General features: G+C 34.1%; 2 protein-coding genes across 2 annotated transcripts; one reads left to right on the forward strand and one right to left on the reverse strand.

Annotated features, from left to right (window-relative positions):
* Positions 1-12,490: 12,490 nt before the first annotated feature.
* Positions 12,491-24,936, forward strand: LOC140434851 (uncharacterized). The gene is made up of 2 exons (XM_072523424.1): positions 12,491-12,627; positions 13,346-24,936. The coding sequence occupies exon 2, from the start codon at positions 13,346-13,348 to the stop codon at positions 14,495-14,497; it is 1,152 nt and encodes a 383-aa protein (XP_072379525.1). The 5' UTR covers positions 12,491-12,627; the 3' UTR covers positions 14,498-24,936.
* Positions 24,937-38,587: 13,651 nt separating this feature from the next.
* Positions 38,588-50,014, reverse strand: LOC140433896 (uncharacterized). Its single transcript, XM_072521870.1, has 5 exons — positions 47,969-50,014; positions 46,157-47,677; positions 39,532-39,699; positions 39,181-39,365; positions 38,588-38,747 (listed from the first exon to the last, which is right to left on the reverse strand). The coding sequence occupies exons 1-5, from the start codon at positions 50,012-50,014 to the stop codon at positions 38,588-38,590; spliced, it is 4,080 nt and encodes a 1,359-aa protein (XP_072377971.1).
* Positions 50,015-72,089: the final 22,075 nt, after the last annotated feature.

A 72,089-nucleotide genomic window follows, 5' to 3' on the forward strand; every position in this document is an offset into this window, starting at 1 on the left:
CATATTTTATGGTTTAATAAATTAATATTATATAACAAATATGTAGTCTTAATATTGTTATGAGAAAGAACAAGATTTAATAAGAAATTGTTTTTAAACTTCCACCTGTCAATATTGTTTTTAAAATTGCTTACGACAGTAGAAATAACCTTTTACATACATTCATTTGTTCAACCGTCAAAACTCTTCGTTACGCTCATATAAAATCCAAAGGTTTTATGATAAACGATCTCATATTTTCATCGAAAATTTGCCTTTTCTACAACTTTTCCAAGTGACCGTTCATCCATCTTGGCGTCCACTTTTTCTCTCTGTTGGAGAACACAAGAATGATTCGCTGTTTTCTGTCTATTGGTTTCTTTTGTCTCTACTTACGTATACTCATCTGTTTTTTACAACTGAAAAAATCTCATCAATTATAGTCTTTGACATATCGCTGAGAAATATATAGTATATATGGATTGGGCAATAGAATTTTGGAGTCATTTAAGCAACGTACAGGGTGGATATTTTTATCACAATATTTTATATATCATACTATTATGGTTGACAAAGAAGAATTTACAACTAATGAAGTAGAGAGTGAAATTCAAGAACAAAGATCAAGGTATGTAGGAAAAATTATATAAAATATAAAAAAGAAAAAATTGGCAGGCAAACGAAGATTTCATTTAGCGCGGTTTAAAGAAAATCAGAAATGGCATGGAATACAGTCAAATTTAAATTAAGTTGCAAACCACTCCAAGAATAAATTTGTTCGTTGTAATATTACACCTATACATGTGTTCGAAAAAATGACTTTCAGTAAATTCTAATAAAACGAACTAGTTTCATTCACAACTAGAAGGAAACTAACAATTCAACATACGACCACGAATGGAACAACGAGCTATCGTTCTCGAAGGATATTAAGTAATGAGTTGTTCTTAAAAGAAAACTTACGTGAAATGTGCACCTTGAAAATATCGGCATTAGATAACCATCGGGAGGACGCGCATTTAAAAATCACAAGAGTGGGCGAGCGGCGGCACTTCATGTCGTAATCAGATAAACGTATAAACAAGTTTATAAACGTTAATATAAAGTTCTAAATAATCGTAAATTAAAAAGAATTAAATCAAATCTTTTATTGCAAAAAATACACATATAAAATATTCTACAACATAATAAAACTTATTTCTAAAAAAAAGTAATATTTTTCCTAATCTTTATCTTCCCCCACTTAAGTAAGCACACCATTTTAGCAAGTGTTAGTCTTTGTGCCATGCTCCCCTTGAATACAAAGTAGTTGCATATATTGCAATGTTGCTGTATGTCTATGGGGTTGATCGAATAACAAATGAAATAGTTTTATACCAAATGAAAAAGAGCAGAAAAATAATAAAAACAATTAAAATTCGAAAGTTACAATATTTCGACCATGTAATGAAACATTCAGAGAGGTATAATCTTCGACACCTCATAATAGATGCCGGAAAAAGAGGCCTATGCCGGAGAAGAACATTCTGGCTTCGAAATCTCCGAGAATAGGATCAAGAGACATCAACTAATATGTTTTGGCTTGCCATAAACATAGTTATTATTTACGTCAATATGATCGACAACGTTCTACAATCGGACAGGATACTAAAAGAAGAAGAGCCTACACCTTCATACGAGAAAGTCAAAAAAATTTCTGACGAAGAGCAGCAACGACCAAGAAATTTCTTTCTAGGGAACGAGGATGTGTTTTTTTTAATCATCGTAAAGCTAAGCGAGTAAGTAACTTATCCAAGGGTACAAGTTTTGCACGAAAAGTCTAAATACTTTGCATCTTCTTAAACCGTCGCAAGACCGATGGGTACACCTAACAATTATTGGAGCTGTGCAGCACCCTGCACCTTTCTCGAGGTGCCTATGTTGAAACTAAACCCAGCGTAACTTGACTGGAGGTAGTCGATAAACAATCATCAAGCCAAGCCGTAAGATAAAGTGGTGAAGGCTATAAGGTACTAAGGTGACAGTGTCGCAAATGGTTTCTTAGAGCACCCCATCGTAATAAGGTACTTCTTCTTCTTGTGCCCCTCCTATCGGAGATTGGAAATCATCAAGGCTATCCTGACCTTCTTTACAGCTGACCTAAAGAGTTCATTAGTGGTACAGCCAAACCAATCTCTCAAATTACGCAACCATGACATTCTTCTACGGCCTGGATTCCGTTTTCCTTCTATTTTTCCTTGCATTATATTTTGAAGTAATGCGTATTTATGTCCTCTCATCAGGTGATCCAAATATTCGATATTAAGGTACTCGTGAAACCAATATGGACAAACAAAAAAAAAAGAAAATGTTCAGGGCCAAAGCATTTTCGAGACCGAAAGGCCAGGAAACTCTAAAGCCAAAGCTATGGTTGTTACAACCAAAGACCGGGAATTGCTGAAAGGTAACGAACCACAAAGTCTGTCAAAGTAACAGAGTTGGAAGACGTTGATCTCATGACTGACGAAGATATTGATGCTTCAAAGCTATCTGTCATCTCTAAAATTAAAATAAGTAACCAGGTGAAACAAGGCCAAGTTTAAATACAAGACAAAATGTTGTAATCAAGGCCAATTTTATCAAAGTCGCTGAAAGTGCAAAAGAGATATTGTCAAAGTAATCAGAGGTCATGACAAAACAAAAACAAACTCAAAAGGCCAAAAGTCCAAAAAGGTCAAGGTCAGACGGAAGCACACTACTCGAAATCCAACAAAAACGGAAAAGGCCAAGAACCGAAAGTATGACTTTTAGCGAAGCTGGAAATGACGATTTACGAAGAGACCTTAAAGTCGAATCTATTCCAAATGAAATTAAGAAAGTCGCCAGGACACGTGAAGAGTCTCCATAAGCATCCTAACTCTAAAGTACTTCAGCTTCTTATCAACCAACCCAAAACACGGTTTAGGCTCAAGAAGACTAAGCTGTTCCAGCTTGTGTAATGTGTGAAGTTGTGCGAGGCTTAGTTAGTGTTGTGCATTGTTGCCACAACAAGGACGTGAGCAGTTAGTAAAAAGCAAAGTCAATGCTGTGCTGTGTAGCCCAGGCATTCCATATCAAAAAAAGCTAGAATGCATCAAGTGACATCTGGTTTACAAACAATCTTGGAAAAATTTGGTTAAAGAAAAAATGCTGATTAATATTGTAGCTTAGGTGTATCTGAATTGTTTAAAATAAAAAAAAATTAAAAACGCTTGAAAGGCTTCTTAATAAGTACATATGAGACAAAGCAATCGACAATATGCAGACCAACCAGGTAACTCCACGGACTTAGCATTGGCTTATAGACTTATCTTAAAGTCAATAGAGGACCAAGAGAAAGCAGTAGCCGCTTTTTTAGATTTAGTTATTCAAGAGACAGTTAATAATGTTTCCACCAACTCTTTGATGAAGGCAATGAGTATGTGAAGTACACCTGCGGTAATATGCACATGTATAAGAGAAACCTTGAAAAATAGAATAGTAATATCCACTCTAGATAAAGTAACCATCAAATCAATAGGAGCCAGACGCTGTCCAGAAGGAGAAGTTCTGTCACCTCTACTTTGGGCAACCTTGATAGATGTTTTTTTTTAACAATATGTCTACAAAAGACTAATACTGTCTAGGATACGCTAACGATATTGCAATCGTCTTCAGGGACAAATTTGCCCAGGTGGTTTGTGGGAGAATGCAAGCAGCCCTAAGAGATATATGTGCTTTTAATTAAATAATAGCAGTATAGAATTCCAAAATTAAAAATATGCACATAGTACCAAGTTTTCAGATTCTTTTAATGATTATAAAATAAATTAAATTGTAAGAAAATACTCAGAGTATTTTTCTATAAAATATCCAGAGTTTAGAACGAAATTCTCAAAAAAAAGAAACGAAATATAAATATTCTATAGAATCTTAAATTTTGACAGTTTCGTGATACTTCTTATATATGTTTTTGTAGGTACCTACCGGTACGTTTAAATGAGGAAAGGTTCAAAGGAAAAACCTATAACACCAAACCATTCTGCATCTTAGAGTTATATAGATAGATGGTGCTGTCAACAGTTTTTTTTTTTTTTTCATTTTGATGAACGCAGTTTGTTCCTGTTCAATACGTAAACGAATTTCTTCAGTATATTGGTTTTTCTCGTTGACAACAGCTTTAAGATATATGTACCGAGAAACTAACTCAATTATCTATCCATTAGAGACTAATTGTCGGCAATTATTGTTAACATTTTTGAGATAACCATCATTTTGGTTTTCTTGATGTTGATATGTAAACCATGTGTCATACTAATCATAGATACTTTATAGAAGAGTATCTGGAGGTCTCCCAAATTGTTGGCTATTATATCCGAAACGTCAGCATATCTGATGTTGTTGACAAGAACTTCATTCGTCGCTATTCCAGCTGACTCATATTCCAATGCTTCACGAAAAATATATTCTAAGTATAAATTGAATAGCATTGACGAGATAATACATCCCCGTCGTACACCCTTCTGAATATTTATTTTCTTTGACAGGGAACCTTCGAGTTTTATTCTTGCCGTTTGACTCCAGTATAATCTTGATATTATTTGAACATCTTGATAATCAATATTTAGTTTTTAAAAGATTTCCAATAGTTTCTCGTGCTTAACATTATCAAAGGTGATAAGCTTAAAGCGACTCCATTCTAATTGTTTCTATTTTTACTGTTGATGTGTTATGATGTTTATTTCTTTGTTGTTTGCATACAACTTTTGACTATTCTTAATTTCGGTGTGCAAAGGTTCCGCGCCCTTAATTTTTATTGACCATTCACTATTCACTTAGAGACTATTCACTTTTATATGGTTTGGTTTATTTTCAGGCATCCAGTGTAAACGAGTCAACATTATTACCTAACTACAAAGTCGCATATCTAGTTGCTAAAGCAGGGAAACCACATACAATTGACTAAAATCTTATTTTGTCAGCAACACTTGATATGGTTAAAATTATGGTCAGTAAGCAGAAGGCAAATAAATTAAAAACCATTCCACTTTCTGACAATACTATTTCACGCAGAATAAATGGTATGGCCTAGGATATTAAGGAACAAGTTGTTGAAAAATTAAGGAACATATTGCTTTGCAGTTTAACAAATCTACAGATGTTTCCGACTGTGCACAGTTTGTAGGATTTGCGCGCTTTAAAGCAGATGGCAGTATTACGGAAGAAATCTTATTTTGCAAACCACTTTCTGCAAAAACTACTGGCCAATGTTTGTACGATATAGTTTTAGAAAACACTTGCGACTATAATAGTGATTGAAAAAAATGTATCGCTATTTGTGGCAATGGCTCTGGAAAAAATAGCGGACTTATTGCAAAAGTAACATCGATAATGACTAACATATCCTGGACACATTGTTTTCTTCATCGTCAGGCTCTAGCTGCTAAGTTAGTACCTTCTGATTTAACTGACGTGCTCAAGGAGGTAATAAAAATTTCGAATTCTATCAAAGGTAAAGCTACGGCTATTTAGAATCGTTTGTGAAGATATTGGCTTGCATCATCAAAATCTCCTTTATCACACAGAGCTCAGGTGATTATTTAAAGAAAAGGTATTGACAAGAGTTCTGGAACTTGGAGCTGAATTGTTAATGTTCTTACAAGATGAAAAATCTAAATATGCTTATCGTTTTTCTGACCCTATTTGGCTTTTGAAATTAGCATTTTTGGCAGATATTTTTAGTCACCTTAACAATTTGAACAAGAACCTTCAAGAAAAAGAAGAAAATATTTTAACTGCTAAAGATAAACTTAAGGCATCTCACGCAACACTTCGTTTGTGGTCAACCTCTATGCAAAACCAAATGTTTGAATCTTCTTCATGTGTTCAGAAGATTATTGAAGATAACGCAACCAACCAAACTTTTGCGGTATTGGTTTACATTCCTTGCATGATACAGCGCTTGCACAATTTACAATAACAACTTTTGACATACTTTCCAGACTTGCACCCAGAAGCTGGTAATAGGCGTAGATGGATTTTAAACCCCTTTTTAGACAAATCAATTGATCTGATATCACCACAAAAATAAAAGAATATCTTCTAGATTTAGCAGCTGATGGTATGCTTAAAATGGAATTTTATTTACAAAGTGTCGATGCTTTGAAAAATAAAACACAAATATACAGAGCTGGCAAGGGAAGATCTTAAATTATTAGTGCAATTCGCCACTTTATACTTGTGTGAACTGACGTTTTCTTCAATGATAGACATTAAAACTAAAAAAAAATTAAACTAGAATTACAAAATGATGTAATTACTTACGTTTTCAACAAATAGCACCACAATTTGATAAACTTTTGAAAAATAAACAAGCTCATTCTTTCCACTAAGATTTTTTTTTTTTTTTGTAAGAATCTCAACTTCTTTTTTCAGCCAGCGACCCCCCTAATAAGGCTTCGTGACACCTCTAGGAGTCCCGACCCACAGATTAAATAACACTGCTATATTATTACGTAAAATACACGAATGTGCTCAGTATATTTCGAACACGGTGCGAACACTATTGTCATGTGTGTAGTTTTATTATTTATTATTATTCTTACGGATAGGCACTTTGTATCCATAAGTCAATAAAATATATTTGAAAATTATTGGCGAGGGAAAACGTCCTTAAAAATTGGCGAAAATAATAATAAGTATTAATTATTAATTCAAGAACAATAAAACTACTTTTTTGGCATAATGTTTTAATAATCTTATATATATATATATATATATATATATATATATATATATATATATATATATATATATATATATATATAACGAGTTTATTACAGCTGCCGCCATTTCTCGCAACCTAGCTTCCAACGCTTGCGATCGTTCCAGTCCTATCTTCCATTGCACCTTTTACTTCTTGTCTTCACGATCTTCTTGGTCTTCCCTTTTTCCTGCGGTTGGTGGGGATCCACTGTAATTCACTTTAGCCATCGTTGATCATTCATCCTTTCTACATGGCCATACCATTTCAGCCTTTTGCATTCTATAGTTTCCAGGACGTCAATGTCTATGCCCATACGCTCTCTGATTTCAGTATTCCTTACTCTATCTCTTCTAGTGAGTTGGCAACATCTTCTCCAATAATTCATTTCCATTGCTTTTATTTTGGATGCGTCATTTTTATTTATTACCCAAAGCTCTGAACCATATGTAGCAATGCTTTCTATGATACTTTTGTATATCCTAATTTTTGTGTTTCGGGTGATGTGGTTATTCCAAAGTATACTATTCAGTTGACGTATTGCTGAATTTCCTTGACCAATTCTAGTAGCTATTTCTTTTGTATTCCGACCATTGTTTGTAATGTTTACACCGAGATATTTATAGCTATCAGTATTTTGAATTTGTTTGCTTCCTAGTTCTAAGTACTTTCCTTCACCTCCCACTACTACGTACTCTGTTTTTGATGGATTAATTGATAAGCCCCACCTAGTATATTCTTCATCTTTTTTCGTAACATGTAGTGGACATCATCTTGATCTTCTGCAAGTATTACTTGGTCATCAGCAAAATGCAAGCTGTACAGTGTATGGTCTCCAATTTTAACACCCATAGGTTCACATTTTCGTTTCCAAATATCCAAAACCCCCTCCAAATAAATCTTAAAGAGTGTAGGTGCAATGCAGCAGCCTTGGCGAAGTCCTTTGGTCACTTCTATCTTTTTTGTCACTTTTTGTCCAATCTTTATTACACTCGTCATATCATCGTACAACTCCCTTACAGCATTAATGTAAATCGGTGGAATATTCTTGTCTTCTAGCACCTGCCATAGCTTGGCTAATGGGACACTATCATACGCTTTTTGAAGATCAATAAATACCATGTGTGTCTCCATATTATGTTCCAAACGCTTTTCTATTGTTTGTTTTAGGCAGAACACATTGTCTATACAAGAACGACCAGCACGAAAGCCACTCTGATCTTCAGAGTCTTCCCAGCAATCTTCAATTCGGCTTTTAATTATCTTCCCGTAGACTCTACAGATTGAGTTAGTTACACCCTCGGTAGTTCTTACAATCGTTTCTGTCGCCTTTATTTTTGTATAGATTGCTGATATGTGCAGTTTTCCATTCTGGGGGTAGCTCTTCTCCTCTCAAGAATAAATTAAAAGTATAAGCCAATAGCTGAAATAGTTTGTCAGGGCCATATTTAATCAGTTCAATGGGTACTCCCCCCGGTCCTGGAGCCTTTCCATTTTTCATAGCGTTGGCGTGTTTTTTAATTTCTTCTGGTGTTATTTCAGTTTCTTCGCAGTAGGAAATATCATATTTTTGGTAGCCAATATCTTGGAATTCTGTTCGATCTTCTGTCAGCATTTGTTCATAATATTCGACCCATAATTCTGGGGCTATTAGAGTTAACCTACTGCATTCTTTTCTATCTGTTCTACTACCTCTAATTGTTTTCCAGGCTTCTTTACTTCTTGCTGTACCCATAAAATTTTCTACGTTTTAATAATCTTTTGGAATGTTTTCTTTTTTAAATTTGCCAAGTAATTCAAAGATATTTTCAAGAATTAGAAACATTGATGTTATAAATAATACTATTAGTCCTACCGTCCTACCCAAAAAAAAGGAAAGAAAACATGCCGACATTTTATACAATAAATTTTTACAAGAGAACAAAGTAAAAGGAAACTATTTTTTTCTAAAATAATTGGTAAATATCGATATTTTCTTCTCTAGGCTAATGAGTATTCTTAAGAATAATTTTTCTATTTAACTCTCGTAGCCTATAATATGTTCCAGTTTTAACAAAGTTAAGGACGACTTCAACTTCATAAGGAGAGCTGTGGTTTTTATTTGTGACATGGTTTCATCAGCTAATTTATGAAAACATTTTCCCTCTTTAGATAAAGCATTACCACCCATTTTGTGGAACTTATTCTTAAGTTTCAGGGCAACTTCCCACAAATCATCATTTGTGTATAATAAAAGAGAACCCCTAGAAAGAGCTTGTATCCAGGCAAGGCCCTATTCATGTCCATACTTGTAGTAGGGTTTTCCAATGAGAATTCATTTTTATATTTGTATGCTACAAACCTTGCTATATATTTTAGTGATTACTGACTTACTTTTTCTTTCACCTCAAAATCTTGCATTAGCTCCTCCATTTCTTTATCTATAAATTCGTCTTGCAAATAATATGGTTCTGCAAAAGAAATCATCATAATTTCTCTTTCCGCATATTCTTTTGTTTCGAGCCACTCGTCAATTTTTGCAAGGTTGTACAACAATTTCTGCCTCAAGCAATCTTCTTCTGTTTCTAGATTAGATGTTACGCGCTGAGAGACCTTGAGAATAACCAACAAACACTCCTTGTTAGAATCTGTTGTATTTTGGTTTTCTGTGAAAATTGCTGACGAATTTTTGCCGAGAATGTGCCATCGAAGTCGAGAGAAGAAAGTTGACCATTACTTGCACCTATGCCTCGAATACACGCAAAAAAGAACACCTTGGTTTAACGTGAAAGTTAATATATATTGGATATCGTATTTGTTCTTTAAATAATCGTACATTTTCGTTGTTGATCTACTTGTAAATAAAATTCCTTTCTAAAAGACTTATGAATACCATAATTTGATCCAGTAAGTTTCGTTGAATGTTAATATCTGTACCGAAAGCATTCCTTCTTGGAGAGTTCTGAGTGAATTTTAAATGCGAGTAGAACAAATCGAACCAGTCATTAAACAGTTGGACCATATCAGAGGCTTCTTCCCAAAAGCTTTTTTTCGGTATTTGGCCACTCACCCCACAACATTTTATGACGTTTACCACTGAGTTGGCTAGAACTTGCACTACTGGACATACCCGTTGTCTCATCAACACTGGGAGAAATTTACCAAAGGTATTGAATACGACCTCTATGGATCCCAGAAAAAGGTGTGGAGGATGATAAGGGGACAAAAAACAGAAATGAATGAATTTGTACGCATGGATAACATTACGGAGGAACAATGTACTAAGCATTTCACGAAATTATATGGAGAAGGAGAAGAAGAGAATAGAGAAAGAATCATTAACAAAACTCAGGATAGAGTACTAATAACAGAGGAAGAGCTACGAGAACGAATAAAAAAATTAAAAAACAGAAAAGCACTTGGTCCTGATAAGATAAACAATGAACTGCTAAAATATAAAGGAACAACACTAAGCAAATGACTTTTAAAATTATTCGTCGATATAATAAATACCGGAGTAGTACCAGCGGAATGGAAGGAAAGTCTCCTGCTACCGATACTTAAAAAGGGAGACTCGAGAAATCCGAAAAATTATAGAGGCATTAGTCTGATGAATAGTACATTAAAATTGTTAACGGCAGTCGTAAAGATAAAATCGAGAAAAAAGCGAACATGGCAGAGGAACAACAAGGCTTCCGGATGAACTGCAGGACAATAGACGCAATTTTTATTATCAGATAAATAATAGAGAAGTCTATTGAATATGTAAAACCAGCATACATGTGCTTTGTAGATTTAAAAAGTGCTTTTGACAGGGTGAAGCGAAATGATCTTAAATTTATTACAAGCTGAACAAATAGACCATCAGATAATAAGGACAATTAATGAAATTAACAAGAACAACAAGACCAGAGTTGTAATGCCAACAGGGAAAACAGAATGCATAGAACTAAAAGGAGGAATCCGCCAAGGAGACTCGCTCAGCCCATTGTTATTCAATATGGTGATGAATCAAATAATTCACGAAGTAAGAAAACGACACGGATACCATATGAGAGCGCATAAAATCACGATACTATACTATGCTGATAATGCAGTACTAATTGCTGATAACGAAGATGAGCTACAAAGGCAGCTCCACACCTTCAATATCACAGCAAACAAACTTAATATGAGAATATTAGTAGAAAAAACTAAATGTATAGTGATCAGTAAAGAGCCGCGTAGATGCAAACTAGAAATAGACGGCAAAATTGTAGAACAAGTAATGAAATTCAATTACCTAGGAGTAGAGATCACTAGTGACAGGGATATAAGAACAGATACCACAAGGCAAGCATCAAAAGCGGCAAGAGTAAGTGGTTGCCTCCGAGAAACCATATGGTGAAACAAATATCTGACCACGGAAAGCAAAATGAAAGAGACAACAGTAAGACCAATCCTAGCATATGCAACAAATCAACAATATCGAAATGAAAGTATTAAGATCAATATCGGGCATATCATTACGAGACAGACAAACGAACAGAAGTATATAGATTAGCAAACATCTGTAAAAACAACAAGCCGTATAGCAGAAGACCCGTTGGAAGGCCGCCAAAAAGGTGGAAAGATAATGTACAGTCAACATCGACTAAAATAGAGTAAGAGGCAGACAAACAGGAGTAATCCTAGTCGCGCGAAGAAGAAGAAGAAGAATTAATTCCAAACTTACATTTTTTTAAATTAATTTTATCTTCTCTCCGATAAGCGATTATCCATTGTTTTTTTTTTTCTTTGGAAAGCTAAAGTATTTTATTTTCTTACATTTTGTACTTTGATTCCAGTTTTTTGCACTTACCCACGGCACAATTCAGCATTGTAAATTTACTTCAGGCCCACATAATACCCAAAACAATACATATATTAAATTGGGTATACTTCAATAATAATTATCAACAGTAACAAAATATGCTCTCCGCTCCGTAAAAGTATCATGTAAGCAATGCATCCGCACAAGTCGAAATGGCAAGTGTTGTCGAACCTGGCGTTAAGCGCAAAACGGACGGAATTAGTCGCCAATAGTGTGATACCGTGTCTGTGTGTATCGTGAGGCTTACATGTTTATACCCTGTTTCGTATTCAGCATGCGATCTTGACGTCAAATTCTCAATTGAAAGCATTAAGGCTTTTACAAAATATCTATATGTTATCATCTTCTTCAGATTGCAATACAAAACGATTGTACTGATGTCACACAAAAAAAACGGAAAAATATTAAAATTTTACCTAAATCAAAATCCTATTCTTCAGCACTAAGAAAATATTTGAACCAATAGATTTCAGCTGTTTAAAAGATATAGCTCATTTATCTGTTTAATTTTTAGATGAAAACACACTAATATTGAAAAAGTCAATACGTTCCCATTCGATAGGCTGATAAATGAAGGTCAATATCTCACAAACACGAGCTGGCCTAGACCAGTATTTACGTTTGAATACGCCGAATTTGTATATTGAGACGAAAGGGAAAACACATATTTTGTTAGAATAATAATTATTCTTGAAAATTGCATTTATTTCACTTTCGTAGTACTTTGTTAACTTCATCAAAACATATAAATATCCTTTGGCAGTGAATGTGTTAAAGATATATATAAAAAAAGGTTGACCACTATCATAGTCCGGATTCGAAAATGACGCCGTTGGCGCGCGAGTCTACATGCCATTTCTATGTCCTGTGGTAACAGAACAAATTTAAATGGAAGATGACATAATAATGACAATGACATTTTGGTTGGCATTATTATTAAATTGACATGGCATCATAAACAAACAAAAAAAGGAAGCTAAGAAAATATATTTATTTCATTTTCATTGTCTCCATTGTGTTAATGTGAAAATTTGAAGATAATTTTCTGAATATTAAGGTATGCTGTTTATAAATATGTATAGTTAGAACCTTAACAGCGAATATCGACAGCACTATCTACAAGAATGCAAACATTTATCAATTAATATTTTATGCTTTAAAAACTAAATTATAAAACGACAAAGGAACATCAAATAAAATATTGATTTAGAATGTAGCTACTTGGTAAATAATTTAACTTGTTCAACAAATAGCTCTTGTGTACAGTATGATATCTAGGTGTAGGTCAAGTAGATAAGTGTTGTGCAGTCATTTTAATAAACTATTTTAGTTGTTACTTGTATTACACAAATTATTAAGTTTTTTTTTATGTCTTTATCAAATGGTCTCCAGAAACCCCTAGCTGATTTTAATTTTATCATAACACAGACATAAATTGAATAATTATCGATTGAAATAAATGTTTCCATGATTGTTTATGTAGAATTGATAAATAACTATCAAATATCACAAGTCAGTTGGGCATTTTGTAAAAAATGCCAATTTAATTTTTATTTGGGTGAAAAAATTACTTACACCTACCTGTTTTGTATAGTATAATCAAATAATATTCATATCTTGGGCCAAAACCTCATTTGTATTCCAGGAATAACTATAAACTAAAATTAAATTAATAAAAATAACTGTAGATATAAAATTAAATGCTAATTCATGAAATCAAAGCATATTTTATGTATATTAGGATTCTATAATTAGTAATATATTTTCTTTTACAGATGGGAGGCTGCAGATGCACCTATAAAAACTGTCAAAGTTCTACTAAAACCACTGAAAATGTACATTTTTTTCACTACCCAGTTAAACATCCTGAAAGATGTAGAATATGGATTGAAAATGCAAATAAACCACATTTTTTTGACTTGGAAGAGGACCAACTGAAAAATAAAGTAATATGTGAGAATCATTTTGAAGACAAATGGTTCCCAAATCATCAAAAGAAGCGTTTGCTACAAGGTGCTGTACCTACTCTAGATGTTGGTTGTGAGGAGGAAGTAACACAATCTGGAATATACATTTCCACAGGTATGCATGATGTTGCTCTATTACCTGCTAGTTCAGATGGGTCACTTTTTATTTTGGACACTGACTCAATATATCATAAATCTCCTAATATAGAATCATACGTGTACAAAAATGGTGCAATAGTTCCTTCCAGTCCTGTAGTACAATTAAAGCAAGAAATTAAACATGTAGGTACTAGATCTGCAAATAATAAAACTATAATAAATAGTAAAACTTTATCCAATATAGGTAAGCAAACTGTACCCAGCTTTCTCAATCACACCATTCTTAACAATAGTGCTTTTGATGATCCTCTTGATACTAAAGTTGTGATTAAAGATGAAGTAATGCCAAGTTCTTCATATTGCAATACGTTGAATTCTGAGTTGAGACTACCACAATACAACAATATTGAAGAACCCATTCAAGACCCCTTAGGTGACACTAATCAATTTGAAGTATCCACCCATGGACAACCATTTGATGAACCGGAAAAACCTATAAGGTTGTTTGGTATAAAGAATCCTGCTATTAGCAAATCTTATCCAGAAAAGTCAAACTTAGCTAAAAATTATTTAAGAAAAATTAAACAACATAGTAGGGATATTGCTTGCATTAAAAAGATGTTGAGACACAAAACTAATGCACCTCCCAAGCCAGACATTGATGCAGTGTTAAACCTTCTAAAAGAAAAGCTTCCTCCTTCATTGTTTTTGCTAAATAGGTTGCACTTAACTGATGAAAATGAATTGTCACAAGAAGATATAGATTTCTTAACAACAATACAGAAGATGTCTCCAGATCTTTATCAACATTTACAAGAAAAATATAAATGGGATTTGCCAATTGTAGATATAATAGACTAGGTGTAGTTTGAAACAACTTTTATTTGTAAGTACTAAAGTTAAAATTCCTTAAACTTTTATACAAAAGTAAATTTAAAGAAAGTCATATAAGTTATTCTAATTTTTATTTAAATTCATTATTGTTCTTGTTTTGTTAAATATAAATACATTAGAACTTAATGGGCTATTAATCATTTCTTCTTATTTCTGTGCCTACTGCTTATTGTTAGCTGTTATTGGAATTGTGACTACTATCTTTCCCTTCATGATTGTTGTATTTTGTGTCTTCCAACTCTAGCTAGTTTTGCCAAACTTTGACTTATTATTATGTCCATTTTGGGTATACTCCATTCGCTTAGTTAGGGCATATTTTGACAGATTCATTGTCGGAAACCTACAACACAACAATTCCTACTTCTCAGTATTAATAGCTCAAGTATCCTACTATTGCTGACTTCTTTCTTTAAAAAAAGAAGAATTATTCTAAACAGTGGAAGTGTATACTAAACCCATCAAATGTTGGGTAGTATATTTAAAAAATATATTTTAGTTGTTATAATTTAACATAACTATTTGTTATATGGTGCAGATAAATAAATATTGATTGTCGGTAATTCGCAAAGTTCTATTTCATTTACCATTTAGTTTGTTTACTATTAATATTGGCTGTAAGGACGTGTGTTTGGATGTATAGTAGTTTCCAGTCACTTCTAGTCTGTCAAAAAGTAACTAAATTCGCAAAAAAATAATTACTAAATTCACTATAATTCATAGACAGTTCGGACTGAGAATAGCGAACCGAGTATATCACATGCAGATTCCTGTTCCTTATATTACAGTATACATTAGCATTAGACCTTAGACAAGGAAAGAGAGGGGTCATGTAAATGCATGGAATTGACTGAAGCTGGCACCAGAAAGGTTGCCAGGTCATATTTTGTTTTTTCAGTAGATTGAGAATAATGGATGTAATATATCAATAAATAGATTTTTTCAAAATTTATACCCAATTGAACACTGACATAATGATCATTTTTTGAACATGATTTTATTATTACATATTTTTAGTAGATGATATGGTGTTTCAGTAAATTGAAGTTGAAATCAGTAGATCTACTGAAAAATCAGTAGACCTGGTAACCGTGCGAGAGGTAGTAATGGGCAATGTAGTCACAAAATGTGGCGGTCACATCGACACTGGCTTCACTTTTTGAAAATTTATTAAATGAATGTTACCTGTCCTCTCTCTTTCCTTGTCTAAGCAGTAGACAGTCAAAGAATAAGTCATCTGTTCTGTTCATAACTGACACTGACAGACAGAACACAAAAATACATGGATAATGACTATGACAACAAGTGGCAATATTATTATATTTTGGACTTTTCAACAATCCCACTTACACAGGATATTCCATTCAAAACAGTGTTTTAGATTAACAATACCGAACTTATCTAAAAGTTCATAATATTTCACAATAATGTTACATAATATATTATTCTTAGTACAGTACCAGCTACCTATCAATTTTTTGATACCTTATAAAAGTTAGGAATTATTAACATTTTTTGTGTACACTCATATTCATTCAGCTTTTTTCAAAGCTTTAGTGATCACCATACACTCTGTGTTAAATACTTGTCACAAGCTTAAAACAAAATACAATATATAATTTCATATCAAGAGTTGTTTGCAAAATCAGCATCTATAAAACCATCGAATTCTGGATTCATTTTACAGAACTAGAGCCATAGCTTTTAGTCCCCACTAATCACAAAGTGTCTAAAAATATCGCATAATTTTTAAAACAGAAAAAGTTTAATTAAAAGTAATTTTTAATTTTAGCAGAATATTATAATACTCCTCTATGGTCTTCTTTAGGTGTCTACAAACCCATAACATGGGTGTTTTTGCCGAAAAAGAAAGTAAACAAAACCACAGAACAGACGTTGATAAGAGAGAATATTTATTTTGAACATTTGTGTTTAAGAATTTGATTTGTAAACTGTCTGCTTGAATTTTTTTGGGGTGCATTCTTACAAAAATGAGCAATTTAACATCAGAACAAGCAGCCTAAATCGTATATTTAATTGAAGAGGATGGTTGTAGCTATATGTTGCTGATGTTATGAAATCCATCAATCCAGCATTTCGAGAGCTTTAAGAAGATATAGAGAAACTGGAGGTTACACAAGAAGACCAGTTCCAGGATGTCCCAGGTGCACAGTCAACTGCGCATGAGTAGGAGGGGGTGGTTTTAGTTGGTAGAGAGCATAACAGGAAGTCATCTGTATGCAGGACCTCCTTCCTGTAAGGGGAAATGGTCTCGGATGTAGTCCTCTACCCTGAATCCAACACATGCCAGTCATCCCTAGGGATAGGTCAACCTAGTACGGTTTTTGAAATTTCCACCCTCAGAGAGAAAAAAGGGTGTCCCAGGCAGACAAACCCTGCATATGACCATGATTTACATCTGCAGACTTTGCTTACACGTCATGTTACAGCTCAGTAACTACAAGATGATCTTTCCACAGAATGTAATAGTTGAATAAGTGTCATTTCGGTTAAAATGAGATTAAGAGAATTTGGAATCAGACTCAGAATGCTTGCTACTGCTCCACTATTAACGAGGGTACACAATATGACATGTTTAAAGTTTGCATTAGAATATGTCAATTTGGATAATGAGGACTGAGCTAATATTCTTTTGCAGAGGCATCTGATTTGCAGGTCACACAGAATTAACAATGGTTCGTAGAGTATACCTGACAGCTTGTTCCAATTATTGGAGATAATTTCGTTTTTATGCAAGACAACACTCACACGTTGCTAGACTAACAATACAATATCTTAAAGAGGCGTGTATTCACGTTTTGGATTTGCCAGTAGTTAGCCCAGACTTAACACAATTGAACATATTTGGGACTACCTAGAAAGATACATAAGAGCCTGTATCGTTGCTCCAGATAACCTTGATTAACTAGGAAATGCTTTAACTGAAGAATGGGAAAATTGTAATTTGGAGTATATGGTCTCTGATAAGAAGTCTTCCACAGAAAATGAGGAATATCACTAGAGGCAGAGGTGCCAATACCAGATATTAAAATGTTCAATTTTTCCTTGAAATTCTTATTTCATAGATTTGTATTTTTCATTTTTGTTGAATAATTGTTATTTTCATTTTTTTGGCCTGTTAGTCTTTGATTTCTCATTTTACTGGAATAAACCACTGTTAAATATTCATATGTTTCATTCCCTGGCAGTTCCAAAAAAATTTAGGAGATACTAATAAAAACTTCCTAGACTTAATACATTTATGCGATAATTTTTGTGACAAGTGTATTCTGGCATTTTGTTTGATTGAACCTAATGACCTTCATTAAAATAATTATTAAATAGGGTAAGATAACTAACACTGAAAGGTATATCTGTGCTTGTTACAAATGCCGAATATATTAAAATGTATGTCAATTATTGATCCTCAACCGTCCTAAGGCTGTCTCTCTGTTAGGTCCTATTCTTCACAGCTTAGTGACAGTTGGCCACACTGTTTTTCCTAGCATCTTTATCCATACCATCTCTCCATTTCATGTTTGGTCTACATTGTTGTCCAGTTCCCTCGGGTTTTACCAGTAGAGTATGTCTAGCAGAGTAGCTTTTATCTTGTCTAGCGAACTGTCATTCTCACTATGCTCATCTAATTTTTGTTGCACTGACCCTACCTTTGGCTTCAGCTATTTCATTATATTTATTGCATAGATTGCATGCTCGAAGTTATATTGGTGATGCCACAATATATTGCTTTATAGCAATATACTGTGACAATGCCAAGTTCTATTATCATTTATTGGCATAGTATTTTTCTGGGTATTTTTTTTTCAAATATTAAAAGTCTGGTTTCATCTGTATTAGCAGGTACCCATATCTGAGATCCATGTATTAGAATGTATACCATTATCCATTGTTTTTCTTGTTGGACAATGGATTCTAAGATGTATGATAAGTCCAAAATAACTTCTTTGGTTGATCTCGTCTGATATTATGTTTATGGTGTATACCATGCCTTCCAGGTAAGAAATCCAATCAAGTATCCAATGGTATAGTTGTGTCCGATGTTTTTGATTCTGTAGTATGTTGGTTAAACCTTACCAGTTGAACAGGAATTCTGCAGTTTTACATAGCTCCATATAACTTGTTTTGTATTACAGTGGCAGACACTGCTTTGAAATCTACGAATATATTATAAATATCTTCACCTTTACTGATATGTATTAATAATTGTGTCTAAATATTTAATAATGTGTTTACAATGTAACTTGTTAAATATGTGCAATATTTGATATACATATTGTTACTTATCTAAAGTGATTAAATACATTATTTTGTTTATTAATAGTTACCTTTATACTCAATCAATGAGTTTCTGTCTTATCCTAGGAAAAAATAAAGAAATCTTCAACATAAATTCTAACGACTGTTAAAAGTTTATTTTTTATTGTTATACAAAAACAATGTACTACTTAATTCATCTTATAAAATTTGTTCTTTAAGAAAAATACCAACTCTTTCAGACCATACCCAATATGTTTGCCTTAAGGCATAGTTAAGTTGCCAATTTTCTTTCAGGTTATTTAAACAACACATTAAGAAAAGCAGTTGTTACATTTAAATGGGTTGTAGCTCATCACTTGCTTCCATTTCCCTACTCCCATCATGGATGCAAGACTTTCCTTTGTCATTTCATCAAAAAGCTTTTCTTCATCCTTTCTAGGATCACTGTCAGGGTGACTGATTTCAAAACAAGAATATGTAATGAAGTCAATAATTATCTAAGCTTCGGTGTCTTTTCTGACCTTACTGGTTTATTTTTTTTATTCTTTTCTCTTCCTCTCTCTGGTTTCTTCAATATCTTCCCTATTACATTTGCATCATTGTATTATTCCTTTATTACTTCTATGGGGTTACAGATCTGCATATATATGACCTACACAAAATCTTTTGCTTTGGTGCAATCTTTTATCATTTATTAGAAAAAGGTAATTTTGATTGGTTACTTTCATAGATGTAAGCACAGCTTTATTTCTGTGATTTTGCCTTACTTTAATAATTAAGATCTACATGTTATGGCTCATATTTTAAACTTTGTATACATAATTTTTCCCTGATGATGTTAAAATGTTTATGACAGATTTTTTAAAGCTCATTTATTTATATTTGGGCTGATTTTAATGTAAGTACATGTAGATGTCAGTTTTTAAGGTTTGTACTTAATACTTACCGCACATTCCTATCATATAACCATATAATCATAATACAAACTCTATTTTTCTTACATGTTTCATTACCATGTTACCATTACAAGTTTTAAAAAGGTCCACTTTACACTATTTAAAAACACAAAATGGGACAATAATCATCATTTGTTGATTATATTTACCTAGAAGCCACATAATTATTTTTCCTTATAAGTTCCAAGATGTTAGGCATTGCTAAATGACTAATATGCAATTTGGTTACTTGTGGTTGCTACAGGCTATGTACAAGGACAGAAATAAGATGAAAACTAATTAAAATATATTACCCAATTTAGACTTAATTTTAAGCTTTTTGGCCATTTTTAAGCTTATAGCAGTCTACAATATGGTTTAAATGGAACAATGATTGAATGTTTTATTAATATTTTAATACAAATAATCTAAATAGCTTTATTCATGTTTTAAAGGAAAAGTACAAAAATAATATAAATTTATAGACAATGGTATGTAATATTTTAATTTATTTTTCACTTTCTCAATAATTGTACCACAATAACTTTCGTCTTAGAATAATTCAAATTATTAAAAGAAAGTAATTTTAAAGCAAAAAACATTTTTTTTATAATTTGTATAACACCTTCGCTGCAATTGCAGCATCACAACAAATTTGACCTTCTGGCCGTATGAAGCCAGTCATGCACCTCGGACAGGCGGATACGTTACTGCTGTGTGAAGCCGCATATGCTATTCAACGCCGTGAAACATTATGGAACATGTGTACAATGGCTGTACATGTGGCTTCACATGGATGTAAATCAATATAAAAATACTTTATTACGCATATTATTATTTATAGAAATAAAAACTTATGCAAAGAAACACACATTTTATTATTTATTTATTAAGAATTGTACTACAAAGATAAAAAAGAATATTAATATTAAAAAATACAATAAATTTAAGCGAAAAAAATACATTTATTTCGTATACTGATGAATTGCAAAGAAACAAGATAAACAATAACTTTTTTGACAAATATTGCATCTAAATTTTGTAAATTGCGAATTTTTTTGGGCTTCTGTTCGACCACCAGCTCCACTAAAAGTTTGATAGCATTCGACACATCTGCGTCTTCCATTTCGACCAACGTATTCTAACACATGCTGCGGCAATGGAAGTTCATTACGACGATAATGCTCCGTATTTTGTATTTGAAGTAATTCCAACGTGACAAGTTCCTTAAATCTAGTAATGGTCATCTTGTCATTCGTCACCTGCTGATGTAGTATAAAAGCATTGACTAATGATGTTCCAATAAGAAGTTCGACAGCTAATTTCCTATATCACTTCACGCCTCGTCTTAAAGAAGTAGCATAATCTTTCATCTGATCAGATAGGTCAATAAAAGCTTTATGATTATTGTAATCAACAACAGTGGACGGTTTTCCGTTTGCTTGCGCCCAGAGGTAACTTGTAGAAACTCTGAAGTTGTGCTCAATGTCAAAACATCACGTTTGTCCTTCCATTTTGGAATTACTATTCCAGTGTTACTTTCAGCAGCTACTGTCTCACCTTTTTTGAGTTGCTTTTGTATATCTTTTGAATTCAATTTTCGATTAGCTCTCAGTGTTCCCACCTGATGAGTTTCTTTTTCTAATAATGAATGAGCTAAAAAAATACTGGTGTAGTAAATGTCTGTGTAAATAGTGCCTCATTTGTTCAATAAATCTTTTGCTAGTGCAAGAACTATATTTTCAGAAGACGACTGACCTTCTACTTTGTCTTGTCCACAATAAACTGTTAAGTTGTATGTATAACCCTTTTCAACACAAAGTTTATACAGTTTGATGCCCAACTTCTGTCTCCTATTTTTAATAAATTGCTTGAAATTTAAACGCCCTCTAAAAGGGCAGTTTCGTCAATACACAAAGACTCTTTTGGAGTGTAATGTTTTTGAAAATTTTTCAGATGTTCATTATGAGAGGTCATATTTTTTGCACTCTTGTTGTGAAAATGCCACATCCTCAACAATATTTGAAACCGGTTTCTTGACATTATTGAACGTATAAAATTATGGTATAATGTGTTTTGAGACCAATAACACTCCGGTGTGGAACACTGAACTATACCTATCCAAAAGAGAATACCAATAAATTTTTTCATCTCACCTGCATCTGTAGTATGCCAATTTTGAATTCTTGCTTTTGGTGCGTTTTCCTTCTCTTTAGATTGGGAAGCATATCTATTAGTTTCCATAACCATTCAATTTATAATTTCATTCGAGAAGAATAAAGTGTAAAAATCATATGGGGTTTTGTTGTAATAATTCCCATATAACTGAATATCAATGGCGCACGTTGGCTCTGTAAAAACAAACGGTTTCAAATTTCGACCTGTCACAATTTCCCAAACCAGATCTCCATCAGGCCCCTTATTTTTATTTTGTTCGCTGCCATCATTGTCACCATCTGTAGTATTATTTTGTATCACATATTCAATTGTTTCCATCAATGTGTCCCCCACATTCCCGTGTTCGATTTCTAATTCATTTCTGTCCAAATTTAGAAGTTTTGAAGTGGCAACTTTTAGACGTTTTTTTGTAGAAATTTCTTCGTCTGATGATGCACCACTGCTATCGGGAATATATTTATCAGAAGAACAATTATCTTCAAATATTTCCTGCTCATCTTCATCCGAGAGGACCTCCTATAATACAACAATATGAGAATATTTTTTCCATTTGTACAATATTGTGAATTTATTACCTGCCATAAAGCTTCTAATCGGTTTAGATCCTTTTCGTAGCTCATATTCACCCCATACAGTAAACAAACGATATTGCACTGATAAGCATATATTTACTTACTACTGACAAATTCATTGCAACTATCGAAGTATACAGTTATCCTTCCCATTTCGTTTACATGTCTCATTATTCGACCTTGTACCGTTAAAACAATAAGCAGCCGAATTGGCTTCACGCGGCCATTAGAACTACATCTTTGTTTTATGGCTGTGAGTAGCACATGTGGCTTCTCTTCAAAATATGCAATAAAACGTACGGTTTACTGAATAATATGACCAAAACTTAAAAGTATTTATAATTTATATCAAATTGTGCACACAAAACATAATGGCCAGAGGGATCATTTTTTTACATATCATTGTGGCAGCCAAGGTGTTAAAAAGTGTTAAATAAATAAATAAATAGGTCGCCATGAAAAATTTTTCATTGAGAAAAATCTTACATTTTTTTTGAGATATATGTATATGTATCATCCACCACCACCACCATCCGACGGGTTGATATATAATTCCATAAAGCTGCCATTTAAACACAGAATACCGTGCTAACTCGATAACATGCCCAAATTGCGGTCAAAACCACCGCTCAAACATTTGTCCTAACATAAACAAGCCAAAATGCCCAAATTGTCAGTGAAAACGCCCTGCATACTCCTCTAAGTGCGAAGCCCGCAGTACGAAATTAAAGGAATCCCAACAGGTTCAGCCGTTGTTCCCCAGAAAGGAGATACCTCCACTTACACTATCACAAAAAATGATTACACTCATTTCGTACAATAACTTCTTACTTGCAGCTCTATTTCCGCTGCAAAGCTAACAAATATTACAGATATCCAACGATATCTTCAGTAGTATGTTCGGTCACGTGATCAGCCCAATTGTATAGGACAATTACCTCGCAACATATTTTCACACCCCTACAATATTAAATCACGTTAATGGATTGTGTCGTGGGAACTGTTAATTGCCAGGGTGTCTGCCGAAAATGGCATCCTTTACAAATCCTAGGTCTGTCTCAAAAGTATTTGACTGTCGTTTTAACTTCGCATTGCTTTAATATTCTTCATCCAGCTCGTGGCATCATTTAAGAGAATTCCCATTCGGCTTAATAACACGCTCCCATCGATACTTAATTTAACTGGAGCAGTTCTGAAAATCATTTGTGTAATGGCATTCAGTGCATCGTCTAATTTGTTTAAATCATATGTCTGGTCGAAAGCTCTGAAAACAGGAAAAAGTCACAAGTTGCTATGTCAATACTTTACGCAGACCGGTTGAGTTGTGTCACTCCGTTAAACAATCGTTTTAAAACTTTAACGTAAAATGCTTTGTTGATTTTTTTATCTCTTGGAGCGTTCTCGTTTTGCTCCATATCTTCATAATACAAAAAAACTATCAGGATGAACTTTTGGATGCAAGCTTCCATTTGAAGACTTTTGTTTGGAGACAATAATCGCAAACCGACGATTTACCAGTAATAATCTTTTAAGCATATTTTTATTATTGGCGTCCATTTCCAAGTCGTTCTGAGCGAGTTCTAAACTAATCTCTTTCTGCTATCCCGTGAGACATTTTGGAATAAATTTGGCACGCACGCAAGTTATTCTCAAATTTTCGTTTAGAATTCTAGAAACAAATCTGTGTGAATTCCAAGATTGCTTTTTGATTGACGCATAATCAAACTACTATCTAAAATCATACATCTCACACTTTAAGAATTTCTGAGGGAGTTGCGCTGGTAGGTACACGAGAAGGCAGCCACTGTCAGTTGCCATCATTTTTAAATATCAGCCGCAATTACATTATAGTAACTTGTGAAGAATTATGGATTTCGCTCTTACGTCTTAGAGGGCGCTGGAACCATTTGGCGAGAAATTATGAACGAAGAGCGAACATTTTCGAAACAAACTTCATGCATTAAAAATTTGATTAATAATGAATTTATTTTTGGGATTATTAAATATCAAAATAGTAGATTTACGAGTACTTTACTTTTTTTTTTTGTAAAATTCATCTAAGGTTCTTTTGAAAATTTGATGCTTCATATGCAGATACTAGTAATTTAAGTCATACGTGATATATGTTTAATGTTTATGTTTAATTTATGTTTAATTTGACTTTAAGTAATGGTTAAATTTATCCACAGAACAAAAAATGTAAGTTCCCCTTACAAAAATCTGTATGAAATTCTAGGACGTTTATATTTTGATTTATATATATTTACTTGTTTATATTTCTTTATTTATATTTACTTGTAATAATTTATCTATGATTTTAATTTTGTGACATCTACAAGACATTGATTAGGGAATATTAACTTATTTTTTAGGTAATAAGTTTTACTTTTTTCTAGGCTATTATTTTAACTAAATAAATATTGAATATTGAATTGAATAAATGAACTTATTTCTCTATTGGAATTTTTATTTTCACCTATTTACTCAGTTTTCCAATAAATCTTACAAAAAATCCACAGAGAGGCTCTGGCTCCAAAGAAATGAGTCCTGTTCTCAACATTGTGCTAACAATGAATGTATTTGTAGTGAATGATATAAAAATGATACCCCTAAAATCAAGAAGATTAAATCTTTAATGCACTTTGCAAAGATATAGGTGCAGAACATTCGACGTTGCTATTTTACTGCGATGTTAAATGGATATCGCGTGAAAAAAATTTACAACGTGCATATGAGTTAAAAGAGGAATTTGCAACTTTTGTAGAAAAGGAAATCCGCCGGTAGCCGAAAAGGATAAAAATAAGAATGAGTATATTAGCCGAAGTCTAGAACTTTTTATTGAGTTACGGCCCTTTTCATTAACCTTTAAAAAATTACGTGCAACTAAATAAATGGCTTAAATGAATTAACAAGTACAAAAAATGTCTATAACCTCTATAAATATAATATTACAATAAATGTTCAAAATGACCCCCATTTTCTTCAATACACATTCGGTATCGTTTTAATAAGGAAAACCGAATGCGCTGAAAAATCATATTTTTCTGACGAAATTGATTTGCAGCTTCAATTATTCTAATCCTCCATTGTTGTTCGTCCTCTATTGATATAGAATACACTTTCTCTTTCATAAACTTCCAAAAGCAAAAGTCCATGGGGTTAAGACCTGGACTTCTGGGTGGCAAAGAAATAGGTGCGTCACGACCCCTTCTAATCCACCGACCAGGATACTGCTTGCAAAGGTATTCCCGGACTTCATTACTGTAATGCGGTGGAGCGCCATCTTGTAGAAACCACATATTTTGCCTTATTGCAATATTCACTTCTTCCAAATACTCTTGTAAATCGTTTGCCAAGAACTACAAATAATTATCACCATTTAAATTGTGGGGAAGAAATACTGGGCCGATTAGATTGTTATCCACAATTCCTGCCCAAATATTAACTTTGAAAGTCCTTTGGTGATGAGTCGTTTTTTAGGCGTGAGGATTTTCGTCGACCCAAACGTGCTCATTATGATGGTTTGTTATTCCATTTCTACTGAAGGTAACCAATCGCAAAATCCAATCCTTTTAGGATAATCTTCAACCAATAACTCTTGAACCGTTATTAAGTGATAGGGTTTAGGCATCTGATCCTTCAAACGCCTCCAAACCCTTACGTGAGGAACATTTAGTTGGGCAGCTATTACCCTTGTACTTATTCCAGGGACTTCTTCAATGATTTCTAAAATGTCTTCATCAGTTGCATCCATTATTGGACGACCACTATTGCCAGCAACTTGCGGCTGGAATGTACCCTTTTCCCGTAAATGACGATCAATCATCAGAAATAATCGTCTAGCGGGTGTATTTCGATTGGAGTATTTAGTAGTACTGCATAACGCCTTGGGGCTGCTGCACTATATCCTTGACGTTCACCTACGATATTCCCGATAGTTTATTGAAATCATAATTTAATCTGATCCAACTTACCCAAGGTTAAATGCATATCTGCCATTTTCCGAAATGTGTAGGCTACTGTAATATCAAAATTTTTAATATTAATCTTATTCACACAATAAATGATAGCTTCAAATTATTGACTATCTACGAGTTAGAATTTAACTATTATTGATGGAACTGTTTGTAATTATTGTATCCGTAGAAACTAATTATAATTTTATAGCCAACTAGGAAAAAACTAGTTTTTCGAAAAAATAATAGGAGACAAAAAAGTTTTAAAAATAATGTGATGCCACAAAATTCATTTGATTTGAACGTACTCAAAAGTTTGGCGGGATTTAGGGCTGCAAATTTTTCTGTGCGCTTAGATTTTGTTTCTTTTGTATGAAAAATGTTTTCAGAACAAGAAAGTAACGTATCCATTTTTATTACAAAATGTCAAGGGGTTTAGGAGATAATGCAAAAAAACAATTTTTATTTTGTAACTTCAAAGGACTGTAACTTTTTTTTGTGTACACTTTTGTACTAAGGTAAGTTGGATTCGATAAAATTATTTTTGTCACCGGAATGCGTGATTTAATTTATGACATACCTTTTTGAAACACCCTGTATATTAACATCAATTATATACCTATTAACAACATGTTAATACACTACTGCCCAAAATTAACGCACCATATTAAACGTACCACAAGTTGGAAGCTTTTTTCTTCTGAACGGATGATTTGGATTTTGATTATTTTGCTTTTTTCATATTATAGGTATATTTTTAACAAATCACTGTATTAATTTTTTCTTAAAAATATCCGTTTTACCCGTATACGAGGTGTAAAAATAAAGCTGTTTTTTTTTCATTCCATTTTTTAACACCCTGTGGAATTTATTAGAAAGAAAAGCTACATCCTATTAATATTTTGAAGTTTCATCCTTTCTCAAGATTTTCGTAAAAACTTATCTATCTCGATATCTCTATTATCAAAGATTATACAGAACTTTAAATATAACAAGTTTTTATCAATATTTATTCTTCTTCTTCTTTTTATATGCACATGACTCTGTCTGTTTTTCAATGTGCCTCCAGTAAGTCATCGTTCCATCGTTTTCGTGGTCTTCCTACTGATCGTCTTCCTATTGGGGAACCGTCTCTTGCCGTCTTTACTACTCTATTTGTTTTCATTCGGGTTATATGATCGTTCCATTCTACTCTTCTATTTCTTACCCAGTTCTTGATGTTCTCCACCTTGTATATACCTTATCAATATTTAAAGCAATGAAAACACTATTTCCATAAACTTTATTGACAATTAATACAACTAAGGTCTAAGAAAACATACCTAACCTAAATAATCTTTAACAGTTCCCTCTGCCAAAAACACTTAATAACTAATATTTCCACTTCTATATGTAATTACTTCTTCACAGCGACGAGGCATACTTAAAATCAAGCGGCGTATTTGGTCGTGATCAATCAATTGGATCCCAAACTTCTCTCATCATAATTGCTATGTCGTCAAGAGTGACATGTGGTCGTTGTCGCCTCCTTAGTTGGCAATCAATAATATCCCACAAATTATCTATGGGATTTAAATCAGGGCTGCAATGTGGCCAGTTCATGGTTGTATTCCAGCCTCGACCAAATAATCACGAACCACACGTGTAATATGTGGTCAAGCGGTATCATGCATTAAAAGAAAATTATTTTCTATGTAAGGAGCACATAAAACTACATGTTTAGACAAAATGTCTGTAATATACCTTACACTAGTTAAGGAACCTCTTCGTAAAGCAACAAGGTCAGTTCGCGCTGTAAGAGATATTCATCCACAAACCATTACATATCCTCCATTGCATAAAGTAATAGGTCGTATGTTGTATTGTACGTAGCGTTCTCTTGGCCGTCGAATAACTCTGACACGTCTATTTGAGCTATATAAAAAATACCTCTATTCATCAGTGAACACCACGTGCTCCCAGTCATCAACATTCCAGTCAAGGAAAATTCTGGCAAATTGTAATCTATTTCTACGATGATTTACATTTAAATCTGGTGCTCTGACTGGTATCCTTACGTACAGATCTTGTTCAGCGAGACTCCTTTATATAGGGTGTTTCTAGTAATTTGAATATAACTAACTAACTAACCAACTAACTTCTTCCATTAATGAGTATTACAATTCAATAAAATCACGTTATGCTTTGAACGTACTTTTCGTTTTTGATAATAAAGATATCGATGATTTTTTTACGAAAATGTTGAAAAAGTGAAGCTGTTTCGAAATATTAATAAGATGCAGCGTTTGGTTTTAATAACTTCCACAGGGTGTTGCAAAATCAGATGAAAAAACAACTTTATTTTTACATCTCACCTCGTATATGGGTAAAACGTTGACATATTCCAGAAAATATTAATACAGTAATTACTTAGAAATAAATCTACAATGCGAAAAAAAACCATCGAAATCCAATTAAGGATTCAATAGAAAAATAGCTTAAAAATTATGGTACAGTTGAGGTGGTGCGTTAATTTTGGAGAGTAGAAAATAACGTAATGCTTAGAACGTATTTTTCTGTTTTGATAATAGAGATATCAAGATGATTTTTCTCAAATATTTTTGCCTCTGTTCTTTTTGTACTCTTTTTAGAAATGATAAAGTTTTGTTATGTGAATGTAGTGTATGTAAATAATATTTTTGCAACCATTATAACTTTAGTAGACAATGATAAAGACCGGCTTTTAACCCTTAACTAGTCGCTACATGATCAAAAAGACCGCACGTATTAAAAATTGCTAATATTTCGGAAAAAAATTACATTTGGCAACCACGGCCTTCAGTAGCTTACTCATTCGATACAAGGAGCCTCAGTACTAAACCAGAGTAGCAGGAGGTTTGTTGATTAGGAGTTACAGCGCAAAGGTCATAATTTTCGCGCGCGTCTAGTCAGCTAAAAAGTTTTTATAAATCGTTTTATTGTATTTCTTATCACCTTAAGGTATGTATAAACGTTAGTTTTTTAAACAATATACTTTTGTCTTATTGTTTAGTAACCTTTTGAATATACCTCTCTTTCTTTTACTATGTAATTAGTCATCAAATTTTAAACTACTTTGCAGCAAATTACTATTACGATATTTCATAATTTTCTTTGTTCTATTATTGAGAATCAAATATTAATTTTTTTAAATTATAAGTTACAGCAAACTTTGATATATAACTTGTTTGGCTTTATTTTTAGAATGGACTATGAGAAGGAACAAAGGAGACTTCAAGCCTTCATGGAAGAAGAACCGCTTGATATATAATATGACGGCCACGATGGCAAGAATGAAGTAAATCCGGAAGTTATTGATGAGAGGTCGGAAGATCCGGAAAGCGAACAAGAACAGGCTTTAGAGGAAATAGGAGAAGTTTTACTGAATAATGTACAAGAAGAAAGTGTTTTTAGGGGAAAAGATGGTACAGTGTGGAGAAAGCATCAAAGAAAAAACAAAACGGTACGTATGAGCAAGCCTAATTTAGTAAAACAATCACCTGGGCCTAATAGATTTATGAAAAAGTTAAAAGGCATTTATGAAATGTGGAGTTATTTCATTGATGAGGACATGATTTACATAATTGTAGAATCCACTAATAAATACATTGAAAGTATAGCAAGCCATTTCTCTAGGGAGAGGGGTGCAAAGCTTACAAACCCATCTGAAATTCGCGCTCTTATAGGCCTTTTATATTTGGCAGGGACATATAAAGCCCATCACCTGAATCCAGAAGATATCTGGCAAACTAATGGCGAAGGTATCGAAATATTTAGACTAGTTATGTCCTTATCCCGATTTCGATTTCTTCTAAGATGCATTAGATTTAATGATAAGGTCGATCGTGAAGAACGTAGGAGACTGGATAAGATGGCCGCCATCAGAGTGTTTTCATCAGATATACCTCTTCGCAAAATTTAACATGCGATGAAATGCTTCCTGGATTTTTAGGGAACTGCCCTTGGATACAATATATTCCAAGCAAACCCTCAAAGTATGGGCTCAAAATTTTTAGTTTATGTGATGCTGAAGTGTATTATACCATAAATATGGAGGTTTATGTGGGATTTACTGTAGACAATTCCCCGAAAGAAATTGTAAAAAGAATGTTTGCGCTAATAAAGAATTCTGGGCGCAACATTACTCTAGATAATTGGTTCATTAGCATTCCTCTAATAGATGTTTTAAAAAAAAAATTGGATTGACTGTTGTGGGGACCATGTGAACTGCCCCCTGAATTACTTCAAGAAGTTTCCTGCTGTAAATGTAAAAAGTTTTTATGCAGAGAACATACACGTGCAATATGCGAAGAGTGCCAAACTGAACTTATTCCGATTAACTAAAAGTTACCTTTTTTTTTATCGGAGTAGAAAATAGTTTTTATAATGTTCTGTCCAGTGTTTTTATCATTAGTTTACTTTTTATATTATTTTGTAATATGTTACCCTACTTATTAAACCTTAATAAAATCGTGTTTTACTTAAACTGGTTCCAAATACTTTTATTAATACAAACTAAGAAGTAAAAGACCAAACGGTCGTTTCGACCGCGCGCGACTACTAATTTTCAAAAATTCCTAGCGACTACTGAAGGGTTAAACACACCTAACAATCGAATAAGTAATGCAAATCGAAAATAAAAGTACGATCCTGTCGAGGCGATCCTCTGCTTCCTTGCGGTAGACACGTATCGATAATAAATATTAATGACTCTCTTATATTTCTACTGGTAGGACTTTACAAAGGATTTTGTTACTCACGTCAGGTTGAGTCGGTTGGTATCAGAACTAAGTCTGTTATATGTTTGATAGTACGCAAGAATATAAATTTTTAGAATTAAAAATAACACAGCCGAAACGTGGTATGATTATGCCACCGTCAAGACTGTCTCCGTATTAACTTTTGCAAACCACCATTTTAACGAAAATTGTATAACCTTTCCTTATAGTGTTGCATCATTCCTTAGAGCAAGACGAGCTGCAACACTACCAAATCCGCTGGCAAATGCACGAGTATGCAAGCCAATAAATAGAAAAAGAAGAAGAACTTTTCTTAACAAATTTACCCTGATCTTAAAAACGCAATGCTCTATTTAATATTATCTGACTATCTAATTTAATTTAACATTTTTAGAGGTTAATTAACCATATGAATCAACAAAATTCTTCTAAATGAGCAATCCTTCTAAATATTCCTGATTTAATTAGGTACACTTTTGGTTTTATCTTGAGTAGGGGAAACTGGGTAACAGTGAGATACTTTTTTTCCTTTTAACCATAAGTCCACTACTACGACATAATAAACAAAATTTCTTTAGGATTGTACTCTCACATGCGTTCATTACAAACAAAAAAGTCAAATTTAAAAATTGCTCGGTTTATTTAGTTTGTATTTGACATATGAGGTCAAGTTCTCATTTTTCTCAGGTTACCCATGCATGGGTAACAGTGAGACAGTATAATATTTATATGAAAGAAAACATAAAAAAAATTAAGTTACAAAGAACTTATTTATTAAAAAAATAGTGATCGGAATTAACGTACATTTTTAAATTGAAATTTATCTCGAATGAGAAAAATGAATTTTGCAGTTTAGTATGACCATAACAAACTGGCATTGGCAATATCAACTTAATGTCTTTTACTGAAATTGTGGCGATATCTGAAGCTGTGGGAAACTTAAATTTAAAAAACTAACTAAAAAACTAAAATTCTCACTTTTCCTCATAAAAGTGGCATCCACCTCATTTGCATCTGTCACACAAGAAAGTAGCTTTCCGATCCGTTTTGAATTACTGTTTTCTGGTTTAAATTCTACCAGAACATAATCATCGACCTTAGGAGATCTTAATAATTCTTCAATTGGGTCTACTTCCGGTTCAAAATATTGAGATGATGCATCGGAATGCCATTCTTCATCTGCTTCATCTTCATCACTTTCTTTTATCTTTCGCTTAACACTTTTTGCTTTCTGCAAATCTATTGCCACTATATTTTTTTGCTGTTTATTCTGCCTTTCTTCCAGCTCAAGTTTCTCTGGAGTGTCAGTAGCTATCATGCTTTTTCCCGTTCTTTGGCTTTTGGATGTTTCTTTTCTAGGTTTAGCCTTAGGATATCTACAAATCTTTTCGGGAGTTATAAATCTATTTTTTTTTCTCGAGCTTCCTCGTGAACTGAATCGCGAGGGGGGGGGGTTTGGTTACCCATTGGCAACTGACGTCTATTAGTGACGGTGCATGACAAAATGTCGATGTCTGTGAATATTTCCCTATCGAATGGATATATTCCACATTTTTTAAAGGCTGAGGTAATATTTACTGGAGTCATTACCTTCTGGTACGCTTCGCCCACACAACCTGCAACTTCGTAAATAGTAACTGGCTTTCCAGGATGATGCATTAGCTAGCTATCTAGGGCAGCATTGTAAGCCAAGCTGAAAAGCTTGAAAATACCAACATCCAAAGGCTGTAGCTTATTGGTTAAATGTGGTGGAAAAGTAACAATGGTAACGCCATTTTCCTTAGCAAGATTTATAACCTGGATAGAAAGGTGACTCTCGTGATTGTCATAAAGCAAAAGACTTGGATTTTGATTTGAACTGGAGGTGTGTAGAATGAAGTGTTCTAGCTCACTTCTGTGATAGCTCGGAATTCATCCACCCGTGCGGAGACGCAAATCCTAAAGTACCAGGTGGAGCAACACCAATTATGTGCTCCTTAAAATGAACGCGTGGAAAAACCATCGCAGGGCAAGTCACTTTATTGACTTGCTTTACTCCTTTTTTAGCTAAAACTTTCGATGATTTTTGTACAGTCACTGTAGCCGTTTCGTCAAGGTTATAAATACGTGTTCCGTCGCTAAATCTTTCATTGCGTTTGATCGCATTGGATAAATTATCAAAGAACATATCTACGTTGTGCTTAATAAAGAATATAGCCCATGATAGACTACATCCTTCGGGATTTCTCAAAGTAATATTTGGGGTTGTTCTTATAAAATTTCGCATCCATTCCTCTCCCGCCATTTTAATAAGGTAACGTTGCAGAGGCGTCTTCAAATTGTTTGTAAATGCCAATTCATAGGCCAGTTTTCTGCAACCACTAAGAGGTAATCCATAAGACACCTGCGAGCATTTAATAATGTAATTAGCCAGGATTTTTTCTTAATCGGTACTAAATATCTTATTTACTGCGTAGTTAGGGGTATATCGAATAAATCCGTCTTCACTGGACTTTCTTTTTGGCACATATCTGAAAATAATAAATATTGCAACTATTTGTAAAGAATTATTATGCACAATTAATTACCTAGCTAGGGTTTGGAAACTTATTTGTTCCTGTCTTGCTACAGATCTAATACTGCGACCAGTTAGTATAGCTTCAACTGCCCTTCTCATGGTTTCTTCCGAGAATGTTCCATGATTTGTCTTCCTCGGTGGATTTCTGGGCATTTTGAATAGTTTCTTTTATTTACACTAGAAATTTTAGAAAAAAATACAAAATGTAATTTTTTATAACATCTGTGTAACAGTGAGACATGTCTCAATGTACCCCGTCTCACTGTTACCCATTTAGCATAAAATTTAAAAAATAATATTTTTATTATTATAAAACTTGCATTGCTAAACTATGGCATCATGTTTACTAATCTACACACAATGTCATAGTAATACTAAAAAAATCCTTATAATTAACATGCTTTCATAAAAAATTCTCAAAGTACCTGTATTATTTTACTTAGTGCCCAACAAACGCACTCAATCACGATAAATGCTAAACTACTGCACTTGAATACAGCAAGCACGCACAAGTAATAATATCTACGCTTGGCAAATGGACAGTGGAAGTGTGACGTCACAACTGTCAATTACTTTCCAAACAAAAGTTGAAATGCCCAATCTCAAGACTTTTTAATTTCTATAAAGTTAACATTTTGCTTCCTCTGCTGCTTTTTCTTTTAAGTATAGTGTTTTTTACGATAATACCATCATAATTCAGTGTTTTATTTCTATGAAATATAGTTTAAAAGTTTAAATTAAAGACATTCTAACCTTACTTTATTGATACATGCATTTTATTGATATTTTTATAAAACAACATGCTTTATTATTTACACAACCTTGTAAAATTGTTGTAGTAACTATTAGAATACTTAGATATTGTACAAAGCGGAAAGATTCTGTAAAAAAAATGAAAAAATAACGAAAAATACAAATTATCCACACTAAACAAGGTTTGTTTGGAAAGTGAACCTGACAGATGTCAATAAAATCTACGTCATCGCTTCCACGGTCCATAGGAGGAAAGATATTTCAAGTGTCTGTTACTCATGTCTCACTGTTACCCAGTTTCCCCTAATTACTTTATTTACAGTCTAACTTTTATCTGCCTTTTATTCGATTCTTCCTAATATTTGTTTTATCAAACCAAACAAAACCCGTTTTCGACATATCAATACTATTATTCCCTATGTTCGTGGTATGTTTCATATTATAGTTCCTGTGTATAACGTCGTTTAATTATCCTACGTTGGGTGGTTGAACGGGCAGGTCTAATTGAAAGAGTAGGTCGTGTCTGCCAACATGGATTTTGCGGCTAGATACACATCAAGGGAATGCACAGATGTTAAATTGTCTCCATTCATTCAGTTTACGTTCGGCGAGAGATATTTGAGAAAATGGGTTTGAGTTGAATGTCATCTAACTTTACTGTCAATAGGACTGTACGTATGAAATATGATACAATGTTTTTGAACAATCAAATATGACAATTAAATTCTATTTCAGGACAGGATAATTAGGATAAATGAATTACTTTTGCAATACGAATTATTGTCATCGTACACAGTGCTCCATAAAATTAGCCGAACACTGTTTTGAAGGGCTATAATAACTTTGAGAAATATACAATATACGAATAGCAATATCACATGCACGTGCAGTTTCTTCTGTAAAATACTTACTATAGCTAACGGTAAATCTAAATATGCAGTCTTGCATCATCACGACAATGTCTTTCAGGCATGAAAATAAACTCTCGTAATCATTCATTCAACAGGCCCCTATCGGTAAATATACGAAAACCTACGGTCGAACTAAACAATTCCATACGTTAGAACACAAAATTACTGAATATAAACATAAATAGAAAGGGAACTTAAATATATTGGCCAAGTTTACAGAAGGATATACTATTATATAAGTCGATTATAGTTAACACATTTAGAAAATTGCAATAAAAAAGGTACTAAATGTAGAGAAAACGACTCTTAATATTGCACTATTTGTTATGCGGAATATACATTATTAATGGAGCAAATTCAACAGGCTTTGAAATAATTCTCGGCCAATTATTACTAAAATTATAACATGATAATGAAGCAACGAAAATAGGCCATACTTCTTTCAACTAACTAAATCCATAGAATAACTGACAAAAAGGACGTAAGTGGTGAATATAGGATATTAGTGAGAAATAAGAGACGAACGAAATGATTACATAAGGTTATAGAATGACCGAATACAGAGCAATATGTTTATTTGTATAATATTATCTTAAGGAATAATATGGCTCTCATTTAAAACAAAAATTGATTTTTAAAGAACAATATTTTCATATACAATACACTTTTAAAAATAGTGTAGGTACAGTAGTTTGTTTTGAGTAGAGAACCCGAGAAAGTCATGTTTAAGAGTTATAGTATGAGCGCGTGCACATGTTTTTTGGTAGATGTTCATTATAGTCTAATGTTTATTTTAATTTATTTACAATATTCTAACACTAAAAACACAATTAGATAGATAGATAAATAGATAGATTTAGAGAGGTGGTCTTTTGGCCTATTCCACTGCGACCTTTTCAGACCTATTATGGTCCTCTAGTCCTAGATGGATAGAAGAAGAAGAAGCCTGACACTTTTTAAAAAGCTAATAGTTTAGAGACTGTACCTTCCATGTAGCTATTTGCCAGCGAATTTTCTTCTCCTAATGCAAAGAACCGCACATTTGCCAGACTGTCATACTGACATAGAATGTACCCTACTGTTTCTTCTTCGAGGTGACAGAATCTGCACAGGTCATCATCTGATAATCCCATCAGCTTTAAGTGCCTATTCAGCTTACAGTGCCCTATTAGAAGACCTACTATGGCTTTGACTGTTTTCCTGTCTTTGCTTGTTAGGTCTGCCGTAAATTTTGGCGAATGTTCTGTAATGAACTGTTTCGCATGTCTTTGTTCTGATGAATTCCTTCATCATTCCAGAGATTTGTGAGCTGCCCACTTCCTTGTAGCCGTTCTTGTTACTGTTTTTGCAACGCCATAGAAGGGTTCCGGTCCAATGAATGGAATTGATGAGCCTTGTTTGGCCATTTCATCTGCTTTTTCATTGCCCTTATGACCCTCGTGCCCCGCTGCTTAGGCTACCGTAACCTTGCTACGATTTCCTAGTTTATTTAGGACACACAATCTTATACTACCTTAGAATTGACCTCTACAGATATGAGTGCCGTAAGCGCTGCCTGACTATCTGTAAAGATGGCAACTGAACGAAACGTTTTTTCCTGCCTTTCTATTTCTTTCACGCAGTGATGGATTGCCGTTATGTCCGCCTGGAAAACTGTCACATCCTTAGATAGACTTACCGAGTAATGTATTACTTGATTTGTCCCTACTATGCTGGCTTCCACACCCTCCGATGTGTTGTACCAGGTAAAATACATAAATACCAGGTAGCAGCAGTTTGTATGGGAACACCTTTATTCCAGTCTTTCCTGCCTGGTATCTTAATTGTGAACTTATTATTAAACCTATATCTCGTAGCTTTGCATCGATAGATTGCTCCATCACAATATCGACTTTTAGCTCCTCGATATATGCCATATGTCTCTGGAGACTTACAGGGCGAAACGTATTTATAGCCCATCTAATTATGTTTGGTCTTGTGATTGCTGTGGCTATTTCCAATCTGTAGACCTTGGCCTAGTCAGCCTTTGGTCTATATTGGTTTGCCTATCTGCATCATCCAGAATTGTTGAGCCCGGAAAGTGCGTGTTTATCAGTTCGCCAGGACTTTTCTCTTTGGTGTCCATAAATTTGCCATTAGCTTTCTTTAGGAAAAATGCTTCTTTCGTTGTAGCACCATCCTTTGCAGGACTTTATGGATGCGGGAACATGCCGGGATATCTGTAATCTCCTCGCAAAACTCCATGAATTCCTTTTAGCTTTCCAAATTTCTTTATTGTATAGCGTTAGCTTATACCTGTAGGTATCCCACCAGACCCTTACTGCCCGTACTTTTCCTTGTTTTTTCTGGATGAAAGTTTTTCTGGTAAGCCGCTATAATAGCTTCGCTTACCGTTTTTGTCGCCGAATCTATAACCTCTGGGCCTTTAAACAAGATCATATTTTCCCCCAGATTTTTACTGGGGGACTTCCTATATTCTACCCAGTTTGTATCTCTAGGATTTCTGTATTTAATTTCCGATGGAAAAATATCAAGGTCAAATCGCATATATCTGTGATCTGAACACAAGGGTTCGTCAGACTCAATCCAATTTGTTAATATATCACTTATCTTGCTTGTGAAGAGTGTTAAATCCAACACTTCTTTGCGTGTCTTAGTGACAAATGTTGGCTTGTTTCGTATATTGGATATCACCAAATCTTCAGAAATAAGATGAAATTCAAAATAGTCTTACCACTTGCATTGATGTTTGTGCTGCCCCATATGGTGTGGTTTGCGTTGGCATCATATCCTATAATGAGCTGTAATCCTTTTCCTAGACAATTTGCTTGGTGGACACAGAGCCCCATCATGGCTGAACACACCACCAGTTTCTTCTCTCCTACTTCCATGGTTATAGTCAGAACAGCTGTAATAATATCATCGGAGAAGAGCACCGGAATTAGTGTACAATGTACTCTATTACTGTGAATTATACACGACCCTGGCCTTATAGCTTTGGATGTGTATAAAACCTTACCTGGTTTAGTTGATAGGCCAGTAATCTTCTCACCTATGCTCCAAGTCTCCTGCAGGGGGCCACATCAATGCCTTCTTGTTTCACTCTTCTAACTAGCGTTGCCGATGCGGCTTTTGCATGTTGAAGATTGGCCTGCAGAAGCCTTCATTGCAAAGAGATGGCTGGTTCTAGATCTGCGGACATTCCTTCTTTCGTGAATTCGACACACACTTGGACATTAGTCCTTATGAGTGTGTCAGCTACACCCGAAGAAGGTTGTTCCTCTTCCTGAACCTCCATATGTAGAGAAGTTTCCCCTGTTTCACTGAAACGAGTTGCTACTAACTTTCGATTCCGTGTTTTTGTCTTCTTTTTTTTGGGTCGGAACGATAACCGTCTTACTACGAAAAAAGGGTGACATTTTTTATTTCTGGAGTTCTTCTCGAGATTCAGAATCCATCGAGAAGGTCCATAACACCCCTTTGTCTGAAGGTTTACTACCTCACACTGTCCATAGATGTGTCCTGAGCCTATGGTTACTTATACTTAGTTTATTAAGGGTCCTTTTGGACTTAAGACGTTCCCCATGTTGATCCTGTATGAAGAAGTGCATGAGTGCGGCTTGGGTATATCTTCCCCCTCCACAGCCCTGAGAGATGCACTCTCCCAAGACCTAAGGGTTGGAATCACCTCCTTTAGCCACCGCGCCCTTATGGCATCCGCACAGTTATGTTCCATGAAACCCGGCACGTATGTACCCTTCGACTGCCTTAAGCTTATCTATATTCATCTTGGCTTCCGTGAATCCTGTTAGTACCGCTGTAACCTTAACAGAAGCGGCAGATTCGCTGAAAGTCACACCTTCGGTTTTTGGCCTTTTCCCTTTGCGTTGGCTGTCGGGTGGTATGCTTCCGTCTGACCTTAGCCTTTTTGTACCTTTGATCTTCTAGGTTTGTATTACTTTATTCATGGCCTCTAATGGCTTTGACAGCATCTCTTTTGCCCTTTCAGCCGCCTTGATGAAATTGGCCTTAATTACAACCCTTTCGGCTTGAAAGGAATCTTGGCCTTGTTTTACCAGCCTACTAATTTTTTTCCAATGCTGTTACTCTGACAGCCTTTCTGTTTCCTTGCCTATCAGTTTGGGAGATTTCTTTAGAAGTTCCGGGCCTTTCGGCGTTCGAATTTTCTCTAGAAACTCCCTGCGTTTCGGCTTTAGGAACTGTGATTTTGACTCTGGAGTTCCCTGGTCCTTCGGCATCGGGAATCCTTTGGCCCTGGGTTTTTACTATATCTGTTTTTTTTTTTTATTCCATATTGGTCCCACGAATAGCTAGGGGAAGACAGTCAACCCCTTGCAGAGCCCCGCTTGTGAGGGTAAGGTCTAAATACTAAGGGGTGCGACCTGTTGCCCCAAAGGAACCATTTGCAACACTCTCGCCCCAGTGCCTTACAGCCCTCACCACGGTGTCTCACGGCATAGCGTGGGGATTGTTTATTGACTATCTAGTCTAGATCCGCTAAGTTTCGTCTCAGTAGGGACACCACGTGAAGGGTGCAATCAAAGATTGATTACATACCCCCAATTATCGTTGGGGATACCCAGCGGTCTTGAGATAGTAATTAGAGGTCGAAAGTCCTAGAACTCTTCGTGAAAAACTCGTTCTCTCAGATTTGTTTTTTTCCCGCTCAGCTTTACGCCGATTAGAAGAAGAGCGCATCCCCCGGACCCAAAAACACAATTAATGTTTAACATTTATTTGCTGAATGATACAAATTTTTGTTATTAACTAACTTTCTAACTAATTGAATTTCTCTTTCTATGTGTCCCGTTGTTCTCATGGTCTGGTTCTAGACCACTATCGTGACGTCAGAACATCTAGGTGGTTATCGGGCACCGTTACTTGGAATCTCAAACCGGATCGACGCACATCTACATACTTGAATAATCAAGTGTTTTCTAGACAGTCGCAGTTCAACAAACGCCGATGTGATGTTCGATCATAGGCGTAGCAATGGCGGGTGTATCAATAGCCACCTTCTTCTTCTTCAGCCTTCATTTATCCTTTTAGGACATAGGCCTGATCCAATTGCTTCCACGCCTTTTTATCTTTTGCAATTCTCATCCACTGCCTTCCAACTACAGCTGTTATATCGTCTATCCATCTCTTTTTGGGTCTTCCCACGCTTCTTTTTGTTTTTCGAGGTCTCCAGAATGTCACTTTATGAGACCATCTGTTGGTGTCTGGTGACTTCGAAAAACACATATTTTAAAGGCTTCTATACTCCTCATTCCCGTAATTCCGAGAGTCCATGTTTCCATTCTGTATAGGAATACGGAACAAATTAATGTTTTTACAAATTGATATCGGATATCCAACAATAAGATAAAGTTTATTAGGCATGTTTAATACATTCAATAATGTTTACACTTACATTGAGTTATTGCATTTAAATTACTTAACTTTGGTTTATACGTATTTATCATTAGTTTTTTCTTGATTTTGTAGCCATAGGATAGGTGAGTTTAAATTAATTGTCTTTAAAATACCTAGTTTAAATTGACAGTCATTGATTTTTCAGTATTTATATTTTAATAACTTTCCTTTGGTTTAATAGTCTTGTACACTTCACTTTACTGTCATAGAGAGTATGTCGGTTTAAATAATTTTTTTTGGTTTAAGTTTAAGACCCCTTGATATTGTAAGCTTCTTTGCAACCGTAAGGTATTTGGGTTTTAATAACTTCTCATTGGTTTAATATATCGCTCAATATAATTATTGAGAAAGGGGTTCCCTTACATGAGGCATAAATCCTATCAATCACAAAGGTGCAAAAATCTAAATACTACATATATCAAAATCACCCTCAAGACGTTTGAGGGTGACGTTTGTACCCCTATTACGGGGAAACAATTTAGTTTGTTTATTTACAAATTCAATAAGCTATCAAATTTATTCACTAAGTTATTAAATTTATTTATTCACTAAGTTATTAAATTCAGTAAGTTATTAAACCACTATAAACTTAATTTTTTAGGAAGCTATTTTAGATTCGATTGCATTTGAAGGAGGGCTTTGACAACGTGAAAAATAATAAATATACGAACAAATCACTTTATTTATGATACTTTTATGAGCTTTTTTATAACCAGATTAATGCTAATAATAAAAGTAGGATAATGACTTTTTATAAACGAATTTTGAAAGTCGTAAAAATTTGATGATTTTCATTAAAAACCTCCATTTTGCGCTAAGCCTTTCTAAAATTCCTTACCATTCATTATTATTTTACATTCAATGTACAAAAATTTTTAATGCCGTCATAAAAAATTACCGAGGGTGAAAGGATATAAAGCGAAAGATAAAAATTATCTCTGGCAAGACGTTATTACGATAAGCGGGCCAGGATTTTATTTAATCTAACACTGGTAACGTACAGGCATCTGTTTTAATGAATATTTGTGTAAATATTTTGCGATTTTTGACACGAAAGTACACGGCTGCACAAAAAACTATGGGTAACTTCTCTTAACACTAATAATATTTAAATGAAAATTTAAAATTAAAATTTTGTACCTCAATTTGACTTTCCAAAACTCCAATTTTTACTTTTATTAATTTGCAAAATTTATACCTTCTAAAATTTACTTTTATTTTATAGCTCAATATGCAGATAACTCTGATATCTAACTTTCTGGTAGCAATGGTACCTCTCCTGGTAACATAATGTTTATTAAATTAATTTGTGAGTTTCGCTTGTGTAAAATGATTCGCATGGTCCTAAGAAGTCATAAATTTACTAAATAAATTGATGTCTCAAGAAGATACAAATCTAGCAAGTATATTGTCCATAATGAGCTAAAAAAACTTTTGAAGCACTAGTTCTTACAACAAAACGCAAAGCCAAGACCAAACAATATGTATTACATAAGTGAAAATCAAATTATAATATTTTTTATTTCCAATTATCGTTGTAAATTTATGTACATCACTTTTGTTGGTTGGCATTTAGCATCCCGACAATTAACTGCAAAACCTCGTAAGTCGATTTTTGGTCAACCATGACGTTTTTGGTTTATATTTTTACATATCTTTTAGCTACGAAAGCTTGTAAGTCAATATTTAAATTTAATGGTACTAGTGACATTTACAAAAACCTCGTAAAACTAACCGTTAGCAGAAACCTCTTAAGTTCGACCTTCGTGGTTTTGGAGTTTAATTTTGTGGCACTTCCAGAAACTATTTCATGACTTGAGTGTTGGTTGTCAATTTTGGTGTTGTATTATTGAGAAGATAGTAACTATTCTTGGAACATAATCTGCATAATGAATTTAAGAGGACAATATATTTTAAGCTTAATAAAAACAGACAAGAGGGTTTAAGTACACAATTAAACGTAAATCTTCTATTAAGTGAAGACAATATAAAAATCTTTAAAATAATTATGATATTTCTTGTAAAAATTAAATTAAAGGTATGAGTGTAAAATTGATCGTATGCGTGAACATTTCCTTTGTATGTTTACCATATATGTTGCCCACCTACCTAACCGTGGTTTATGTCTTGTTTGTTACAATAAAGCCGCTCTGATGAATCCCTGAGCGTGAAAAGTGTCCTCCTTGTACAATCCTGTATGAATGAATACTAATATTTATATGTAATTACGTGGCTAAAAAAAAACAGACAGTGGAGATTGCCAAGAGGAGTACATTTACTGTTGTATATTTTTAATAGACTTTTAATTATATAAATATATTTTTGGTTTTTAAGTTAATTTGTTGGTAATAAATAAAGTGAGGTTATCTTTTTAAAGTGCACAGGATGGTCAGGCATCACTTAATGATAATAAATGCGCAGATAAAAGCCGTGATTCAAAATCTTTATCGTAAAGTTTGAATAATAATAATATTGATGCTAAAATTTTAAATTATGAAGAAGCGGAACCCTTTGAAGGCAGTGGATCTGAATATGTAGTGTCTACCCATGACACTGACAAAAGTGACCAATTTACCAATGAAGCTGAAACTGACAATAAAAATGAAACCAAAAACAAAAGGGCGAGAAAATGGAACGTACAGAAAGAAAAATGGGATCGGTCTATCAACAGAATAAAAAGAATGCGAGGCGAGAAATATGATTCCAAAATTGTATAAAAAAAAACACTACTAAAAGGTATGTAATCGTTGAAAGAAATAAACGACAAATGGGTTCAGCTTCTGAATGCAAATTGTGTTTAAAATCATCAAAACTCTTTTGCAGAAAATTTAGTCAAGACAATAGGTTACAGTGGTTCAATAATTTTTGACAGTTGAGTTGGGACGAGAAAAAATTTTTTGTAAAAGGCATTGCTGATACAGCATTAATTAATCGCAGGTAACTTATTATAGTTTTAAATATTGTAATAGGTTTATTAAAAGTATCTTTGATTCTAGAAGCCATTGAGAAACAGCGGAAAGGCACCTTATGTTGTCATTTAAAGAATGATAATATACGACTTCGGGTATGTAAAAAAATGTTTTTAGAGACAATTTGTGTAGGAAAGTGGAATGTAGCAAAGTCGGTAAAAGTAACCCAAACTTAAAACATTGAGCCATTGAATACCTACTAATTGTTAATTCGAGCCAACGGAAAATAAAAAGTTCCTAATTATCTTTTTTCTAAAGTTGCCCAAACTTGAAAGCCACTATTGTCGTAAAGAAATATCTACACTGTATTTAGAACCAATATGGCAAAATATAAACGATTTATTGGTACAAAGCACGTGGTGTTCGTGTGTATTAAGGTATAAAAAATGCTTATTAAAAGCTTAAAATTTTTATTGTAAAGAAGATCTTTTCGGAATTAAATCATTCCATCATCAGTTTAATAAAAAGTTGTTAAAAACATTGTATGGCCACTGAATAATGTTTTTATTTCTGAGCCTTCAGAAGTATTGTGGACTGTATTCCTTGTATAAAAAATATTTATTCTGACTTTAACACCTTTTATTATAATAATTTTATAAAAACTTAAAATTAACAAAACCAAAAAATGAATGTCTTATTTCTCCTTGACAGCTACGCGCCGTCGTTGTCGCTAGTGTTCGATGCCTGCGCCCTGTGGTCCGTGCAGGGACGGCTCTTGCACTGTTGACTGCTGAACATGCCGCCCCCCTTGAAAGGCTTAAGTGATGCCTTTCAAACAACGCTTCTTGTAAACCATAACCATTATTGTTCATCCATTGGCAGGACGGCTAACTTTACACAAGGCCTTTTGAATTCACCTTTAGAAGTACGCACAGTCACAACCCGCACAACATTATCTGTCCCAGCATGTAGTTGCAATATTCTACCCAATTCCCATTTAGTAGGAGGAAGACCATCCTCTTGAATAATAACCAATGATCCAATTTTCACGTTGTCAGCTGCTGTTCTCCATTTGGTTCGCTGCTGAAGTGAAGAGAGGTACTCACGTGACCAGCGTACCCAAAAACTCTGAATTATCTGAGTCAGGTGATGATACCGTTTCAACTTATTCGGATTTATTTCAGTTAGCTCTTCTTGTGGCAGTGCTACAAGTGGTGCTCCAATTAGAAAATGTCCAGGGGTGAGTACACCAAGGTCTTCTGGACTTTCCGACAGAGGTAATAAATGACGGGAATTTAGGAGAGACTCAATTTGCGTCAACAAAGTATACATTTCGTCATATGTAAATTTATTATTACACATTACCCTTCGTATATGAAACTTTACCGATTTTACAGTTGATTCCCAGATGCCACCAAAATGTGGTGAGTGAGCTGGAATAAAATGCCAATGAATCTTATGTTCCGAAAAATAATCTAAAAAATTTGATTTTACCGTTGCATCATTCATAAATGAATATAACTCCTGCAAATGATTATTTGCCCCAACGAAGTTAGTTCCATTATCAGAATACATATTTTTACATAGACCTCTTCTAGCAATGAAACGTTTAAATGAATTTAAGAATGAATTAGTACTTAAATCATATACAAGTTCAATATGTGTCGCCCTTGTTGTAAAACATGTAAAAATACATATATATAGCATTTAACTACTTTACAATTCCGTAAATAGCTTGTTTTCAATTCAAAGGGACCCCCATAATCTACACCACAATTATAAAATGGCCTTGTAGGCAGAAGTCTAGATTTAGGTAAATCTCCCATAAGAGGTACAAGCAATGTAGGTTTGACACGAAAGCAAGTAACACATTTATGCAGAATGTGCCTAACCGTGCTACGTCCAGATAATAACCAAAATTTTAAACGAATTATTGATAGCAATGCTTGTGGACCTGCATGCAAGTATTTATGATGATACGATATCACTATAAGTTTAGTTAATGCATGACCGTTCGGGAGTATGATTGGATGCTTCTGGTCAAAAGACAATTCTGACTTTTGAAGACGTCCACCAACTCGTAATAGTCCTGTATCATCAAGAAAAGGATTTAATGATAAGATTTTACTCGATTTATGTATTGGTTTTGATTTTTTTATTGTTTGTATTTCCTGATGAAATACTTCATTTTGTGCCATATATACCAAACAGAAAAAACTTCTTTCTTTTTCATCTACAGTAAAAGGACCCGTTGTCTTATTATTAGATGATTTACAATTGGTGACAAACCGAAGTATATATGCAAAAACACGCTGCAATTTAGCTAAGCTGGAAAATCGGTTCCAAATTTCAGCAAATTGCACAGTTGATATAAATGTTTGAATTACCTTCTGGTCAGGTATGATAGAAATGTGTGAATTTGACAAAGCCTTAGTAGGCCAAGACAATTTATGAGAAGCTAACCATGGTGGCCCATTCCACCACAATTTTGAAGTGTTTAATAACTTTGGTTCATATCCGCGCGTAATTATGTCGGCTGGGTTATCATGCGAGTCAACATGATGCCAGCTATATCCATTAGAAAGCCTTTGTATTTCCGACACCCTATTTCCAACGAAGGTTTTCCATTGTGACGGTTCACCCAAAATCCAATGAAGAGTTATCATTGAATCAGACCAAAAATGTACCTCATCAAAGCTAACACCTATTGTTGCGATAACCGCCGATGCCAATTTGGCAGCCAATAAAGCACCACACAATTCCAATCTAGGCAAAGATATTGTTTTTAAGGGTGCTACCCTTGATTTCGCACATAATAAATGAACTAAGCAAGAACCACCTTGATCCAGTGACCGAATGTAGAGTGCTGCTCCATAAGCAGACTCTGAAGCGTCACTGAAACAATGTAATTGTCTATTAATTGGATTAGAACACAAAACTTGCCTGCTAATGTGAGTTTTCTCCAAATCTGCAATTGATTCCCTAAACTGGTTCCAAGCTGTGTGTAAATCTAAAGGTAAAGACTCATCCCAATTTAATTTTAATTGCCATAGTGATTGCATTATTAATTTAGCTTTAATTATAACTGGCCCTACTAGTCCAAGAGGATCAAATATCTGTGAAACTAAAGACAGAACTGTTCTTTTGCTAACCTTTGTGTAATTAGAAAAATTGATTTTATATTGAAGCGAATCTATCTTTGAGTTCCAATAAAGCCCTAATGTTTTTGTTGTAACATCATCTGCAAGATAATGTTCAATGTCTCCCTTTATTTGAATATCCTCATCAAAAATTTCAGGTTTGTTTGATACCCATTTTCTAAGTGAAAATCCTGCTGTGCACAAAATATTATTTAATTCATCCTTTAATGATTTTACTTCTTCAATTGAACTCCCTCCTGTAAGCAAATCATCAACATAAAAATCCTTTAAAATCACCTGGGAAGCTAGAGGCAGGTTCAATTGATTCTCATGAGCTAATTGTTGTAAGCTTCTTATAGCCAAAAATGCTGCTGGAGCGGTCCCATATGTTAGCGTTTTCAGCTTGTATGTCTCAATTGGTTGCTCATCCGAAAACCTCCATAATATTTGTTGTAGTTTTTGCTGAGTTTTGCAAACAAAAACCTGTCGATACATCTTTTCGATGTCTGAAGCTATAACTACATTATGTTTTCGAAAACGAAGAAGAATGCACATTAAATCATCTTGTAATTTTGGTCCGACCATTAGAACATCATTTAATGACAAACCACTGTCAGTTCTAGCTGACCCATCAAACACTACCCTTAATTTTGTAGTTAAAGACGTTTCTTTTAAAACTCCATGATGTGGAAGATAGTAGTTGGGTGTTTCTGAATTGAAGTCAGTTTTATCTTCAACCTTTGACATGTGACCCAACTGGATATATTCCTGCATAAACTCATGGTATTTAATTTTCATTTCCAAATTTTTATTTAATTTATTTTCCAATAATTCAAATCTTTTTAGTGCATTACTATAAGAATCTCCTAAGTCAGAAATGTTTGACCTTGTTGGTAATTTAACAACAAAATGACCGTTTTCATTTTTAATCGTGCTAGCTTCAAACAACTCTTGACAATAAATGTCCTCCTTGGACATAACCTTTTTTGCACCAAATTCTTCTATTAACCAAAATTTTTCAATTTGGTTTTCCAAAACATTAGACGAAAAATTACATACCACTGAATTGTTGCTAACCTTAATTGATTGACTAACTGGCCCTGAAATAACCCATCCCAACTTAGTTTTTTGGAGAATTGGTTGATCTTTGCCAAGTTTTATCTGACCCACACATAATAATTGCCAAAAAACTGATGCTCCCAGTAATACATCAATTTGTTTTGAAACCCCAAATGTTTCATCTGCAAGTACAATGTTTTTAGGAATATTTATAAAATCCAAGTTTAAATCCGAAGTTGGTAAATTGTCAGAAATTTTATCAATTACCAATAAAAATGCATTTGTTTGATAATTGCTAAACTTTGATAAAAGTGTCCCATTTAATGCCTGAGAAATGTTTGTTATACCTTGACCTAAACCTTTAACCGGAATGTGTACCTTATCTGCCCGTAATTGTAATTTTTCAAAAAATGAACGTGATATAAAATTTGACTGTGAACCTGAGTCCAATAAAACTCTACATTCATGCAAAATTCCATATTTGTCTTGCATATATACTAAGGCCGTTGAAAGTAAAATATCAGTTTTTAATCTGTATGATATACCTTGCTTAGAATGATTTAAAAAATTAATTGAATCCTGACATATATCACCCGAATGTGATTCTAAAAAACATGTCTGACCTATATCACCCGAATGTGATTCCAAAAAACCTGTCTGACCCAAAAAGTTTAATTGAGATGTACCTTCCATTGAATTATTATGGAATGCACCTTGTCCCTGAATATGTACTTCCTTTCCCTGATTAGATATGCCATTTCCCTGTGTGTGTGTTTCTTTCTGGGTAGATATACCACAAATTTGTGATTCAACCTTTGATCCGTTGAGTTGAGTTGCATTTGTTTGTAAATGAGAATTGTTTATAAATTTACCATCCATATGTAAAAGAGTATTGTGTCGTTTTCCACAAAGTTTACAACCTCCCCATGTACAATGTTGTACTAAGTGTCCATCCTTTAGACAGTTCCAACATGCTTTTGATTTTGTTACCTCTTGTCTTCTAGCTGACACTGATAAATTATGAAATTTTTTACATGAATAAAAATAGTGCGGTAAATTACAAAGTGCACATTGTTTGGACGTTGCAATGAATGACTTTGATAATGTCATTTTTTGCACCCTTTTTTTTGTTTCCTTTGATATTTGCTCTATATCTTGTTTATCCCTTTCTGAATTTTGTAAGTGTTGTACTTTATGATCTATAAATGCTAAGAATTCCTGTATCGTAGAAAATTCGTTAACTGGACCCTTTTCTTGCCATTCCTTATTTGTGTAATAATCAAGCTTTTTCTCTATGGTACAAAGTAAAAGAACATCCCAATGTTCAACTGGATAACCTAACATACCTAGTGACTTTAAATTTCTTTTTATACAACCTGACAATTTCTTTAATTCTAAACTATTTACCTGAGTTATTTTTGGATATTCATATATAGCTTCAATATGACCACGTGCAATAAGTTTTTTCTTTTCATATGTTTCAGATAAAAGTTGCCATGCAATAGTAAAATTTTTGCTAGTAGTTTTTAGCTGCTCCAGTTCATCCTGGGCATCCCCTATCAAAGCCCTTTTTAAATAGTGAAGCTTGTCAACATCATTTAAATCAGAATTTTCTATGACCATACTAGTAAAACTATCTCTAAATTCTAACCAATGTTGATAACAACCATTAAAAGTTGGAACCTCCAGTGGTGGTAACCGTACATTTTTTAAGCTATTTCGATCTAAACTAGTATTGTGACCTGAGTTTGCTATAGTATCGTTTAAATTAACTTCATTCTTTAATATAATTTCTGCAGAGGCTATTAGTTTAAAATATGCATCCTGAAAATCTAACCTTTCTTGTAATTGTTCCTCTGATGTGTCTAATAAGTCAATTTCACTTTGTATTTGATCAAAATCATTCCACCATTCTTTGCATTTGTCAACCCTAACTTGTAATTCTACTATTTTATCGTGAGTAAAACTGCTTATAAATGAATCAAATTTTGTAATTTGTGCCTTAAAGATACCACGCTTTCTTTTTAAAACTGTTAACTGATCCATTGCATCGACTATGTATAATATTAATAAAGTTTAAAGCTTGCTATTAATAAATCCTAACAAACCGAAATTATAATAACCTTGTGACACAAATTAATATCTCTCTTATTCCAGGATAGGTATTATAGGAATGAAAAATGTGTACTCACCACATACCATGCCATATAAACTTTTTCACTTGCCGATAAAAAATACACTAACACTTGTTGCTTGTTGATAAAATCCGTTCGAATGACCATGAATAATGTTTTTATTTCTGAGCCTTCAGAAGTATTGTGGACTGTATTCCTTGTATAAAAAATATTTATTCTGACTTTAACACCTTTTATTATAATAATTTTATAAAAACTTAAAATTAACAAAACCAAAAAATGAATGTCTTATTTCTCCTTGACAGCTACGCGCCGTCGTTGTCGCTAGTGTTCGATGCCTGCGCCCTGTGGTCCGTGCAGGGACGGCTCTTGCACTGTTGACTGCTGAACAGCCACATAAAAACATTGGAAGGACATCCGTTTTAATTCTCATGGTATTTATCAAGGTAAATGCAATAAGTTAACTTGATTATTAAAAACTGAAAATGGGGGCATCTTACATGACCCCCTTTAGTTGGTGAGGTTTTATAAACTTACATTACCTCTGATCTGTGCTGGAGTCTTGGGCTAACTGTTAGCGCGGTGGCTGAAGGAGGTGATTCCAACCCTGAGGCCTTGGGAGAGTGCATCTCTCAGGGCTGTGGAGGGGGAAGACATACCCAAGCCGCACTCATGCACTGTCTTCGTAGAGGACGAGCATGGGGAACGTCTTGAGTCTAAAAGGATCCTTAATAGACTAAGGATAAGTAACCATGGGCTTAGGACACATCTATGGACAGTCTGGGGTAGAAAATCTTTAGAGAAAGGGGTGTTATGGACCTTCTCGATGGATTCTGAATCTCGAGAAGAACTCCAGAAATTAAAAATGTCACCCTTTTTCGGAGTAGGACGGTTAACGTTCCGACCCAAAGAAGGGAAGACAAAAACACGGAATGAAAAGCCAGTAGCAACTCGTTCCAGTGAAACAGGGGAGACCTCCCTACATATGGAGGTTCAGGACGAGGAACAACCTTCTTCGGGTGGAGCTGACACACAAATAAGGACTAATGTCCAAGAGTGTGTCGGACCCACGGAAGAAGGAATGTCCACAGATCCAGAACCGGCCATCTCTTCGCAATGAAGAGAGAAATAAGGCTCCTGCAGGCCAATCTTCAACATGCAAAAGCCGCATCGGCAACGCTAGTTAGAAGATTGGAACAAGAAGGCATTGATGTGGCCCTCCTGCAGGAGCCTTGGAGGATAGGTGAGAAGATTGCTGGCCTATCAACCAAACAAGGTAAGGTTTTATACACACCCAAAGCTGTAAGGCCAAGGTCGTGTATAATTCACAGTAATAGAGTAGATTGTACATTAATCCCGGTGCTCTGCACTGATGATATTGTTACAGCTGTTCTAACTATAACCACGGAAGTAGGAGAGAAAAAACTGATGGTGTGTTCAGCCTACTTTCCAGGTGATGAGTCTCTGTGTCCACCAATCATTATAAGCGACATAGTTGCATATTGTCTAGGAAAAGGATTACAGATCATTATAGGATGTGATGCCAACGCACATGTCTGACGAACCCTCATGTTCGGATCACAGACATATACGATTTGACCTTGATATTTTTCCATCGGAAATTAAATACAGGAATCCTAGAGATACAAACTGGAAATACTACCAAGAAAATTGTCTAGAAAAGACAAGGAAAAGTACGGGCAGTAATACAGTCTGGTGGAATAACGGCTTAAGGAAGATGAGGTCGGAAGTCCGAAGTCTATTTAATAAAGCCAAAAGTAACCAAGATTGGGATGCCTACAGGTATAAGCTAACGCTATACAATAAAGAAATTCGGAAAGCCAAAAGGAATTCATGGAGAGAGTTTTGCGAGGAGATTACAGATATCCCGGCATGTTCTCGAATCCATAAAGTCCTGGCAAAGGATGGTGCTACAACCACAGAAGTAGGTTTCCTAAAGAAAGCTAATGGCAAATTTACGGACACCAAAGAGGAAAGTCTTAGAGAGCTAATGAACACGCACTTTCCGGGCTCAACAATTCTGGATGATGCAGATAGGCAAACCAACATAGACCAAAGGCTCACTAGACCAAGGTCTACAGATTGGAAAATAGCCACAGCAATCACAAGACCAAACAGAATTAGATGGGCTATAAATAAGTTTCGGCCATATAAGTCTCCAGGGACAGATGGCATATATCCAATACTGTTGCATATGGGATTAGAGGTATTGATACCACACCTATGCAAGCTCCTCAAAGCCACTTTAGCATGGGGGATCGTACCGGAAATATGGCAAAAGGTCAAAGTCATATACTTGCCTAAGGTAGGTAAAGTATCAGACCTAACACCAAAGTCATATAGACCGATAAGCCTATCTTCTTTTCTATTAAAAACGCTGGAAAGGCTTCTTGATAGGTACATCAGAGACGAAGTGCTAAAAGATAATCCTCTAAGCAATCGTCAATATGCATACCAACCTGGTAAATTTACGGACTCTGCGTTGGATGATCTAAATAGGCTTATCTCAAAGTCAATGGAAGACAAAGAGATAGCAATGGCCGCTTTTTTAGATATAGAAGGGGCATTTAATAATGTTACCACGAGCTCTTTGATAGGGGCTATGAGTAGACGAGGCGCACCTGCGGTAATATGCAGATGGATAAGGGCATCACTGGAGAATAGGACAGTAATGTCCACTCTGGGTAAAGCAACCATCAAAGCAAAAGTAGGTGGAGGCTGTCCACAAGGAGGAGTTCTGTCCCCTCTACTTTGGGCAACCTTGGTAGATGATCTCCTCAGAAATCTGTCCACAGAAGGCTTTTATTGTCTAGGATATGCTGACGATATAGCAATCGTTGTCAGGGGCAGGTTTGCTCAGGTAGTGTCTGAGAGAATGCAAGCAGCCCTAAATATAGTTGACGACTGGTGTAAACAAGAGAGACTGATAGTCAATGCTCAGAAAACACAAATTGTCAACTTCACCAAAAAAACAGCACTACAAGGCCTAAAACCACCGGTGCTGGGAAGAACAGAGATTTCATTTGCCAAAGAAACAAAATACCTTGGGGTATATTTTGATCATAGGCTTACATGGAATACTCACATTCTAAAAACCACACAGAGAGCCACTATGTCCTTGGGCAGATGTAGAAGAATGTGCGGTAAGAATTGGGGACTTAACCCCAAAATGACTCTATGGTTATATACAAGGGTTATTAGACCCATGATAACCTATGGCTCGGTGACGTGGTGGACAAAGACGCAGCAAGTGGGAGCAATAAGGCTGCTAGGTAATACACAAAGGCTAGCATGCTTGTGTATTACGGGGGCCTTAAAAACAACTCCTACTGCATCGCTGGAAGTCCTGTTGAATCTACCAACACTTCATATCTTTATACAGGACGAAGCCAGATCCGTGATGCACAGATTAATCCATAGTCAGCGACATATAAGCCAGATGCTTGGTACTGACAACAGAAAGCTAATCGAGGGGCTAAAAGCCGATATTGTGATGGGGAAACCTATCGATGCAACAGTTACGAGATATAGCTTTAACAATAAGTTCACAATTAAGATACCAGGCAAGGAAGACTGGAATAAAGGTGTACCCATACAAGCTGCTGCTACCTGGTACACGGATGGCTCAAAAACATCGGAGGGTGTGGGAGCCGGCATAGTAGGGACAAATCAAGGGATAGATTTCCCGGTAAGTCTATCTAAGGATGTGACAGTTTTCCAGGAGGAAATAACTGCAATCCATCACTGCGTGGAAGAAATAGAAAGGCAGGAAAGAACGTTCTGTTCAGTTGCCATCTTCACAGATAGTCAGGCAGCGCTTAAGGCACTCAATTCTGTAGAGGTCAATTCTAAGCTAGTATGGGATTGCGTGTGTGCCCTAAATAAACTAGGAGACCGTAGCAAGGTTACGGTAGCCTGGGTACCGGGGCACGAGGGTCATAAGGGCAATGAAAAAGCAGATGAAATGGCCAAACAAGGCTCATCATTGCCATTCATTGGACCGGAACCCTTCTGCGGAGTTGCTAAATCAGTAACAAGAACGGCTACAAGGAAGTGGGTAGCTCGCAAATCTCTGGAATGGTGGAGGAATTCACCAGGACAAAGACAGGCGAAACAGTTCATTACAGAACATTCGCCAAAATTTACGGCAGACCTAATAAGCAAAGACAGGAAAACAGTCAAGGTCATAGTAGGTCTTCTTACAGGGCACTGTAAGCTGAATAGGCACTTGAAGCTGATGGGATTATCACATGATGACCTGTGCAGATTCTGTCACCTCGAGGAAGAAACAGCAGAGCACATTTTATGTCAGTGTGACAGTCTGGCAAATGTGCGGTTCTTTGCATTAGGAGAAGAAAATCTACCGGCAAATAGCTACATGGAAGGTACAGTCTCGAAGCTACTAGACTTTATAAAAAGAGTCAGGCTAGAGAATGTTATCTAGGACTAGATGACCACAATAGATCTGAAAAGGTCGCAGTGGAATAGGCCGAAAGGCCACCTCTCTTAATTTAATCTAATCTAGGTCACGCAAATGGATGTTGCGAATGTTCAAACATGGTATAGATTTAGCCTGTACGAATGCCTGGCTAGAATATAGCAGGCAAGCAACAAATTTGCATTTGTACATTCATTTATGTTTGACCGATATTAACAATTGTTTTGTGGAGTACCACAGTATATAAATTATGTATAATGTACATTGAATAAATATTATCAATGTTCTCAGTATTTATTTTTTCTCTAACCCACAGTATTTTTACCCTGTTATCTCACAGTGTCCTCATGTGTAAACATGCTATTTTTCAAAAATGGAAAAACTTTTTGACTTGGAACAAACTCCATAAATCTTACATAAATTAAATTAACCAATATTCAAAATTTCAAATTTTTAGACCGAGTTAAAAAAAATCATAGGCAAAAATGGGTCTAGCATATCGTCCGAATGGTCTTATAGAGTATAAATTTTATTATGAAGATGACTGGTCACTGTTACCACAACGACCAAAGAAATAAAAATCAAACAATGATTCGCCATTATCATATCCTACTCCATCAAAAATAACACTTTCTGTATTTTAATGATTGGCAGGATGTTAAAAACTTTATTCCTAAAGATTTTCGACATTTCTATGACTCTCTTTTTCATGAGTAAATAGTGGATATTAGCCAGTTATAAACTATTATAGTTTATAAACTATTATAGATTTTTTTACTTTTTAAGTATAAAGAATAATTGTCACTACTCGTTTTTAAGAAACTTTTTTAAGTTTCAAATTATAGGTGTTGTAATGAATTAATTTAATTAAAAATATATAATTTAATTTATTTTTTTTATAACTTCGTAAGTAAGATTTTCAGTTACAAAACCTCGGAAGAAGCTTTTTTATGAGACAAAACCTCGTAAGTTTAGTGACAGTTTAAGATGTTAAGTTGCAAAACCTCGTAAGTGGCTCTAAAAAAAAACAATATAACTGAATGTTACTCAATGGTAATGTAATATGCACCTAAAAAAAAAACCTACACACAAAAAATTAAAAAACTGAATGTTAAATACAGAAACCAAAATGTTTTTTGCGTTATAATTCCCATACATGAGAAAGGAAACTAAGAACAATTCCGAAAGTATAGAGGCATATCGCTTATTAGCACATCATATAAAGTGTTATCAATTATCTTGCTAAAGAGACTCACACCATATTCGGAAGATATTCTAGGCGACTACCAATGCGGCTTTCGTGCTGAAAGGTCAACTGTAGATCAGATATCTACCATCCGACAAATATTAGAGAAAAACTAAGAATTCAACCGCGATGTGCACCAAATTTTCATAGATTTCCAGCAAGCAATTGATTCCATAAAAGGAAGCAAATTTAATTGTGGATAGCAATGTTAGAAATGGGAATACCAAGAAAATTAGTTGAATTAACGCAAATGTGCGTGACAGATTCATGTGGGCAAGTAAAGATAGGAAGCAGAACATCGATGCCATTTGGTATAAATTCAGAACTTAGACAGGGTGACCCCTTGCTACCGTTGCTGTTCAATTTTGCTTTAGAATATGCAATAAGTAAAATATCTTCTAAGCTGACAGGAGGATTGGCTGATTAAGGATCAAAACTATTGCTGGCCTTTGCTGATGATATAGATGCAGTCACGCATTCTACAAGAGACGTGAGACAGGAGTTTTCACAAATCGAGGAGGAAACAGGTAATCTGGGTCTCCGAATAAATAAAGAAAAGACGAAACACAACTTTAAAGCAGTAAAGAAGTTTAAATACCTGGGGGTGATAATTACAGCGGACAACCACATAGAAAAAGAGCTCTTAGCAAGGATAGCTGCGGGAAATAGAGCATTATACTCCCTTTCAACATTATTAAGATGCTGCTACTAAAGAGAAAATCTAAATTAACACTGTACAAGTCGACTATTCGCTCAATTATTACATATAGCAGTGAAACATGGACTCTCAACCAGCGGGAAATCAATAAGCTTCTAGTATTTGAAAGAAAGGTTCTCAGAATAATATTTGGCCCTCAAAGAGATAAATTCACAGGGGATTGGAGAAGACGCCGCAATGCTTAATTGGTGACTCTGTATGGAACTGAAAACATAGGTAGACATAACAAGGCTAACCGAATAAGATCGGCAGGTCAGGTGGTACGATCAGAGGATGACAGAGTGTTGAAGACATGTTAACTTCCTGTCAGTGTGTTCTCAAACTTAACACTTTGCAGGACAGCAGTATCGTCTGCATAGGCTATTGTGTAGATCCCGTTGCTGCTGAGTTGGTCAACCAGGGTGTCTAGAACTACGTTCAGAAACGTCTTCTACATTTATGCTTATTTCTCTTTGATAGAGCATACTGAATATCCATTCACTTACAGCCAGAGGAACATTTCTGACATTGAGCTATTGGGTAATGGTTGAGAATGTGTATTCACATTCCCAAGAAGATGTATCAGCTTCGAAAACATATTCGCATAAAAATTCATTAAAATGTTGCCAGTAGTTTCGGCAAAATTGTAAAAAATGTGTAATTTTTTTTTCTTTAACGCCTTTTATCTTGAAAACGGATGGTGTTACAAAAAATGTTTACCAAGCAAACCCCAAAAAATTTTTAGTTTTTTACCTATCCTAAAGACGATGTTACCTTTTTGGAAAACACCGTGTATCTGCTATTTAGTAAACTTTGGAATGGGAATGGCATATGACATATAAGAAGAAACATATTAGTATTAAGTGTTTAAAGTGAAATAAGGCACACGTTTTTTCATTAAAATTTTCAGACCAATGTGATGTAACAATAAATTAGTTTTTATCTTCCGTGTTATTTTCTCGAGATGTGATAAGTTAGTAAAAATTATGCGCTATATTTCACTAAAAAGGTGCGCTGAGAAATCGTGAATATTATACCAACCTTATGTATAGAACCGTTACAAAGCCCCTTTTAATGGTATTTACCTAGAAGTAATCTCAGCCATTAATTCTGGCTAACAATGAGAACGTGGTTACGTCTAAAAAAGATTTTTTTAAATATCTTTTATGCGTTTGGGCTTTTAATTATTCACGTTGCGTTAAAAAAAAACATTGAAAATAAACTAAAAATAAAACCGATATCGATCTAATAGATATATTAGACGTCACGCTTAAAAATTAAACTATATTTAAGTCTTTAATATGGAAAAACATTTAATCTCCATTTGTGTTAATAAAACCTCTCGCGACACTTCATTTTAAAGCTTCTGAAATACTGATCTCAAAAAGGTATAGGTAAAACTGATTCTTCCAGACAGGAAGTAAACTTGTGTCTATAGACAAAAAATGCCTTTGTTAAATAAGTTTTTTGATGAATTCATTTACTCCTATTAAAAGTATAGCTTGTGTTTCTAAAGAAGATCGGAAAACGGTTTTAAAGATTTTGTCGAAAAATAAACAAGAATTCAAGTTCAAGAAGTAACAGAAGATGACCCAGATAAACGAATGGAATATTGCGCACTAACCATGATTATTGACATGACCATGATAGAGAGAGTATCCAATGTATCGTCTATTCTAGACAAAGGAACTATCTTTATTGGTTATCGCATTGAGCTGGCGGTAGTCAATACAAAAACATGTTGAACCATCTTTCTTCCTTACTAGAACTACTGATGATGTCCATGAACTCTTTGTTGGTTCAATTACCCCTTGTTTGATCATATATTTGATGATGTCTTCGACTTTAATCTCTTTTTGCAAATGGAAATCGTCTAGATTGTTGCCTGATTGGCTGACCGTCTCCAATAATAATTTTATGCCTTTATATGCTTGTTTTGTCCTTATCCTTCTCATTAATCCCGAAAACATCTTGAAATTCTATCAGTATAGACTCCACTTTTTTAGTTCTTGGCACTAAGATCTTGGCACGTTTTATTCACCATTTCAACAAGTTTGGATACTTAGATTTCGATGATTTTGGAGCTACGAAGCTACGGGAAGAAACTGTCCAACGAAAGTTTTTCTACTTAATTTCATAGCAGTTACCAATAAATTCAGAACTCTTACAGGAACGACATCTCGAACTCTCACCAAAGCTTTTGCCGTTAGGAACTCGGCATTGTCCACATATCTTCATGAAATGGAAACTTTTCACCATTGATATAGAGAACTCCATTATTGACATTCAATACAGCCCCAACTTTTCTTAGTAAATCCATCCCCAATATGAACTCGTCGGAGATCTCTGCAATTAATACTCTGTGTTTCACTGTGGTCTGGCCAATAGATACTGACATTAGCTTCACCATATATATCAATTAGTTTACTAGTTGCTGTTCTAAGCCTTACTGTTGCAGGCGATAATTTAAGATAACCTTGTACTAATTCTAGACGTGCAATAGTTCTTGTTGCACCTGCATCTACCAAAAACGATTTACATTTATTATTAATATGACCCTTGATGTACAAGCTACGAATTCCATCAGAGGACGTAATGTTAACAGGTACTATGGGGGCTTTGTTTTCGAGATCGGCAGTTGCCCCTTGATGTCGACCCGTTCTAATTTTCCGACTGTTGTATCATTTTCTTGCAATTACGGCGAATGTGACCTACGTCACCACAGTTCCAACATCTAGGCTCGCGTCTCTTCGGCATCGTGTTACGAACTACTTTTCATACCATTTCTTCCAGACTTTCATCGTTTGGTTCGTCGCTTTATCCAATGGTTCTTGCTCTATGGCTCCGTACAGTTTGACTAGCTGTTTCATGTTCCAAGGCAATAGCGAGCGCTTCATCTAGAACTTTCGGTCTTGCTAGTCGTAAAGCTTTCTGTAACTCGCTTTCTTTCAAACCATTCACAAAGGTATCTACAGCAATAATTTCCAAAATGTTGTTTGGTACCTCCGGAAAAGCCAACAGCACTATATGAGCAACATCTGCTTCAAATTATTGCAAATTTTCACTTACTCATTGAATTCTACTTCTTAGTTGTGCCTTGTAGACTTGTTATACATGGGCATCTCCGTATCGTTTGCCTAGTCGAGTGGACAAGGTCTGGTAACATTTTTTTTGACCCTTAGGAATCGATCTTAAGATATCCGCAGCATCACCTCTAAAAACAGCATTCAAGGAAACAGCCTTTTCTTGCTCTGTCCAATGATTGGTTGTCGCAATAGCTTCAAATTGACTAATATATAAGGACCAAGAAGACTTTCCATCAAATGGTGGTAATTTGAATCTTACATGATGTGCCGTTTCGTCTCTAGGTGATTCTTCTTTCACTACAGGATCCAAAATCTACTGTACTTACTGGCGGTAGCACTTCTGTATTGGTTATCATGGTCTCTAATTATTTGATCTTCTCTTCTACCTCGTTTAAATTTTTCTGTACCTTATCGAATGTTCTAGAAACTTCTTCAAATTTCTCATTGTTCTGACTACATACTTCTTTAATTATTTGCGAAGTCTCATTGAATCTTCTAGAAACATATTCGAATTTCTCGTCATTTTTTCTAGCTGCTTCTTTAATAATTTGAGTAATTTGAGACGTTTTATAGAATCTTTTGGAAACCTTATCGAATCTATTTATTTTTTTTAGAAGTTTCTTTGATCATTTGAGAAACATTTCCAAATTTATCATCAATTATTAATGAAACAGTTTCAAATTTCTCGTCCTTTTGTCTAGCTGCTTCTTTAATAATTTGAAACGTTTTATCGAATCTTTTGAAAACGTTGTCATCATTCTTTCTAGATCTTTGATCGTTAAAACTTTCAATCAGCAGCTTCTTCTGCTGATTGAAAATGGAATGTATCTGGGTCATTTTTATTCTTGTTGAGAACATCCTTCAGTCGTTCTTGAAGGATCTTCTTAGACTCGCAGCAGTCTTCATCCCTTTCTTCTAGTTATTCACGTAACTGTTTTACTGATAGTTATGCAAGCCGCACCTTTGGTCAGGCACACACGTACAAAGATCACTACCGAACTACGCGGATGTTCCCGACGAACAATACTTTTTAAAAGTTCAAAAGTATTTTTCAAAAGTCACTGCTAAATTTATTTGTATAAATAATTATTCCATACGGTAACACCAACTGTAGCGTGTTTTATAATAAAACGAGCGGTTCTGGTTTATATAAATATATTTATTTATAAGTTTACTGTACAATAATATCTTAACAACAACTGTTTTTTTCTTTTAGTTCCACAAATGAAAACGTAGCCATAAATTTTTTGAAAGATGTACACTCTCCTTGCCACTCTGTATTTTTGATACCTGTTAGTGCTACTGAAATCAGAAACATTTTGCATAGGTATATTCACACTGTACGAATTTTTATTTCTTAAATAAAAAAAATCAGTGTCTAAACAATCGATATAATTATTGACTAATTATACTTTATAATAATTGTCTTACTGAATGGATTTTCCCAGATGTATTAATAGAAACCCTACAGGGTGCCTAGAGTCTAAGCGCACAAAACACTAAGCACTGTTGACAATGTTGTCATTTATATATTTACACAGTGGGAGAATTTTTGTCAAAGGTGGAGTTATAAATACTATACTTGAGAATCAAATTTGTAGGCAGTAAATTCTCCGAACTGTGAATGCGATAAACCAACAACATCGTTGCCAGTTTGTAATGATAGATATTCTAGCAATTTATCATTTAATCATTGACATGCAGCAAAATTATCATATTGATGATCGTTTTGTATTTGTTAAGGTATATAATAAAATGTATTTAGTAACATCAATATTTATGTATAATATTATATTTATATACAATACTTATATATAGGAAACATCTAAAATACGATAATATTCTTTGTAAAAGTCATACATGACAACATCGCATTCTAGGACCGGTAGAAAGGAATAGTAGATCAACGTTATCATAATATAGAGAGAGATAAATTGCTCATTGACTTCCTAGCTTAGCATTCAGTAGCGTATCGTTCACACTGTTGCAGTGACTTTTAAAAATTAATCTTAATATAATATGATATGAGACTTTTATATATTTAACTTTGAAGTGTATACTTCTTATCACAAAAAAACACTTACTTTCAAATTCCAAAATTTTGTACAAAACATACGAGACAAAGAAACTTTCTATGACATTTAATGACAAACTGTAATTTTTTTTAATGACATTTTTTGTTTGTTACAAAAATTAATTATCAAAAAGGCAGGTAGAGAGATTTACCCTGCTGTTATTTCAATGAAAGGTTTCTTTTCATTGGAATTACTTATATTTTAAATATACTAATTTACATAATTATGAAAATCCAATTCTGAACTTGCCGATTACATGAAGTGAACTTTTACTTTTAGTGAACATATAAACACTCACACATATATATTATAATTAAATAAAATAAATCGAATCGAATATACCTAATATATATAAGAAGTATTCATTTTTTTTAAGAGCAAAGTATATTGGTACAAAATGTATTTTAGTTTGAAAACTAGGTTAACAAAACAAACTTACTTACATACGAAAGTAATCTTAATAAAATGGTTCGACCTCCACAGGAAGTTAAAATATTAATCATCGTATGAAGACGACTCGTCGGCTGATGAAGAGCTATCGCAATCACTATTATTTACATCGATAATTAATGGTTCAACCGAAATGTCCACTCTTGTGTCTAAGTCCCACATTCTATCTTCTTCTTTTATAGTGTGTCTTATACAATTTTTCCAAGACTCAGGTGTGACATTTTGTATGGCAGTAGCTAACAAGCACTTCACCTCCTCCATTTTAAAACTCAAGTTTTCCCTTGCCACTTGGTTTTTTATTTGAGCCCATATAAGCTCGATAGGGTTCAGCTCACAATGATAAGGAGGGAGGCGATGTACAATTATGTTGTTTGCACGAGCCATTTCATCGACTGCATATTTCTTGAAAACGGGTATATGTATCCTCGTGAGGTTTAATAATTGTACTTTTAACATGTTGTCATTGATTGGTATATTTTTTTGAGAGAGCCAGTTGATTATTTCACCTTTTCACCAGGCAGTCGTTGGTGATGGCTCCAACCGTCGACTGTGGTATGACGCATTGTCCATAACAACGATAGAATTTGCTTCAAGGCTTGGTAGAATATTTGAAAACCAACCTTCGAATCTTTGAGCGTCCATTTCCTCATGGTAATCGTTGGTTTTCTTGGATTCGAATAGTAACAAGCCGTTGTCCAAAAAACCCGAATCGCTGCCTATATGTGTTATTATGAGCCTCCGTCCTTTACCCACTGGTGTTGTTAATCCTAATGAAAGCTCTTCAACGAAGGATTGTCGACGACTTTTAATTTCCAAATCTTGCCACACCTTTGAGACAGTATGACCTTGATTTAGCGTTTCATCTAAATAGTATACTTTTCGTCCTTCACGACGATACTCTCGGATTTTTTGTAAGTAATTTCTCCGCCACAAAACAATTTCATCTTTTTCTAAAAGAACACTATTCCTGCTTCTTTTTATATATTTAATGTTCATTTGTTCTAATGTTCGCAATAAAACACGTTGTGATATTTTGGGTATTGAATTATCGGAATTTATTTCAACTTCAACTTTCTTTAAGGTTGGGATTTCGTTCCGAAAAAAGAAAGCATGGAATTTCCTCCGAATAGCATATTTGGTATGATCTTCAAGCTGAATGCGTTTTCTACCTCTGGTTTCAATGGTTTCAACAGGTCCATCATTCAATTTGCCTTCACTTTGTTTAAAATTGTTTACAATTCTGTATACACTTCTCGTCGAAACTTTAGTCAAATCACTACACAGGGTAACTACATCGTTGACCGACATACTTTTATTCCTTTCACGGAGTCCACAATACACATTGAATATAATAGTTTTTTCTCCCATCAAAAAATTTGGACGTCGTTTACTTTTACGGCTTTCACTTTCCATATTACTCACAACAGTAAAATAAGTGTTCACTGCTTAGATAATCTAATCGATATGTGAGTCATGTCCTGCGGTGGGGCCACGATGAGTAGAATACTATTTTGCTGACGTCACGTTGCGTGGCAACGACGAATAGAATCGACGGTTGCTGGGCAACGTGACGTCAGCAAAATAGTATTCTACTCATCGTCATCACACCACTGTTTACTTCGATAGCAAAACAACTGAATACCTGAGTAGCCGACTTTCACCAACTGAAAACCGAGTAGCGGTTTTAGGGAGGTGTAACTATTACCTTCTAAACTAAAATTATTATTTATTGTAATTAATTCAAATTTATAAAATAATAATAAAAAGTAATGGGTTGTACAGCGATGTAGTATATCTTTTCTAAGTAAAAATATTAAGAGAATAAAAGTTTTGATTCTAAAAGTATGTCGAAAGTATGGGAGTTAAAAAAATTGAACGTATTAAACGAGCACTGAAAGATGTATGTGGCGTCCTTCATCATTTTTAGTAGCGAATTTTGATTTCTCGTCCCAAAAAACTCCAGCTTACCAAATTTCGTGTTGTTATCCCATGCCTATCACGAAATATTTAAAAATAAAAGTTTAACTTTGATCCCCTTTATTTTGGTTATTATCAACTTTCGTACTAAAGTAAGTTAGTTTAAATCGGCCTATTTTAATCTCAGGAATCTAAGATTAAGTTATGGCCATTCGTTACCAAACACCATGTATATTATATTAATATATATAATAACCCAAATGTCAACAATAATCATTAATTAATTAATTAACATAATTATAAATTGGTACATATTTATTTAATACAAGTAGCTTTGTCGTAACTTCTTATGATATTTTTCGTACGCCATTGGAAGACCTACAATAGCAATGAACCATCACTATTACTTCCAAGAATTTACTGCCTAGATTTCTGGATTCTGACTATAAATTAAAAATATTGTTAAATAGTTTTACCTGTTTGAATGGATTTATTTGAACAGCAAAGAAAATCTGGTTTTAAATTCTAGATTTAATATTTATATCTGATAAAGTATTATTATGTTTAAAAAAGAGGTTTTCTGTTATAAATACCTTATACAATTTCTGCTTTCCATTATTTATTTGAAAAATGCTTCCCAAATACAATAAAAGACTGGCAAAATTTTATAAGTCTCTTCTGTGGAACTTTTAAAATATGTTCTCCATTTCTTAAACATATTATTATTTTACTTGGGAGACATAATATTTAATGCAAGACTATGCTATAAACTCTTGTTACTCCACCGACTTTCAAACTTTTGTTAAAAATTGGCTGAAATGCGTTCGAAGTCGTACTAAATTATAATTTAGTGTTAAGCTTAGAATCTATCTCCCGAAGGATCGTGACAAATCCGGGATAGTCCAGGATATAAAGCTTTTTCTTGGGTCTTTTAAGATTATTGGCCTTAAGTAAGAAAAGTAAAGCTAATAGATAAAAACTGAACTGATATTGATGGAGACAATTACAGTCTGCTTGCGTTATCAGATCCTAGAATAAGCTTTCATGTCTCACGTGTTTTATGGATTTATATATTGTCTGTGTAGAAAACCAGATGGAACGATTTTATGGGTGACTGCAGCCTTTTCTCTTTGATAGACTAAAGTAAAGAATTTATTTTAGTTTAGTATATTTCTTTTGTTATTTGATTAAATTAGTATTTAATCCCTATTATTTTGTTAACGATTGCTACTTATATCAAACTTATAGAATTATATTAACTATTTATTCACTTTTTTCAAGTCTGTATTGCGTTTTTAATTTCAAATTTTGGTTAGCTATAAACTAATTTAATGAAATTTAAACAGATTTGTATAGTATATTGTGCAACCAGTGGCGGGTCCAAGATGGGGTCATGGGGGTCATGACCACCCCCAAAACAAAATTAAATATCAATAAGAGAATCCTAGAAAAATAATTTAAAACCCATCAACCCTATAAGCAGGAAGTCAAGAGTTGGGACGTCTTTCACATTTAGTCCCATAATTGAGCTGCCAATTAAAGTTCATAGAACGAAATGTTGGCGTTTGGCTGTGTTGCCATGTCTTTTTAATAAATCGGGAAAGAGAATGTGATATATAATTAATAAAAATCCAATACAAAGTTAAAAAACTAAGAGTAAAAAAGAAATTATTTCAAAACATAATAAGAATAGTATTCAGGTACTTTCCACAGACATCTGGTGACCATCTGTAACAATCTGGCAACTGGTGGTTTGAGGATTGCCAAATCTATCAGCTTATTATCAAAGGCTTATTATCAAAAAATTTTGTAATAATTAACTGCAATTAATAAGAGAAGAAACGAGTATTTATTCGTTCGTGTTGTATATAAAAAAATTAAAAAAAATGCATAATTCATATAATAATATAATAAAAATATTATTATGTATTTTTGAAAGCTTCTCTATTTGTAATTGAAGACTACAACATATATATTATAAAGACACGACAACACAGCCAAACGTCAAAAATTTGTTCTGTAAATTTAATTGACAGCTCAATTATAGCTAACTTCACTGGGACTAAATGTGAAAGACGTCCCAAGAGTTGAAATGATACAAACTCATTTATTCTAGGGGTAAGACAATTCTAAATACAGTATTACCTCGACTAAGACTTCCACGAATTCAGAGTTACGCGATTTTCAAATTTTGTCAATTCGTCATTTGAGTGCCAGATAATCGTTCGATTATCGATGAGATAAAATTACTGCCCACACATTATTGCTCATTCAATGTACATGACATGACTTTTCGCACGAAATCAGCACATTTTTATTTTCAATTAGGTATTTCTTATCTTCAGTTTTGTCTACGAATTGGTTGTTTGTAATTTGAATATGTATTATAATTTTTGAGACTGTGTGCTACATTTTATAATTTATCTAAATATCAAAGTGAATATTGTTGTCGCATTAGCTCTGTCTGATACGTTAGTGAATACAAATAAAGGAACTGGGGGCTGCTGTCCAAGGTATTTTTGAAACTCATTGCGTTGAAAGGCATGAAGGTCATCTTCAGTTCCAGGGCGAATCTATCATCAAAATATACAGCTCTCTTGAAACAATTTCTACAAGGGCAGTAAAATGTCAGCTGATGCATTTTCATTAATGCAAACTGTTAGGAGCCCAGAATTTCTCATTTCAGTAGTTTGTCTTAGTGATGTTTTAGGTACAACTGTATCTCAGTCGTCTTTTTCAGTCATCAAAATTAGATTTTAAGTACGCTACTGAGGCCATAGAGGATACTAAATGCATTCTTCAAAATAAAAAATCAAATGCTGAATCTGTTTTTAGTAAACTTTACTATGAAATAAACAAAATAGACATTAAATTGAAGATGCCTCGTATAGTTTCTCGTCAAACCTGTCGTCAAAACCAATCTGCTAGCTCTTGCAAAAAATATTTCCGAAGATCTATTTATTTACCACTTTTAGACAATATGTTAACTGATTTAGAAGAACGACTCTCACCGAAAGTTATGAATCTATTTAATCTTCGAGATGTTTTACCTAAAACTGATAACACACCAGAAGATAAAGTTGCATTTAAAAAAATTGTTGACACCTTCCATTATATTATTGGACCAACTACTTACTGCATATTCCACAGTAGAACAAGAGTTTTCACTGTGAATTCAAAAGTGGAAAAGAGTCGTGCAAAATAATGGAAAACTTCCTGATTGTATTTTAGAAGTATTAGAAAACTGCGATATTCATAGGTATCCAAATATCAGAATATTTCTGCAAATATTAATTACACTGCCAGTCAGTGCAACAGCAGAGCGTTCTACGCTTACGCGTCTAAAGACTTGGCTTAGAAATAGAACTTCGGAGGAAAGGTTAACTGGTTTAGCACTCATCAATGTGCATCTTGAAATTTCTCTAATTGTTGATGCAATCAAAGAGCTATTTGCTAAATCGTATAGTCGAAAAGAATAGATTTTATAAAATTATGTAATATTTACTTATCTTATTCTTATGGTATTTTAAATCACTCAACTTTTATTTACCACTCATTACCGGCTGTTACTGACAATTCGTGAGAAAAATTTTAATACTGAGTAAAAAATATTTCACTTACTTGTCGCCTGATATGCCTAATTATAGAAATAACTATTCTTAAATTATATTATGCTTTTTGTTGAATAAATTAATTTAAATAAAATGCTGTTTACACTTCTTCTTAAGGTTCCTTCTTCATTATGGAAGGGTGGTTATAACTACAGCAAATTGGTCTCTATCTTGAGCTGTTCTCAGTGTCGAATGTGTGTCCATGCCTGTCCAGTCTCTTACATTCTTCAGCCAGGAGCATTTTCTTCTTCTGGACCTCTTTTTCCTTCTACTTTCCCTTCCATTATGAGTCGTAGAAAGTTATATTTTTCTCCTCTGTAAATATGTCCCAGATCACCCGTTTTTATGTTGTTTACAATATTTAGGAGTTTTCTCAGTCTTCATTATTCTCAGCACCTCGTTGTTGACCACGTGCCCTGTCCACGTAATCTTCAGCATCCTTCGAAAAACACACATTTCAAAGGCTTCTATACGCCTCATACTTGTAATTCCGGGAGTCCACATTTCCACTCAGTATAGCAATAAGGAATAAATTAATGTTTTTACAAATTAATATCGGATATCCCACGATAATATAGAGTTTATTAGGAATATATAATACATTCATTAATGTTTACACTTACATTGAGTTATTGCATTTAAATTACCTAACACTGGTTTATACTTATTTATCCTTGGTTTGTTTTTGATTTTGTAGCCATAGGATAGGTGGGTTTAAATTAATTGTCTTTAAAATACCTAATTTAAATTCACAGTCCTTGATTTTTCAATATTTATATTTTAATAACTTTCCTTTGGTTTAGCAGTTTTGTAGACTTGATTTTACTGTCACATAGTATGTGGGTTTAATTTTTTTTTCTGGTTGAAGTTTAAGACCCCTTAATGTTGTACCCTTCTCTGCACCCGTAGGGTATTTGGGTTTTAATAACTTCTCATTGGTTTAATATATCGCTTAAAATAATTATTGAGAAAATGGTTCCCTTACATGAGACACAAATCATATCAATCGTAAAGGCACAAAAATCTAACTCCTGTATAAAAATCACCCTCAAGACCCATGACACCCCCTGACAAAAATTTCTGGGTCCGCCACTGTATGCAACAAGTGCAGAACGGTATAAATTTTTTATGAGTTTAAACAATTTATAAATTTTCAACTGAATGAGAAATTACCTTTTTGCGTGTGTTATACACTATACTTTGTCTATAACCATACTTTTTACAAAACATAAAAATCTTCTAAAATTCATAATTTTTTCTTGAAGTTGAAGGTAATAAGTTTAATGATAATTAATTGACTTGTTCTCGCAGCTCTGGTGAAGTATTGTTAATTTTAGAATTTTCGCTATCAATTTTAGGTTAAACTTATTAACAAAATTATTAAAAAAAAATAAAAATTTTACAAAATAATGTTTTGCATTTACGTTTGTGGACAAACTTTGTATTCAGCGAATCAGGTAACTAAATAAACAATGTTGGTTGGTTGTAGCAACGTTGTAACTAACTACACATTGTAGCCACGTGTAGTTAGTCTTAATGAGATAAAAATGATATACAAAGTGAGTTTTTAGTGCGACATCGATCGATAATTCCATGGTAGTACAAGATATCCAAAAAAACTTATTTAGAAAAAATGTAGGCAATAATATTCTACATACTTGGATAATATGTGGTATTATATTTATATATTTTTCATATTTATTAGCATATATACAGAGTATTTAACAAGCTATGACCATTTTTTTTTTTCGAAATACCTATGAAATCAACACCATGTATATAACGAAGTAATGGAAAATGGAAAACCTAAACGAAATTGAGTCCGCGGCTAATGATGCAGTAGCACGTTTGGGGCCCTCCAAGTCCGATAAGAACAATAATGCTCAAAAAATTTTAAACCCTCATGATTCGCCAACATCGGGAATGATTGCTGAAAGTTGTTCTCGACCATCAGTATCATCAACAATTACTAATGTGTATCAAGAGTCGGGAACATTTTTGCACGGTTTCAATTTTGAAAATGCCTCATTAACTAATTGTACTTTTAATATTACTATAGATAAAAATGATGTTTAATTGTTGTTAATGACATTTGTATTGTTGCTTTGTGACATGTTTCATATTGTTGCCATGACAAAATTTTTCCCTCCGCCGTAAAGAAATGGGAAAAAAAAACTGCTGCCGGCGGAGACATCAAACTTTGACAGGGTCAAGTTAGATAAGTAATGTCATCATTATTTGACGTTTGAAGAAAAAAGATTTTTATACTTTACCTAAAAACAAAAATATGTTTTCGATAAATTAAACTATACAATTGTTAATTACGTTATTTAACTTTTTTGATTTTAATTATTTTATTAACGTAAATAATTTTTTATTCTATTGAAATATATGCTATTTGATCCCATAATTGGTAAATGTCGGAGGTCCAGAAAACTATATATATAGTAGTTGAGTCCATGGATCTTTACCCGTGCATCATTTATACCTGGCGAGATAAATCACATACATTTTATATAGCATAATCGTCTTCCATGCATGAAACCAAAGACAAACTAGCTACCAAGTATAAAAAAGACGCTTGAGAACGTTTTCAGATTTTAAGCAAAATTTGTGACGTTTCTGGTTTGTTTCCTTGTGGCTGTCAGTTTCGGATTTTTGGCTGCTTTTTTGTCCTGTTTTTGCATTCAATATGACAATCAGCAAATTTTATTTAATGAAATAAAGGAGTTTAGTAAAATATTACACTACCTTTTATATAATCGGTTTATATACAAAATCTAAATATCAACTAGATCACTTTATTTGTAAGTGAAAATTACAATATCTATTCGGAAAAACGAACAGGTGCCGAAGGCACGCGAAGTTTATAATAGCGTCGATAGTTGAGGAAGCTCATAAATGAGCAATAGAAGGTTACGACTCTGTCGCATCACCTTTGATAATGCCTACCTAAATAGCAGATAACACGTAAGGATGAAACAAATCCTTATCACAACCTATAAATCCCGAAAACAAAGTACCATTACAACACATCAGCTGCGAAACCCAACATTTCTTGAATGAGCATTTATTTTGTATTTAAGCATATTGAAATGAAAATTTTATCTTATAAAAAACTTCCACTTACCAGATAATAAAAAAAGTTTTCGTTTCATTTCTTCACAATAAATATTTTTTTTATTTAGTTCATACGATAAGATTCTTGTTACTACAGCAACAATTTTATTTTATTATTTATAAATATGTTTATACATTATTAATGAAAACTGTTACAGAATATTAATAGAGGGCACGAAAATGGTATGCAAAGCAATTTACCATAATCACAGTAAATGGTTTACGTTAAATTGCTCGTAAATATTGACATCAGAATCCTCTTATAACGACAAATCGTATTGAAATTTGTAACCTGTACACTGAGCGTGGGAAACTTAATTGTAGCACTGCACAAAGTGATATAATATATAGATTGATAATATAATTTATTGTAATAATAATTTTATGTTGCAAAGATAGAAGAATAATGGGAAAATACTTTCACATTTGGGAAAAATATTTGTTAAATAAGTTTTTAATACGTCGTATACTAAAGTAGTAACTAAGTTAATACTTATTGACCATTTCTTCATTTTTTAATGCTACTTATACTAAAGTAGAAACTTAAGTGAAATAGAAGCAACAAGAAGTCGGGAGACCTCTCTTCGATAGCGAATTAGTTGAACTGCAATTTCAAAGCTTCTTACTGGAGGCTATAGAACGATGCTAGGAATAACCTCTCGAAAGAAACTGTAACTTCTAGACAGCGCGTCGCCAGATGGCGGATAGGGAAATCCTCGATCCGGTTTACCGGTGGGTGGGAGGTTAACAAAATACCTCCCTTGGACCAACAGGTAATTCATCGAATGATTGCCGGTATAAGCAATCCCCCACTTACTGACCAACGGCATCGGGTGGATGAGTTAGTAAATGGAAGGAAACTGTTTTGTCCAGAGATTGGGAAACCTCTGGACAAAACCAGAAGCCCTAGAAATGGATGAACTGAAAAATAGGTCAACGGCGAAGGATGCAAAAGTCAACGGGGAACCACTTCAACATACATAGAGTAGCCCTAGTAAAGTCATGAATGGCAAGTGACAAAAAGAGTAAACAAACTAACTGATTATGGACCACGAAATCCAAGATCTGGCAAGAGGGGAATAGACGTAGATCACAGGGCCTCACAGGTTGTAAACCAGAGAAATCCCTGTGTATTTAAGATATTAAAAGTAGCAGCCTGGAATATCAGAAGTCTATATACAAGTGGTAAATTAGCGAACGTACTCCTTCTAGCAAAATCACATTCTAAAACACACTCGGGCCAAAGTTTGTCTGGTTCCGAAACATTCTCCTCCGTTAGAAGCTGACTGCGTCTAACATTTTCCTATGCGTTTGAGGTCAAGTCC

Source organism: Diabrotica undecimpunctata, chromosome 2, assembly GCF_040954645.1.
Source record: "Diabrotica undecimpunctata isolate CICGRU chromosome 2, icDiaUnde3, whole genome shotgun sequence".
In the NCBI taxonomy this organism is placed as follows: Eukaryota; Metazoa; Arthropoda; class Insecta; order Coleoptera; family Chrysomelidae; genus Diabrotica; species Diabrotica undecimpunctata.

Coding starts and splice junctions, on each gene's coding strand:
- LOC140434851 (XM_072523424.1), top strand. CDS start 13,346: ATGGGAGGCTGCAGATGCACCTATAAAAACTGTCAAAGTTCTACTAAA.
- LOC140433896 (XM_072521870.1), bottom strand. CDS start 50,014: ATGGATCAGTTAACAGTTTTAAAAAGAAAGCGTGGTATCTTTAAGGCA. Junction 47,678..47,968: donor AGGTTAGCAACAATTCAGTG/GTATGTAATTTT, acceptor GAGTTTATGCAG/GAATATATCCAGTTGGGTCA. Junction 39,700..46,156: donor CTATCATACCTGACCAGAAG/GTAATTCAAACA, acceptor GTAAAAACCCAG/GGCCAAAGGATTCCCGATGC.